Source organism: Nicotiana attenuata, chromosome 1 (genome assembly GCF_001879085.1).
Source record: "Nicotiana attenuata strain UT chromosome 1, NIATTr2, whole genome shotgun sequence".
Lineage (NCBI taxonomy): Eukaryota > Viridiplantae > Streptophyta > Magnoliopsida > Solanales > Solanaceae > Nicotiana > Nicotiana attenuata.
In genome coordinates this window covers 32,691,786-32,745,551 of record NC_031989.1, presented here as the reverse complement: position 1 = coordinate 32,745,551, position 53,766 = coordinate 32,691,786, and the positions used below count along the sequence as shown (strand labels likewise).

Genomic DNA, 53,766 nt, shown 5'->3' with positions numbered 1-53,766 from the left:
CCTCCTTCCATTTTACCAACTGCTATTGAGATGGTAAACAAGTGTTGCTGCCTCGAGCTGAGCGCAGATCCATCACCTCTCGTGCAGACCTGTTCCTCATAGAAGCACTAGACGACTTCACTGCCATCAATCTGCCTGGGATCATGATAGATCACATAAATAAATTGGTAGACTTTAAAGATGGTAATCATGGGCTGCCATATGGGTTCCTTCTTACCAAGTTTTTTGAGCACTTCATGGTTCCTCTCGGACCAGTTAAAGTGGGTGCTAAGAAGCAAACTTTTTTGCAAAGCACTCTTGAAGAATGTGAGTGTATAGAAAAATTTGGAGGGGTTGCAAGCACTTCTACAATTTCTCAGTTAATAAATGCTCAAAATAGTGCTACTATTGAGATACGACAATTGAAAGCAAGGAATGCTATCCTTGAGACTTAGATAAGTCAGCTACAAGAGGCAGGTGGTTCCACCTGCTCTCAAAGTGAAGAGGTTGCTCGCCTGATAAAAGAGAACGCTGAGCTCAGGAAACTAATGGAGGACCTGAAGAAAGACTGCTCAATGAGCAAATTTCAGTAAATGCTCACATGGATTTAGTCATGCAAACAATTTCCTCTGCCTCCAAACCATCTCTTCCCCGTGCTTCTTAAAGTTTGTCCCCTCAGTGTCCAGTCTATAACCCAGCTTGTGCTCCTATCTCTTCGTGTCAGTTCTTATGATGATAACTTGTGGTATTTTTGTTAATTGTTCTACTCTGTGGCTGTGGAAGTAACATTGACTCTGCTCCTGCTGTAAAATCCAAAACTATGTTAATGCAAGTTTTTCCCTTGTTGTTGTTTATGTCATGCTTTTATGCTCTGTTCTTAATCATGACTGTGTGGACACAAGTTGCATGAGTTAACATAAAACCGGACTTTCTTCTTGCTCAAATTACTTGTTTCTACTCTTTTTCTGGTGCCAAAAGGGGGAAAAATAGTTGGGGAATGCAGAAATTCAAGGTGGAACTTAAGGTCTTTCTGGTTCATAGTCTAGCTCTATGTGGTTTTTCTGATTTATTCAATTGTGAGTTTGTCATCATCAAAAAGGGGGAAATTGATAGGTTACAAGTACTTTGGTCATAAGTACTTTGCTTTACGTTTTGATGATCTAACAAACTTACTACCCAGAACCAGATAAGGAACCCATTACACATTTACAAGACCTTAAGATCACAAGGTTCCAGGTTGGGATCCAACTTACGTGATGATCCAACTCTTCAGAGTGAAAAGAATAGCTGAGTGAACAGGTCCCTACCAGTTCCCGAGGAGACTGTGCGAAGTCAACTCTCCGGCTGGAAAGTTGCTGTCTGCAAACACTACAGTGTAGGAACAATGCAGCAGTCAACTTTCTAGGGAAGACTTTTTACCTACCTTGCTTACATCATTGTAAGTGATGTCACACATGTATATATACAATCAAGGGAGGTAAAATACATTCGCTTGAACATTTGACAAACTCACACACGTGACCATTCAGCAAGAAAGCTTTAAGTGCTTCAAGAACAAAGAACAAAGCAACTATGTACTAGTTCCTACATCGAGTTATTGTATGTCCTTAGTTGAGTTGTAACTCTGTAATAATTCTTCAATTGTAATTCCTATCTAGCTTGTTTAGAAGCATTCTGTAGGAACCACTTTGTAAACTTTAAACCAGCGTGTTTGAGTCTTGGCTAGAGTTAGTCATGTTGTAAAGTCTTTGTAATAGAGTTATTACAAAGTGGCCTGTAATAGGTGTGTTACAAGTTAGTGGGGGATTAAGAGGTTAATTCCTAGGTTACATAGGTTGTAATCTAAAAGTTGTTCAGTAGTGAAGTTGAAATCCTACAAGGGTAGGTCGTGATTTTTAATCCCGTTTACCTGGGAATTTTCCCCGTAAAATTCCTCTGTGTCAATTACTTACTGCAGTGTGCGTGTGTTCTGTTGAACCTGATAGAGAACCTGGTTCTCTATAAAGTTTGGTGGACCCTTAAATTCTATCACTAAGTATATGTACAACTACTCGTCTGCCTTCGGAGTATGAAGCAAGGCGGGCTCGAAAGGTATCGCTTGAGTTCTTCCAATGCTTCTTGGCACTCCGAGGTCCATGAGAAGTTATTCTTCTTCTTCAATAACGAGAAGAACCGATGGCTCTTGTCGGAGGACCTTGAAATGAATCGACCCAAGGCGGCTATGCGCCCGGTTAGCCTTTGAACAACCTTGACATTGTCCACCAAGGTGATGTCCTCAATGGCCTTGATCTTGTCGGGATTGATCTTGATTCCCTGGTTGGACACCATGAATCCTAGGAACTTTCCAGACCCGACTCTGAATACGCATTTCTCCGGGTTCAACTTCATATTGTATTTCTTCAATATGCTGAAGGTTTCCTGCAAATGTTTCAAATGGTCCTATTCTCGCAGAGACTTAACTAACATGTCGTCAATGTAAACCTCCATCGATTTTCCTATTTGTTCTTCGAACATACGATTTACTAGGCGTTGGTAAGTGGCACCAATGTTTTTTAGTCCGAATAGAATTACATTATAACAGTAGGTGCCGTATTTAGTGATGAAGGAAGTTTTTTCTTGGTCATCCGTGTTCATCCAGATTTGGTTGTACCCGGAGTAGGCGTCGAGAAAATAAAGTATCTCGTGGCCGACCGTTGCATCGATCATGTGATCGATATTAGGCAAAGGGAAAGTGTCTTTGAGGTATGCCTTGTTTAAGTCTTTATAATCTACACACATTCTCAATTTATTTCCCCTTTTAGGCACTACCACTACGTTTGCTAACCAATCCGGGTACTTAACTTCCCAAAGGGATCCTATTTTAAGGAGTACCTCGTCTTTGATGAACGCATGCTTGACTTCGGACCGAGGCCTCATCTTCTGTTTAACCGGGTAAAACTTCGGATCCAAGCTCAGCTTGCGAGTAGTTATTTCTGATGGGATCCCTATCATACCAAGATAGGACCAAGTGAAGCAATCTATGTTAGTTATAAGGAATTCAATGAGTTTGTTCCTGAGCTCGGGAGTTACTCTCGTGCCTAGGTATACCTTTCGATCGGGTAAATGATCGATCAACTTGATTTGCTCAAGCTCCTCAACCGTTGACTTGGTGGCATTAGAATCGTTAGGGGCTATGAAGGACCCAGGGACTCCGTAGTCATCGTCCTCACCTGTCTCCTGCTTCTCTAGTTCGGTTGGGGCCAGCGTCGGTAGTTGCTATTTGGTCTCCCCCCTGGTGACTGAACTTGGATTCTTCGATGTCGAAAGTGCGGATATCGGGACCACCTCCTTGACCGCGAACATTTCTTTTGCAGCCGGTTGTTCCCTACAAACTGTTTTGATCCCGCCCGGTGTAGGAAATTTCAACGGCTGATGTAGCGTCGAGGGTATTGCCCTCATGTTGTGAATCCATGGCCTCCCCAATAAAGCACTGTACCTCATAATTCTTTCAATCACGTAGAACTTTGTGTCCTGAACGATCCAGGCGGTATTTACCGGTAGGGTTATCTCCCCTTTAGTGGTCACGCAAGCCATGTTGAATCTGTTTAAGACTCGGGCTGCAGGCACCAATTGGTCTTACAGACCCAGCTGTTCCACGACCCTCGATCTAATGATATTGGCCGAGCTACCTATATCAATTAACACGTGCTTAACTCGAGATTTTCTTAGGAGTACGGATATTACCAGTGCATCATTATGTGGTTGCACGATTCCTTCAGCGTCCTCGTCATTGAAAGATATGATTCCCTCCGTTACATAGTCTCGGATCCGTTTTTCCCTTATGATGGATACTTTAGTGCATTTTAACATCGGCCCTTGGGGGGTGTCAACTCCACCGATGATCATATTAATGACGCGTTGAGCTTTCTTTTGCTCGATCTGTTTGTTGGCATCCCTATTCCTAAAGTGATTTTTGGCTTGATCACTCAAAAATACTCAGAGGTGCCCGTTGTTGAATAACCGGGCTACTTCTTCTCTTAGCTGTCGGCAGTCTTCGGTTCTGTAGTGGGTGCCATGATATTTACACATTAGATTGGGGTCCCTTTGGGCAGGATCGGATTGCAATGGTCGAGGCCACTTAGTATCTTTAATACGTCTGATGGCTGAAACGATACCTGTAGCATCAACGTTGAAGTTATATTCCGATAACTTTGGTGCTTCCTTGGACCCGATAGGTCTGTCAAAACCACTCTTGCTCATGAGTCCCCAATTATTATGACCTCGATCACTCCTTCTTTCACTCCTCGAAGGGTTGCATCCGGACCCGCTGCTCCATCGATCTCCATTGTATGGTTGATATCGATCTTTGCTTGATCTTGGTTTGTGATCGGCGCCTCTTTTGGATCTGTCACTTGTCCTAATGGGGTAAACGGACCCAGAAGGGGCCCGAGCTGATCATCTTGACCCTGGTTTTTGATTGGTACCTGTTATGGACATCGGCCCAAGTTACTGCCGGGCATTCTATCAAATTTTGCTTCAACTTCCATGAAGCCAACAAGCTTTGGGGATTGATTCCTTGGGTGAATGCCTGAACGGCCCAATCGTATGCGACCGGAGGCAGATCCATTTGTTCCATTTGAAACCTTGACACGAACTCCCTGAGCATTTTGTTATCTCTTTGCTTTACCTTGAAAAGGTCTGACTTCCTGGTCTCGACCTTGATGACTCTGGCGTGCGCTTTTACAAAGGCATCTGCAATCATAGCAAACGAGTTAATAGAATTAGAGGGTAAGTTGTGATACCATATCATGACTCCTTTTGACAAGGTATCTCCGAACTTTTTCAGCAAAACGTATTCAATTTCATCATCCTCCAAGTCGTTCCCCTTAATGGCACATGTGTACGAGGTCACATGTTAATTTGGATCAGCCGTTCCATTATACTTGGGAATTTCGGGCATACGGAACTTCTGAGGGATCGGCTTTGGAGCTGCGCTTAGGGGAAAAGGCTTTTGGACAAACTTATTGGAATCCAGGCATTTCAGTATCAATGCTGCTCTTGGGATTTGGTCAATCCTGGAGTTGTAGGTCTCCATCTTTTTGTCATTAGCTTCAATTTTTTTTCCTCCTGATTCTACCCGTTTCGTTAATTCCTCGAGCATCATTATTATCTCGGGGTTTGTCCTGGATTCAACTTCACTCGGCCTTTCTGTGATTGGTTCATTTCCGCGAGTATTTTCTCAGAATGGTTCGGGAACAACTATACTGGGAGTGTGCTTTGGTTCTGCAACTGGGCTATCACTGCCTGTTCAGCTTGTAGCATTTCGAAGATCACCCGCAAGTTGATCCCATCGCCTTCACCGCCGTGCGTATCCCTGGCTACCGACCTGGCTCCCCCGCGAACGCTGTACTCCGGGTCGGTGGACAAGTTAGCATCGATGGCCACATGGGAGTTGGCATCGATTGGAGACGAACCTCGTTGCTGGGCACTATATTGTTGTTCTCGCAGTGGTGGCCAGATTCAACATCAATGTTTAGGTGAGCAGACTGAGAGTATGACATCTTTAAGCTTTCCTGAAATTAAGATCTCAAAGAACAAGAGTAAAGTAGAGTGTTTCGTGGAACTATTATCCTTAGCCCCATGGTGTGCGCCAAACTGTTTACCCTAAAAACGGATAACAATTAAATTTGTAAGTAATTTTAAGGATACGCGGATTGATTCGATACAAACAAGAAATTGTGTCAGATTAAATAGATAAAAGATGCAGTGAATTATTAAATCACTCGAGGAGGAGGATTCCGGACTTAACAACATCCTTAATGAAATATCCGCACTCGATCCCGGGCTCACAATGACCAAGCACTTATGAACAAGAACAAGAACTTTGACTAATAGAGAAAATAATAGTATATTGCCTTGATATGCGTGTTGCAGTGTCGTCAATGAATAGTCAGACTCCCCTTTATATAGTAGGAGAGTTTTATCCTGAGTACAATTCTTTAAAATGTAAAAATCTTCTGTTTAACTAATCACCGGTTCTCTATCGATACGTGCCGAGATTCACGCTGTGATATCTGGTCGGTCGCGGATATCACGCCCTTCTGTTGGTCGTGCTCGATCATTTGGTAATGCTCTCCGAGGCCTTTGGGGTCCAAGATATTCCCGAGGGCAGTCATTTCACCCGGACCCCGGATTGAGGGGCTCCCGCCTTGATTCCGGTTCCTTGCCTTTAATTTCTTGCTCCGTTTACTTCATCGAAAACCGAGGCGTACCATGAGCTCGGTTTTACCCGTATACACCCATACTTGCTTATTTCTAGTTTCTATTTTCTCTTGTGTTGTTTTCTCTTCATATCTCTTTCCTTCGTATTTTTCGAATATACCGTCGGTGGTCTTTTTATCTTGTTTGGTTTAATCCTCATAAAGATTTTGAATAATAATTTTTGTTACATGTTAAAGTTATTTATCAAACAAATATATTTTGAACATTTGTCACAATTGTATGAAAATTATTTCGAATGGTTTTTGTTGTATTTTCGAATTTGTGTTTAAAACTCGTTTTTGTTTTTTTACAACTTATTTTCCCTCCAGATATTGGCCAATATTATTATCCTTTGCAGACGAACCAATATTTCTCTGGCACGTAAGTAAAGGGTCCCACAAATTCAGAAAGCATTATTTTATGCTCTCATCTCACACGTTTTCCCTTTGGCGCCAAATTCCTCTTCCACTGTCAGTCTCCACTCTCTTTCACCAGTCACCGGCGAGTTTCCTCCGGCGAAGAAAACCCTAGCGAGCTCTCAATCGCGGAATTCTCGCCGACTAATTTCTCCGGTTCCTCTTTCGTTCTCTACGTTTCACTTTAATGTCGGAACGTCGCGCTAAACGCCCCAAAATCACCAGGTCTGTGCTACAATTTTCACTTACACTACCTAAAACTTTGGCCTTTCGCAGCTTTCTTTGATCCATAAATCCTTTTTTCCCTATTAGGTACTTCTTGAAAAAATAATTCGGACGTTTCCTATTTTGAGTAACAGTTAGGGTTTATTCGACCTTTTGTTATATAATTTCACTTGAAAACATATAAAACCAATTCCAAAAGTCTTTTACTTTACATATTTCTAGTTATAGTTGTAGATTTCATTTTCGAAGTTGAATTAAAGTACTACCTTTATTGTTCGGGATGCTTATTTTGCACTTTTTTTTTTTTTGTTATAATCTGCAGGGGAGAAGATGATTATATGCCAGGAAACATAGCTGAGATTGAGCTTCATAACTTCATGACGTTCAGCAAGTTGACATGCAAACCGGGCTCCCGATTAAATCTTGTAATTGGACCAAATGGCTCTGGAAAGAGTTCTCTAGTCTGTGCGATAGCACTTGGTCTTGGTGGTGAACCTCAGGTAAGTGGAAGTTGAAGGAAATGAAAAATCATACCACATGTGAATTTCATGGGTGAACTTTTACCGAGATGAAATTTGTGTTAAAACTGCAGCTTTTGGGGAGGGCTTCTAGTATTGGAGCATTTGTAAAACGCGGGGAGGAGTCAGGGTACATCAAGATTTCCTTGAGAGGGGAAACCAAGGAGGAACAGTTAACTATCACGCGGAAAATAGATACACGGAACAAATCTGAGTGGATTTTTAATGGTAAAGAATTCTTTATCTATAACGAGTGCTGCAATTAGAAAGCTGTTTAACTTGCTATTTTTGTGATGATGGGCCACTCGAATGATACAAGTCTTTCTGATTGGCTTTACTCTTTTTATGTCATAATATGTTATAGATTAAGGTTATAAGTGGATGGCTTCTTGCATTTCTCCATACGAATGAAAACAAAGGCTTCTATTCCTGGAACTTTCTCGTTCTTTTCAACATGGATGATGCATATTTTCCGACCCTTAAATCTTTTTTATCTTTTGATTGTCAGATTTCAAATTTAGGAGTTTGGGCGTATTCACGTGCTATCCTTTTCAACTCTCTTTTTTCTATACCAGTTTCCTCATTCCTTTGCCATCTTTCCTTAGAAGGCTAAGATTCCTACCAGAACTGTTCTCGGTTGAAGTTAGGCTAATTATGAATATTCTTCTTTTGTGTAATTAGGTTCAAATTGTTGCATCTTGTATAGAACAAATAGTGAATCTTGTTTGCAATTTTTGCCCTCCTCTTTCAGTCTGTTATGCTTCAAGATGAAGTTGGAGTTTGTCTTGCTTCTGCTTAGAGTATGAATGGCTTTTATGTAGTTCAAAGCTTTGGCAGTAGTTTAGGAAGTAGATTGGAAGATTGTTACTTCTGTGTTGGTGGTACTTTAGGGATGAGATCATAAGCTGTCACTTTGATGTTGCTTCATTGCATTTCACCATATTGCTTTAATCAAATATTCCAAGGGCGCTATTTAGATGAGCACAACAGTGGAATCGTTTTAATTTGTTGTTTTCTATTTTACCTCTATTTGGTGTAAGCTAGTCGTCAGGAGCTGGTTGTACTAACGAGATACAATCATTTTTCTCCCTATTATATATACTGGCAGATCTCTTCCTAGTTCTGTCAATATTTTTTATTATCATCTTAAAAATTTCCTGTTCCTTTACTGGAAGTTCCGACATATGTTTGGTTGACGTTCTTTGAATCGTAAGTAGGTTCTTTATTCTACTTTCTGTAATGTCGTGTCTCTCTTTGGGCGGATAAACACTTTTGGGGATCAGATAAGGATGTTGTCAATCAGTTGAAAAGAAAATGTAATTTAACATGAGATGCTTTTTGCAGTCATTACATGTGTTTATTATGTTTCAGGAAAAGCTGTGCCGAAGAAGAACATAACTGATATAATTCAAAGTTTCAATATCCAAGTCAACAATTTGACTCAAGTGAGTTCTTTGTCAGCTTCTTTTGGATGTTCAACATAGAGGACACATATGCTATGTTGCTAAAACATTATTGGAACCTACATATCCCCACCCAAATCCACCCCTCTCCCAAAAGATGTAAATGTGAAAACACACTAGCGGGATCTCTAAAGTCAAGTGTGAAATACATTAACAAGACCATGTTTGCTCAACTCCCATTATTGAAAATTGTTTGCTTGTTGCATGATGGGAATATTTTTCTTTATCCGTAAAGGATAAATTTATTTATTACCAGCTTTAAGTGAATGCTGGTATGTATGTGCAGTATAGCACCATTTCAATCATGGCTTCTACATCACGCATGATGCAAATGTTTTTGAAATAGGAGTTTTAAGAGTTTCCTGATGCAGTTGCTAAAGTACAGATGTTTGTGGTTTTTGGCTTTCTAATGCAACATTCAAGATGTAAATGATGAAGACAACACGTTAGAGTTCATCAGCTCACTACAGGATTTGAGTTTCTTCTGTTTACAGATGGGATCCCTTCTTTTTGTTTTGTATAGGGGATCCCAGAATTTGTAACTCACAAGCACTATCATAGTGCGTGGCTGTTGTCGTTTATAAAATTACTACTTACCAGTCTCAGAAAAAGGAATTTCCTCTAATTTAAACTCCGATCTTCGTGAAAAATTGATTTTTGAGAATTTTCCATTAAAAAATTAATTTTGCTATGAAAACACTTTGACGATGTAGCATGTGGATATTTTCTTGCGAATGATCTTTTATTGTTTTACTGATACAATATTGATATATAGTGACCACTGAACGCCAGTTGCTTTGGTTGTATATCATCAAGATATTATTGATTAGTATAGCAGAACCAGATGTTTCTAAATAATAGGAAGCTTTAATGTTCGCCCTGAAACTATCAAGTGTTTGCATTTATTTATTTATTTTTGAAAAGGGTATAATTCTCAATTTATATAGTATACCAGTTGGAATACTACCAACTCTTTAGAAGTAATTTTTCCCACAGAATGATTTTGACTAAATATGTTATAATCTACTAAGTGAATTTCTTTTCTAAATATCATGAATTTTCTCTTATAACATGTGCAGTGTTAACGTGCATGTAATCCTTAAATAGGAAGTTATGGCATATCACAGTTGTTGTTTTTTTAACCACCAAACAATAAAAGGTTTACTAATATCCAGCAATAAGATGGTGCTGTGCATGTAATCATGTAGATACCAAAAACAACACCAGACTTGCTAGTAGTACAGTAGAAGAAAAAACAACTGCTCCCTCAGGTCCTGGTGTTGATTATGTCCATTTTGCAGTAACCAGAATTAGTCTTGTAAGGCAGTAAATGAGCTTAACCATCTTATATAAAATTCGCGTCTACATCAAAAAGAAAACTAAGACAAACAGTTTTACTTGGTTTTGCTGACAGCTGCTACTCTATTCTCGAACCTTTTTGACATGGTAGTTCACTGTTGTTTGAACCAGAGTTATCTCTGGAGGTTTCATGCAGGTGATAATTTTTAATTGCATTACATACTCAAGCCTTCTACCAATGTGGTACAGTTGCGCCATTTATGCTGTCAGGAGAGTCTCAAGGATTAGGTTTAGGAAGTACCTACTTTATTCGATGACACTATGTACTATTCTCTTGGCCTTAAGTGGATGTCATACTGAGTGTTTGCAATTCCTTCTAATACACGCTACACAAACTCTCTTCTTTTATCATCTTATTTGGTTACTGTTTTGTGCCTTGATCGGAAGTATCTAAGAAGGAAGACCATTGATGTATTCAGAAAATTCCTCATTATCCTTTTAGTTTTAAATTTTTCACTTCCTGGTCTACATTGACCTTTTGTACAAGCTTTTCTTTTTATCTGCTTGTCTCTTCCTTGTTTATCTCTAGCCCTTCAGACAATTTTTATAACATCTTTTTAACTGTCTTGAGTACTTCATCCGTTCCACTGTGTGTGACATTGTTTGATTGTGCTTAGAGTTTAATAAAAAAAGAAAGACTTTTGAAACTTGTGGTTTTAAACAACTCATGACATTTATGTGGCTATAAAATTATGCCATTAAGAGTAAAATGGAAAGTGGAAAGTTAACTTTTTTCCATATGCAGAAAGATGCTATTCGTTTTGATGTGAATAGAGGAAATACTGTTCTTTTTTAACTAGTATAATATATTTTACCTTAAGAAGTTAGAGAACTTGAACTAAACTAAAGTTTACTTCTCTCTTGTGAGATTCTTTTCCTTATCTTTATGATCTATTGGCTGATACATCCTTACTCGATGGGGAGGACCTCAGTTTCTACCTCAAGACAGGGTTTGTGAATTTGCAAAGTTAACTCCTGTTCAACTCCTTGAAGAGACTGAAAAAGCTGTGGGTGATCCTCGGCTACCGGTCCAGCATAGAGATCTTATTAGCAAGAGTGAGGAGCTGAAGAAGTCTGAACGAGTTAGTTCTGTCTTACCAATTTGTGGAAGCTTTTGAAAATTTTATTGCAAAGCATTTATTAGTGAACCAAGCAAACATCCTGCCTTATTTTTTTGACAATTCAAACTGAATGTAAAATTTCATTATCTATTTTAGACTGTGAAGAGCGGGAGAGAGACACTGGATCAGTTGAGGGAAGTCAATTCTCAACTTGAAAGAGATGTCGAGCGTCTCCGTCAAAGAGAGCACCTTCTAGCACAGGTAAGTGTGGAGCTTCTTCCTAAGCTTTGGTCAGAGCTGTAAATTGACTATTCATATGGCTTGTAGGATGTCCTTCTGATCCCCCCCCATCCCCCCCCCCCCCCCCCCCTAAAAAAAAAAAAAAAAAGAAGAAGAAAGAAATGTAAATTAAAATAAATTTGGCTCTTCATATGTTTATAGGCTGAAACCATGAAAAAGAAATTGCCATGGCTGAAGTACGATGCTAAGAAGGCTGAGTTTCTGGAAGCCAAAAGGCAAGAACAAGATGCCAAAATGAAGCTGGATGAAGTTGCTGAGAGTTTGAATGAACTCATGGAACCTATAGAGTATGCGAGCTTGTTGTGTAATTTATAGATTGAGTTAGAGATTTTGTCTCTTCGTTTCAATATCAGCGGATAAAATTTCTGTAGTGGGAAATTTGCAGTTTCCTGTCACTAGAAAATTTCAGATTTCAAGGCACCCCACTGTTTTATTAAATTGATACTGATCAAAAAGTAAATTCCAATTCGAGTCTCCACCTTTCTTTTTTAAAATATCTTGTTTTGCCTTCAGTGTTTTTCTTTCCTTAAATTTAACTGTTCGGTCTCAGGGAAAAGAAGCAAGAGAAAGCAGAACGAGATGCTAAATGCAAAAAAATAAATGGCCTGTTGGGTGACAACGCCAACAAGCGAATGAAACTTCTGGATCAGGACAATCATTTGGTATTTTGTCAGAGCTTCAATAAGTTTATCATTTTGATTATTTCTTTTTCCTCTACAGTATTCAATTTTACTTCTTTCTATGATATATCAGGATGTTCAAGTGCGTGGAAAGTATAATGAAATGGATGACTTCAAGAAGCAAGAGGAATCTCGTCAACGTAGAATTTCGAAAGCCCAAGAAGATCTTAGAACTGCCGAATTGGAGCTTGCAAATCTTCCTCCTTATGAACCTCCTAGAGATAAAATTGTAGGCTTCTTATTTTGCTTTACTGCATTGCCTTATACTATACTTGCTTTAAAGCAACATCTCTATATATGAGGTTACGTGCCTAAGGATGGCTAGTATGTGATTGATTATTGAATTTCAAGGAAATCTTATGTTAACTATTCTCGACTAGCCTTTTTTATGTAGATACCCCTAACTGATCCCTGCTTACTGCAAAATTTATGTTGCTGAACTGGTCAAACTCTACAGGATGGCTTGGGTTCTAAAATTTTGGAGCTGCAAGATGCTGCAAGAGAACTAAGGTCTCAGAAATCAGAAATGGAGAGATCCCTTGATCGGAATAGGACAGCATTCAGGCAGTGCTCTGATAAGTAAATATCAGGACTCTGTTGCTATGGTTATTGCATTATAAAATTACTGAAAGCTCTTACACATTCTTGCATTACTCTGCAGATTGAAGGAGATGGAGAATGTAAACAACAAAAGATTACGTGCTTTACAGAGTAGTGGTGTTGAAAAGATATTTGAAGCTTACAATTGGGTTCAGGAGCATCAACATCAATTTAATAAATCTGTATATGGTCCAGTTCTTCTTGAGGTATACAATTAGGTTTTTGCTACTAGATACTTATGGATCTGAAAGGTTATTAACTACTTTTCTAACAATAAAAAAAGCTTATTAACTACTTTTCTGAAATGAAAACTCAGGTCAATGTTTCTAATCGGATTCATGCAGATTACCTAGAGGATCATGTACCATTCTATGCCTGGAAGGTAATTAACAAGAATGATTTCGTCATCTATGTCTCCAATACTAGTATATGTGGCCCAAGCAGATTTGTCTATCTTGCATCTTTTCTCTGCTTGTTTGGTACCTTCTAGCTCGCAACTAAAATCTGAACATGGTACATATGGTGATTCGTATAATCACTTATTGAAGTTTAAACTTGAGTATTCAGTTTGATGTAGTCCTTTTTCTTTTGTTCTTTTGTGCTTTGGTATGATATTTGCAGTTGTAGAAAGCGTTGATTGGAGTTGTACTTTTAACAATCTTATCATCGCTAAGTGATATTCACCAATTGTTTTCTAGTTTAAGTTGTAACTTTGAGTAAGGTGTTTTTGTCATTTGCGCGGGCATACTGCATGCTTATAGAAATGATAACTTCTGTAGAACGTACAAGCGGAGACATCAAAAGGTTTCCGGAATCAAGGTTATTAATCTGATTTAGTGCTACTGAAAAATTGTTTCTCATCTCATCAGTTCTCTTATTTATTGACATATGCAGGCCTTTATAACACAAGATGCAGCTGACCGTGACTTCTTAGTTAGAAATATGCGATCATTTAATCTTCCTGTTTTAAATGTAGCGGATGAACGTCAGAGCCGTGTTCCCTTTAAAATTACTGAGGAGGTATGTATAAGCTTCTCTAAGACCTCCTGTTTTGATGCTGATCTATATGTTAATTTGGTTTTCTTGTTATTATCTTCCACAGATGCGTATGCTAGGCATCCATTCAAGGCTTGACCAAGTCTTTGACGCTCCAGATGCAGTCAAAGAAGTTCTAATCAACCAATTTGGGCTGGATTCTTCTGTAGGCTTACTATTCTAAAAAACTTAAGATATTTTCTTCTGAACTTAGCTTTAGTAGATTGACATAAGGGTATACGAATACGGTGAATCGACATACCCGAAATCTTCTTTTGATAAGTATCTATATATACCTATTCATAAGTTTGTATCAAAGAAGTCTTTTTTACCCACAAGTAAATTTTTGCAATTCCACATCTTCTTTAACCTGATACCTTTGGAGAGGCCATATCTCAACCCAGCTGTGGCTTGCTACCTGGACAAACTCTCCGTTCCTTTTTTTGTGCTAATAGATGATTTTTATAAAGGGCGACTGACACGCATAAGGAATAACCAGCATCCCAGTGAAAGCCAATGGAATGAGTTCGCGAACAAGTGAAAGCAGAAACAAGTTTTTTTTTTCCGAATAAACCTTAATGGGATCTGATGCTTTTTTGCAGTACATAGGCTCAAGTGAAACTGACAAGAGAGCTGATGAGGCGTTGCAATTGGGCATCTTTGATTTATGGACCCCTGAAAATCATTACAGATGGAAAAAATCCAGATATGGTGGTCATGTTTCTGGCACTGTTGAATCAGTGGAGCACTCTCGCCTTTTGCTATGCAGTATCTCACTAGCCCTTTGTTTTTAATGTATTAATGTCTTGTCCGAAAACTTTTTGGTTTAATCCAAGTATTTTCTTCAGATGTGGATGCGGGGGAAGTTGAGAGGCTCAAGTCCCAGAAACTTGAGTTGGAAGAAGCCGTTTCTACATTTGAAGATAATCTCAGGGCAGTTAAGAGTGAATTGAAGAACATAGAAGATCAAGGTGCCAAACTCGAAAAGCAACGGGTATTTTCTTTTTTTCTTCTTTTGGTTGTGGTTTCTGGAAGTTGTTTTATATGCAAGTATGTGGAAATTCACACTTGGACATCTGTTTATTATTCTTTTTTTATTTTATTTTTTTTGGGGGCGGGGGAGGGAGGTAGTGCTAGGATGCCCGAAAAAATGTGCTTGTGCTTCTTGAGTTACAGCTTCTATGTTTGGTTTCTGTGAGAAAGCACGGGAGAAAATATTATTAATTAATTGAAGTGTTGTACAACGCCCTATTTATATACGGTGATTACAAGATAATAGGTATCTACTTCCCGATGTGGGACACTATACGTGACTAACTACTTAACAGTTTCTGTAATTTAGAGCGTGGGCCGTGGAGCATTTAACCTTTGATCTGTGTGAATACGCAAATTTGGTCATTGTACATGCAGGACCAACAAAATGGAGAAGAAAATTTTGCAGACTGACTGTCATGGAATTCCTACCCCCTGATTTCCCCTTCCGAGTCTCCACAAGACCCTCTCTTAAGCCCTGCAATAACCCCACTCCCTTTGTGAAAATCCTATGACCCTTTCCCAACCCCTTGTGGCCTCGCCATCAACCTATATTACTTACTGTAGCTAGCCGCTGGGCCCCATAAGCTATTGGGTGGTGGGAATAAATGCAAGGTTGGGTTGGATTGAACGGTGTCTTAGGGTATTTTTTTTAGACTGTAAGGCAGGGGTTGGAGTGAGGTAACATAGGCGCTCTGCGTATTTTTTTTAGACTGTAAGGCAGGGGTTGGAGTGAGGTAACATAGGTGCTCTGGGTATTTTTTTTAGACTGTAAGGCAGGGCTTGGAGTGAGGTAACATAGGTGCTCGGATGAGTGGCTAGCAGAGGAAGTGTGAGAATAAAAGGGGTTCTAAAGTTCCATTTATTTGTATCAACTCCATTATTATATGAATCGAAGCTGCTTGTTTCAAATTAATTAAGGTTTAATGTGCCAATGCTAGAACGAAGAGACCAGAACCTGAAATAGCTCGAACAGTAGACAGGAAAAAATTCCAAAAACTCTATCATTGAAGTGTTTGTGCTGGAAAGCATGTTGATAGCTCTGTTTCCTCACATGTGTGTTGGCAATGGAGGATGGGGATGGAGGAAAGCATGTAAAATAATATTAGCTGTGGAACCATGTTTCATTTCGAATCTTTTTTTCTTGCTTATAAGAATTCACTTTTCCGTTGTGTAATTAATCAATCTGAAGAGATTCTACTCTAAGGGATTCTTTCCTTAAGTTTTCCCGTCAATATAACATCAATGTCGTTGTTCATATGTTTGAAAGTGGTCCTAATTGTTGATGACATATTAAATGTTATCTTACTTCAAGCATAATTAGTATATTTTGTTATTTACTTTTAGGAAGAGATTATAAATGAGTCACTACTTGAGAAGAAAAGAAGGCGTGAGATGGAAGGCCGTGTCAGTGAGTATCTTTTATAATCTTTTACTTGAAGTATGCATAATACAAGCTACAGGTTCAGTATTGTTTATCTTGTGTTCCTTCAACAATTAACTTTCTCCAACATTAGGACAGCGTGTGATAAACATGAAATCTTTGGAAAGAGAGGATGACCTGGATAGTATAGCTGCAAAGCTTACTGACCAGATTCAAGCTATGAAGTTAAAGAGATTTCAACTTGCATTGGAACTCAAGGTCAATTGCTCTTTTTAATGTTTCTGTTTTCTGATGCCTCTAAAGTTATGATTGGTTCCTTAGCGGGTGAAGTTTAGTACTTCTGCTGTATATATCTTTGCTGATTTTCTCTTTTCTGTTGTGCCAGAATTTACTTATTGATGCTGTGGCTCACCGAAGAAATTATGCTGAACATAACATGGCATGCCTTGAACTTGGGCTGAAGGTACTTTTCTCTTTTAGGACCTATTTTGTATAAACCAAAGTAGATAAACTAAGAAAATCGAAGAAATTAAAAATAATAGTTGTGCACTGCCGGAAAAATGAGTGATCTGTGTCAGGTTATGCTGGTGTGAGGAGAAGGACTATTATATTACTGGGAAATGGAGACCTAGGGTCTGCTTAAATGGAATTCTTGTACTTGATAGTGGGACTTGAAAAGAAGGAATGGAATGAGGAGAAAGGACAGATTAAGAGGCAAGTGTCACTTGATAAATCGCAATAGTTGTCCTCACTACATTTGTTGAGAGCTTAGCAATAGTTATCTTGGAGCTACACACCCTGACAGAAATGCCAATTTCTAGGTCAACAAGGGGCCTATTCCTGGAGAAAATGTGCAATCAAGACAAGTACTGCATCAAATTGCTATATTTGCTGCCCTAATGATACCATCTTATATATGTTATGGGTTGGACTTTCGAGATAGGAATGCCGGTCTCTAAGTCGTTACGCTCTCATTACCTGTTGTATATGAGAAATGTCCATTTTGAGAAATAATCTTGTTACTTATCAACTTGGTTCTCAAGTTGTGCCTAGCGTGAGGGATGCATCTGTCTTGCTAATTCATATGTCGCAATACAAAAATAAGACTAACTACAAATCAATGCTCGGTAATATCCAATTTGGTGTGAAACTTAACATAGCTGCGACTCTTCAAGGCAGAGTATTAATTAACTCTCGATGCCCTAAATTCCTACTTTTGGATCCAAGCAGAAGGCTTCAAATATCTGCACCTCCTATGTTATAGAAAGGGAAAGCTAGTTCCGACCCAAAGGCTGGTATGATAAAGAGCGGGAAAAAATTAAGGATATTTTGGACTTTGTGTTTATTACCCAACAGTAGATGGTTAGGTTTTGCGGCATAAGGGTTATTTGGCAAAATAAATCAAGTCACATGATTGAGGTATCATCTCCAATGTTTTTTTGTCTTGTGGCATTATTATGGTTTTTTAGTTTTTATTTATTTACTGTCCCAAATCCTTCAGGTGCTTCCTCCTAACTCCTTGCTGTTTCTATTATTTCTTGATTAAACTACTCTCGAAAGGATGTATAATGGTGAATTATTTCATGATAAAGCTGAAACCTCAAATTAAGATGTTGCTTCAAGGTTTTTGGCCTTTTGAACTTTATGACATCCTAGAGATGTTGTATGCTGCTATAATCTGAACACTGACACAATATGTTCTTAATGTTACATTTTGTATTCAAGATTAACAAGGGCCCGGTGTCATTATAACAACAACAACAACAACCCGGTATAATCCCACATGTGGGGTTTGGGGAGGACTGTGTGCAGACTTTACCCCTACCCTGGGGGGAGGGTCCGGTGTCATTATGTTAATTAAAAATTCCCTGGCAGTATGTTCACAAATGGTAGAAAGATTTGCTCTTTGGACAACACAATATAGCCAATACAAAATGGCTTTAAGTATCTTGCACTTCAAATTCTATCCTTTAATAGCTTATCGTGTTATTGTTACAATTTCAATTGTGCATTTTCACTATGCCATATTGCTGAAAATTAAACAGGGCTATAGTTCTCAAAAAGGAGGCTTTATTGCTACATAAAAAGCAAATGCATGAGTTAATTAAAAAAGAAAGAAAGAGCAGCAGATATGATGCTTTGTGTCGTTGATTAGAAGGTACTATGCTGATGTTAGCGCAAGGTGTATGAATTAATTTTTCATTTTGTTTGCTGCAAATTGTCTGCCAATGCAAATCAAATGTAATCCTGTTGGTCTGTAGTGTTGTGTCTGGTCTTTTTTTTTCTTCTTTCTTTTCATTTTCAAACAAACAGACTGGTAGCAGGAATATGGTTTTTTAAGCATTATTTGTAGTTGAAAGTAGTCTAACAAGCCAAGACTGACTTCATTGGACATAAATTTTCTTCTTCTTTTTCTTCTTAATAACCGAGGATCTATCGGAAATAGTCTCTCTGCCCTTCCAGGGTGTATGGGTAAGGCTGCGTACATCCTACCCTCCCCAGACCCCACTTGTGGGAATACACTGGGTTGTTGTTGTTGTTGCTATTTCTTCTTAATAAATAGATTGATACCTAGAATATGGACTTGTAGTTGAATTTAGTCTAATATGGGTTTCGTTGCATTACTGGTAGTTGAAAGTAGTCTAACAAACTGAGACTGACTTCACTAGACCTAAAATCTTATTATGATTGTGAATCATGCTTCTTTTTCATCTTTTCAGATAAAAGAGATGGAAGCTAATGTGAAGCACCAAGAAAAATTTGCTATGCAAGCATCTCTGCATTATGAGTACTGTAAGTTCTTCCGTAATTAATCCAGTTCAAAAAGTTCTTCAGTAGTTGGCGATTTCACAATTGACTATCTTACATATTGCACAGTGATATTGTAACTTTGAAAGACCATCTCGCCTGGCTGACAAAAAAAAGGAAGAAATTACAGGGGGTCCCAAAAAATTAAGGAAACGAATCATGGGGATATAGTCTGAACCTGCTGTGTAATCCATCATTTGGTAGTTTATTCATGTCTATGAGTGGGAGAGAGTAGAGGACATTGTTTGTTATTTCCTACTAATTGATATCTGGGTGCAATTGCTTAGGTGAATGATGTGACCGGATCTCGTCTTCCTGATTCTTGAGGGCTTTAACACCAATGTTCTTTGATTACTGAACCAAGTGTTTCATTAGATACGCTTCGCCAAAAATCTTTTTATTATATATGTATATATAAGATCTTTCTAAAAATTGTATGTACATATACAATTGGTAAAACGTCTTAAAAATAATGCAAAGTAAACATCATATTGAGATAGGAACTAAAGTCTTACACCCCATAGACTTAGACCTAGACCCAAACCTGTATATACAAGTCGAATTGTGACAATAGGTCGACAACCATTTGTGCAAAACTCTGCCTGCACTACTGCTTATGGCCTTCCAATTTGTTATTTTTCTTGATTAGGTAAAAAGGAGACGGAGGAACGCCGACGACAACTGGAAGCTGCCAAGAGGCATGCAGAATCAGTAGCCATTATAACTCCAGAACTAGAGCAGGCTTTTTGTGAGGTTTGTTTCCCAAATAATACAGTTTTTTGTGAATCTTTGGACACCTAACATTTGTGTAGCCTGTTTGTTATTACTGTTCCTTCTTGCATCTTTTTTGTATGGATAGGAATTGTTGGTGCTTCTATTTAATAACAGTTTGTTATCCCTCTATCTAAAAAAATGTTTGACCTTTGAGGTTCTGACCATAATTTTTTTTATTCATTATGTTATCTGAAAAACAAAAGAATAAAAGAAAAAGAAGAGGTTTTGAGAACTTTCATGTCCTTTATGTGTTATTACATCCATTATGTGGCATCTGCTTGTTGATATATATAATTAGGAAGGGAACTCAGTAATTGGATAAATTAAATGGACATAGATAAATAGTTCCCATTAGAATATGTCTAGCTAGAGAGACAAAATATGAGTTTAATTGACAAAATAGAAATATATAAGACTGCTTCCTGAATTGGGCTTCAATTTGTATTAAAAGATGAAAGAAGAGATTTAGGCATGAATTTCTTGATTATTCTCTCATGAATTCTTGATTACTCGAACACTACGGGTTTAAGTAGTGTTTGCAAGTAATCTTAAAAAGGGAAAGGATAGTAATTTCCATTCCTAAAGGAAAATAATTCCTGTTCCTAATTATCCATTACAAGTATTCTAAATTTTTCCTATATTTACAAAGAAAAGATTCTTGCATATTAATAATTTTCTAATTTTTAACACTCCACTCAAGTTGGAGCTTACATATTGTATGCCCCTAAGTTGCTGCAAATATATTCAATTCTGGATCCTTGAAGTGGTTTTGTAAGAATATCTGCCAATGACTCATTTGAGTTTGACGAAACTTGTCGTAATGCACCCTTATTCAATCTTTTGTCTGATGAAGTGACAATCTACTATATATCCTTTTCATGAAACATTGGGTTTAAAGCAAGTGTATTAATTGTCTCAGATCAATTGCATTGGTGCATTTTTATTTTCCCACACCTTAATTCTTCGTGAAGTTGCTTTAACCATATAAGCTCACATGTCGCAAAACCATTACTCAACATTTTACCTCTGCACTTGTTTAGTACCATGTCTTGCGTTTTTGCTTTTTCCCCCTCAATCCGAGAACAGGCTGTCACGTTCCAAACTATCCCATAGACATGTCGCAAAACCATTACTCGACATTTTATCTCTGCACTTGATTTTACTACCATGTCTTGCTTTTTTGCTTTTTTTTTTTCTAATCCAAGAACAGGCTGTCACATTCCAAACTATCCCATAGACGTGGCACCCAGCTAACACCACCCGCCAGGCAAACCAATTTTTCGCACTCTTAACCCTTTTATATAAGCACTAAGAGAAGGTCGAAACACATTACTAATCACTAAATACGAAATGATTATCCAACTAAAACCATAATCAACTTATAAAATCCAACGATTGGTCAGATAGTTTACCCCAAATTCCCACAGCCAGTCCAAGACTATGGAGCATCTAATAGAGTTATAGGAGTTAAGTTATCAGGCATGCAAACCCAAAAACTAATAATAGACATAAGATAGGTAGAGCTGAAACAACGGCCTCCACGAATAATGCGGCGGCTCACCTCAGCAACAGTGTCCACTCAACGAACTCGTCAGCAACTAGTCTCGTCCTCAGCAATAATATTTGCTTGGACATGCAGGTAAGGAGTGAGTTATATGTAAATATAACCCGGCAAGATCCTCGACCCGCCACTTTAAATACACCTGGAACAAGTGTTAGAAAATACAAATACATAATGAGCACAAAAATAATATGCACAAAAATCTTTCACCATATAATTACTCCATAAGATCCAAACAATTATTCAACAACACTATATATCTCAGCACACTTTATACTAAGGACTTTTGATAAACGGTAGTGAAGGAAATTAACCAAATACCCCGACGAGTCCATGACAGCATACACAATGCCCCAAATCTATCACGGCAACATACATAGTGCACCAAATATATTACGGTAGCGAAGAAATAATTTCTAATGCCACAACTCCATGACAAGAAGCCACACAACATCACATATTGTTTATTAAATGATTTTCATATTCTTAACAAAATAATATATGTGCGGTTGGTCAAAGACCACCGATTCTGCCAAGCACACGCTCGTCTCAACACATGAACCATGCAGATAAAATATATTTTCAAAATATGTTTTGAAAAGCAAGCACCAAAGCTTAACGTCTCACTTACCTCGATTCACAATCCAAGCACTCTTTTCAATAGATTAAAAAATGCTCTCGGGTATCTGGATCACCTCAAACTATACAAAAACGGGTTTAGAATGGTAAAAAACCCTTGGGAGAATATTTACATAATTTTTAACACAAGTCAAACTCGTGGTCAAAGATTGACCCAAAAAGTCAACTCTGGTCAACGGGTCAGAATTCCCTGACCATGACCACCAATGGATTGCCCTTGGCAGGAAGATTCCAGAACACTAATCAAAATCAAATTTTGATAACGTATGCCTTTTCAAATTGATGAATTAGATTAAAGAACCCTAGGGCTAAACTTTCTCAACTTCTGAAAATTTCTCCATGTTCTACCATAAAAATCTTCTCATAGTCACGTAATAAACTTATATAAAAGTTAAGGATTATTACCTTGATAATTTGGATTGAGAATCCCTATTTTTTCTCCCCTCTCTTCCTCTCTTTTTCGCCCTTTCTTTTCTTTCTATTCTTTTCTCTTCTCTTATTGTGTTTTTTTGTTTTTGCCTCTGGCGCTTTCTGCTTCTGTGCGTTCCGCTTCTTTCACTTCTTTTTAATGTTCTCTTTTTATAGTTATTATTATTATTATTATTAAACTCTTTTTTTTTCTTTTTCTATTATTAAATTAATAAATAACCCCTAATTAAATTTGGGGTTATTGCACAGGCCTACTTCCTCTTTTGTAGATCTGTCTTCCTCTTTATTTTGTTACTTATAGTGTTAGAAGAGCTTTTGTCTTCTGGTTTTTCTGTCTTTCCAAGTAGTAGGTTGGTATAATTTACTACTGCTTTGTAGTGAGCTGTTCTTTAGCAGCTTTAATGTGGTGTTTTTTTCTTTGACTGTCCACCAAATGGGTAGAACTTGTTTCTTTTGTCTTCTAATCGATCGATTCTGTATGCCTGTTATTTCCTTAGATGTTCCGATATTGCATATTTAATGCTTGCGGTTCTCAAGGTTTCCTGTATGTTTAATTCATTTCTTGTCAATTTTCCCAGCAGATGCCATCTACGATTGAGGAATTGGAAGCGGCTATCCAAGACACCATTTCTCAAGCCAATTCCATTCTTTTCCTGAACCATAATGTTCTAGAAGAGTATGAAACACGTCAGAAAAAAGTAAATTTTTTGTTTCATTAATTTGCTTTTCCATTTTTTTCCTTTTTAAATATACCATGATCGCATCTAATTCATTCTTTTGCAGATAGAATCTCTTTCAAAGACTCAAGAGATGGAAGAAGAGAAATTAAGCAACCTCATTGATGAAATCAATGCTTTAAAGGTTAGAGTTTTTTATGGTTCTCTAGCATTTTTGATAGTTACCTGGCGAGTCTAATGTTTATAAGCAGCTTGTTGTATCTGATTAAGCCCTACAATGGTTCACTTAAGCCCTACATGGTTGTCTTTTCTTTCCAATGGTATTCTTGTTGCGTCATCTTATGGTTGAGTGCTGACCTAGCTGTTATAATTGAACCGCCTCATCAAAAAGCTTAATTGAGAAAGACTACTTTTATTCATTCCCTTTTTTTAAGGTTTGCAACGATACATGTTTGTGTGTGTTTAAAGTCTTTAAACTAAAATGATTCAAAATGGTATCAGTTTGATGTTTGCTTTTTTGTTCCCTAGTACTAATATATCTTATGACAAGTTATTTAACAAAAACAGAATAATAAAAATAGGTTATTTTAGAAGAAAGAAAAGCAATAGGTTCTTGGAGAAGAGACCCGTTAAGCAATTGGGAAAAATCAGGGTCAAAGAATTGGAAATATTAGGTAATTTAGGAAAAATTCCTACTTTATTTTGTTATCTTTCTATTATCTTTGCTGTGGTTGTGCAATTACAAGGTGTTTAACTCTAGTGCAGACATATTGTGGTAGTATACCCAAAAAATGTTCTGATTCTAGGATTTTGCAGGAAAGGTGGCTACCAACATTAAGAAGTCTTGTTTCACAAATCAACCAGACTTTTAGCCGCAATTTCCAAGAAATGGCTGTTGCAGGAGAAGTTTCATTAGGTATGTTAACATCAATCCTTGCAGAATTTATTTCTTGAGAAGTTCTGTCAACCTTTATTGATCGATGTCTCTCTTCAGACGAGCATGACATGGACTTCGACAAATATGGGATACTAATTAAAGTCAAATTCAGGTAATTCGCCTCTGATTCTCCCTTACTTAAAGTATGCTTGATTAATTGCTCTTGTGGCTTTCCTCAATCGAAGAAGCAACAAATATTTCAATTTTCAAATCATTATTTCTTTTGCATTTCGTGACAATGAGTTCTCAATTTCTGGCGATGGCCGATGAGAAGTACTTGTGTTACTAGTGCACCGGCAACTTTAGTACTTTTTTATTGTGTTTGTCATTGGGCCTAGAAACCATCTTGTTCTTCATTGGTGAACTATTATACTTCTTTTGATGCCATATAAAATTAGTTTTCAATATTACACTACTCAAACTAGAGTTGTTACTTTTGATTGTACCTATTTTATTTTCAAAGTCAATTTTTGGGAAGAGAAATCAGCTTTATATTTTAGCAAAAGAAAGATTAGATTCCTAGCATCTCCACATTCTCATAAGTTTTCATGACACTAACAAATATACAAGAAGTAGGAAAGAGTCTTGTGCTTCCAGATAAGGTCATTGATCATAAAATCTCTTTCCTGGTTACCGAACAATGCCCAGGCTCTTCTAAAGGCATTCAAAACTATTCTCCGTGTCTCAAAGGAGATAATGTCAAAATAGCCCGTTCTTTAACATCTATCTCTGGAACGGGTTCTGTCGTTTGTACTCCTAATATTAAACTATCATTCGTGCTTGGAGCACCCCGACTTCTCTGTTAATCTTTTATCTATTAGTGCCATCAGCAAAGCTCTAAACTGTAAAATCGAGTTCTTTCCCGATCATTGTATTTTTCTGGATCTTCAAATAGGGGAAAAGATCGGCTGTGGTAGATTGCATAATGACTTGTATATATTAGATGGGATTCAAAACTCTGGTCAAGCCTTTTTTGGGAAAAGTAATGATGTCAACCAAGAAGACAAGAAGTTGGTTGGCTGCAATTGGGTCTTCACTGTGAAGCACAAAGCTGATGGCTCGATTGAAAGATTCAAAGCAAGATTAGTGGCTAAGGGATTCACTCAGACTTGTGAATTGGATTATCAAGAGACATTTGCTCCTGTTGCGAAGATGAACACTATTAGAGTTCTTTTGTCTTGTGCATCTAATCTGGATTAGGACTTGCAACAATTTGATGTGAAGACTGCATTTCTTCATGGAGACTTAGAAGAAAGAGGTGTATATGGAGATTCCTCTTGGATTTGATACTGCAAAAAATCAAGGAAAGGTATGCAGATTGAAGAAAGCCTTGTACGGACTGAAGCAATCCCCCAGAGCTTGGTTTGACAGATTCTACAAAGCAATGATCTCCTTTGGTTACCAACAAAGCAATGCTGATCACACCCTCTTCATAAGACATTATACGGGTAAACTCACTCTTCTCATTGTTTATGTTGATGACATAGTAATGACAGGAGATGACAAAGAGGAGATGGACTGATTGAGGAAGTTGTTGGCACATGAATATGAGATCAAGGATCTAGGAAAATTGCAGTACTTCTTGGGACTTGAGGTTGCTAGATCAAAAAGAGAAATCTTTATTTCTAGACGAAGTATATTCTAGATCTCTTGAAAGAAACTGGTATAACAGGTTGCAGACCCGCAGAATTGCCAGTTGAAAGCAATCACAAGTTACAAAGCAGAGTTGGAGAGTCAGTTGATAAGGAGAGATATCAGAGGTTAGTTGGAAGATTCATTTATCTCTCCCACACTAGACCAGACATAGTCTATTCAGTTATCCTGGTAAGTCAGTTCATGCATGATCCCCGAGATCCTCATATGCAAGCTGTGTTTCACATTTTTGTGGTATCTGAAGTCTGCTCCAGGGAAAGGTTTACTTTTCTCCAAACATGATCACCTTCAAATAGAAGCCTTTACGGATGCGGATTTGGCTGGATCTCTGGATGACAGAAGATCTACATCCGGTTATTGTACGCTTGTAGGAGGAAACCTGATTACTTGGCGAAGCAAGAAGCAAAGTGTAGTTGCTAGATCAAGTGCAGAGGCAGAATATAGAGCTATGACCCAGGGTGTTTGCGAACTGCTTTGGCTACAAAAGCTACTAGAGGAATTGTGACTGTGTGAAAAAGAAAAACTTTCCTTGTATTGTGACAATAAGGCTGCCATGAGTATAGCTGCATGTAATTGATCGACACTTCATCAAAGAAAAAATTACAGTTGGTATCTTGAGTTTGTTTCATGTGCCATCGAAAAAACAATTAGCTGATGTGTTTACCAAGGGTCTCAACAAACGGACTTTTCATACACCGGTTTGCAAGTTGGGCATGTGCCACATCTTTGCACCAACTTGAGGGGAAGTGTTGATTGGCTTAATTATTAGGAAAGATTTAATTTTGATTGAGATTTGATTTTATTCTGATTGATTGTAAATTGATTATAATTTATCTTTCTTCCTAAAATAGTTATAGGACCTAGTATATAAATACCTTTACTTAGGGATGTAAGAAATACACAGAAATACAAGAAGCCTTTTCTTCTTCTCAAAAATCTGCAAAAATTTTAGGTGGGTTTCTAGTCTTAGTTTGCAGTTCTCCAGTGAAGGACATTCACAACAGCAACAACAACAACAACGTACTGTGATTCCACAAGTGGGGGTTTGTGGAGGATAGGGTGTACGCAACCTTACCCCTACCTTGTGTAAGGTGGAGAGGTTATTTCTGATAGACCCTCGGCTAAAGAAAAACATTTTCAAAATAGATTTGAAAATACAAGAGTAAAAAAGTTATGATGAAAATACTGAAGAAAAGAAAGGTATTTACAATAAAAATAGTAAAGATAACCAAAGTAAAAGAAAATAGTACTAATAAAATTGAAGAATAAGATAATAATAGACTTGTAATAATAATATTGATAAGGAGAAGAGCATATAAGGTGCTCTAAACTAGAATCATGCTCTCCCAGAAAAAGAGAAATTACACGATTGCCTACTAACCTTCTATCCTAACCGTCGACCTTCATGCTCTCATATATACGGTCATGTCCTTATTGGGAAGAAGATGTGCCATGTCCTGTTTAATCACCTCTCCCTAATTCTTCCTTGGTCTACCTCTAGCTCTCCTTAGACCTATCACTGCCAACATCTCTCACCTCCTCACTGGTGTATTTATGTTGCTCTTCGCATGATTGAACCATCTCAGCCTAGCTTCCCTCATCTTGTCCACCATGGAAGCCACTCCAAATTTGCCCCATATATATCTTCGCTCTTAATCTCATCTCTTTTAGTATGCCCACACATTCATCTAAGCATCCTCATTTTCGCTACTTTCATCTTTTGAACGTCTGAGTTCTTGGCTGGCTAACACTTTGCGCCAAACAATATAGTTGGTCTAACAACCACTCTATAAAACTTACCTTTAAGTCTTGGTGGCACATTCTTATCAAAATTCCATATAAAATTGCATGCTTTACTTGGCTCTTGGCTAGAAAAGCAGTTCTGACTCAGGACATCCTCATCAGAAGGGGCTTCCACCTATGCTCCAAATGCTATCTATGCGGTGAAGAGGCTGAGATAATCAGCCATCTTTTTTTGTATTGCAGGATTACATAACAAATATGGAGGGTTTTCATTAATCTGAAGGGGATCATGTGGGTAATGCCTATGGATATAATGGATGTCCTAAGATGCTGGAGCAATTACGGCACCTTAACCAATAAGAAAGATGGAAGATAGTCCCAGCTTGAATTTGGTGGACAGTTTGGTCAGAGAGAAATCAGAGATGCTTTGAAGACAGAAGTAGCACCATACAGAAATTGAAAATGAAATGTTTAGTTCTTTTCCACTTTTGGTGTAAACAAAAGTATACGGAAGATCCAAAATCCATTATTGATGTCCTAGGCTCTCTGTAGTACAGTAGGGATTTAAGATCTTCCTATACCATCTTCTGTAAATTTGAAAGACTGCACCTCCTTGGTGCAGTTGATATATATACAAAATTTTTACCTTCTCAAAAGAAAAGGATACCAGATTTGAGTCTCAGTTTCATCTACCCCGCTCCAATAAAATGTGTAATATTATGTCGATCTCCCCATTTCCTTGGATTAATGACCCATGATAGCGGAGCTGCCTCTCTTGGGGATGACTTGTGTATCAACCTTCACTTCCACATCCGCCTCTTCTCCAAACCTCCAATGTATCATTAACTCCCCCGATGTGCTAATTCATCTTCTGGGAAAAGCAATCAACAGTGACGGGTTGATATTGAAAAAGATAATTCTCTGAGAAAACAAATATTTTGGATGTAATGAGGGTCGGTGCTGAAAAAATTACAAAGTTCATAATATATGCTAACCAGCATAAAAAGGACAGCACTATCAAAATGTTACCCATCTGATGCTACGGATCATGGAAGACACCCGTACTATTGGCCTCGTGAAAAGCTCAAGTCATAAATAAAGAGTTCTTGCACTTTGTTGTCACGAGATACTCTAGCTGACAACTAGAATTCACTTCATGGTCTTGATGGATTTTCAGTTTGTCCCGTTTGTTTTCTCCTGGGGTAAGATTAGGTTTTCCTTTCCAAAATGTTATCGCTTTGACGGATACCTCTTATTTGCTGGAGAGGTGGCTGTCTCGATCTTAGTTATTCTGTGAAGTTGAATTTGAATTTTATCATGTATTCCCTCTCTCGACTTGTCTATAAATATTTGGTTAATGGCCCCTCCTTGAGTTTTAAATCTGTAGATTCACGGGTTATTACAAACCCTAATTCTAAGCAAATCCGCTATCCTAGATGCCCCCCGGCTGTTGGTTTATATCTCAAATCTGGAATCAGAGGTTGAAGTAAGGGCATAATTGTCATGCATCCATTTAATTCTCTTCCTACACTGTCAAGTGAGACCATGTCTAACACTGGCTGGTTGAATAACTCATGAGTCTACTCGTTGCGCTGTGGTCCTAATGAAATTGAGAAGAAGAGAAAACTTCTTTGTATTTCAATGTATTTTACATCCTACTGATACATGCCTTTATACAAAAGTTCTACAACTATTCTAGGATAGTAAATAAATGAAAATAATGAGATTCCCTTTTGATTAGTACAATTTACCTTATCAAAAAAAAAAAAATGAAAATAATGAGAGAATATTCAGCTATAATACAATTTTCCTACAATCAAGCTATCCTACAATCAAACTATTAATTACAGATTTGATTCTCTGATTTTTCTCCTAGAATTAAGCTGGTCAACACTCCCCTTCAAGTTGGTGCAAAGATGTCACACATGCCCAACTTGCGAACCAGTCTATGGAAAGTCCGTTTGTTGAGACCTTTAGCAAACACATCAACTAGTTGTTTTTCAGATGACACATGGAACAAACTCAAGACAGTAGACACCACTTGTAACTTTTTCTTTGATGAAGTGTCGATCAATTTCAACATCTTTGTTCGGTCATGCTGGATTAGATTATGAGCTATACTAATGGCTGCCTTGTTATCACAATACAAGGAAAGTTTCCCTTTTTCAGACAGTCTCAAATCCTCTAGTAGCTTTTGTAACCACAAAAGTTCACATACACCCTGGACCATAGCTCTGTATTCGGCCTCTGCACTTGATCTAGCGACTACACTTTGCTTCTTGCTTCTCCAAGTAACTAAGTTTCCTCCTACGAGTGTACAATAACCAGATGTAGATCTTCTGTCATCTAGAGATCCAGCCCACTCTGCATCGGTAAAGGCTTCTATCTGGAGGTGGCTATGTTTGGAGAACAACAAACCTTTTCCAGGTGCAAACTTCAAATAATGCAAAATGTGAAAGACAACTTGCATATGAGGATCTTGGGGATCATGCATGAACTGACTCACCAGGCTGACTGAATAGGCTATGTCTGGTCTAGTGTGGGAGAGATAAATGAGTCTTATAACCAGTTTTTGATATCTTTCCTTATCAACTGACTTTCCAGTTCCGCTTTGTAACTTGTGATTACTTTCTATGGGTGATTCTATCGGTTTGCAACTTGTCATACCCGTTTCTTTCAAGAGATCCAAAATATAATTCTTTTGAGAAATAAAGATTCCTCTTTTTGATCTAGCAACCTCAATTCCCAAGAAGTACTACAACTTCCTTAGATCTTTGATTTCAAAATCCTATGCTAACAACTTCTTCAATTGAGCCATCTCCTCTTTATCATCTCTTGTCATTACTATGTCATCAACATAAACTATGAGAAGAGTGAGTTTACCCTTTTGATGTCTTACGAAGAGGATGTGATCAACATTGTTTTGTTGGTAGCCGAAGGACATCATTGCTTTGCAGAATCTGTCAAACCAAGCTCTAGGAGATTGCTTCAGTCCATACAAGGCTTTCTTCAATCTGCACACTTTTCCTTGACTTTGTTCGGTATCAAATCCAGGCGGGATCTCCATATACACCTCTTCTTTTAAGTCTCCATGAAGAAATGCGTTCTTCACATCAAACTGTTGTAAGTTCCAATAGTGCTCATTTTGGCAACATAGGCAAATGTCTCTTGATAATTTACTCCATAAGTCTGAGTGAAGCCCTTAGCCACCAATCTTGCTTTGAATCTTTCAATTGAGCCATCAGCTTTGTGCTTCACAGTGAAAACCCATTTGCAGCCAACCAACTTTTTGTCTGGTGGTGAGGTGACAAGTTCCCATGTTTTATTTTTTGATAAGGCCTTCATTTCTTCAATAATAGCTTGCTTTCATTTAGGATCTGCAAATGCTTCCCTCCAATTCTGAGGAATAGACACAGAAGAAATAGACAATGCAAAGGCTCTATAGGAAGGCGACAAAGAGTTATAGGAGACAAAATTTAATAAAGGATGTTTGATGGTGCAAGATCCGACTCCTTTTCTGTGAGCAATAGGTACATCTAACTCATTAGGAAATGTAGGTAACTCACCGGTAGAAGAAGGTTCAACTTCGGCAGATTGCATGATGACTTTTTCTGCTCTATTTCTCCTTGAGTAAGTTTTCAAATCAGGTCTATCCAAACGCCCAATAGTCTCCCCCTGTATTCTGTCTTTAATTTTACTTTCCCTGTGGTACCGGCAGTGGTTTCAACAATAGAACTCGCGAGAATCATCTCTTCCCTTTTATAATTCTCTCCATGAAGAGGTGATGATGTAATACTGAAATAGGTGATTCTCGAAAGGTAACATCCATGCTGACAAAGATTCTCCGAGAGGGAGGATGATAGCATTTATACTCTTTCTGTGTTGGAGAATACCCAATAAAGACGCACTTATGGGCTCTTAGATCAAGTTTCACAGAGTTCCTAATGTGAGCAAAGTAGACACACCCAAATACCTTTGGAGGAACAATATAATCATTCTTACCCTTTAATACTTCCAGATTAGTTTGAAAATTGAGGGTTTTTAGTGGCATTCTATTGATGAGATAGGAGCTACTAAAATGGCACCCCCCGTAAGGTTTTGGTAGATTCGTGGTAAACATAAGAGATCTTGCCACTTCTAACAAATGCCTATTTTTCCTTTCTGCAATCCCATTTTGTGCACTAATATAAGGACAACTACTTTGATGGATTATCCCATAAGACTCCAAATAAGCACCAAAATTTTTATCCATGTGTTCTGTGCCATTATCAGTACGCAAGATTTTTATCTTAGCCTCAAACTGAGTGCAAATCATCTTATGAAATGACGAAAGCAGGAGAAAACTTCACTTTTGGCCTTTAACAAATACACCCAAGTCATTCTAGTGCAACAATCAATAAAAGTAACAAACCACCTACTACCAGATAAAGAAACTGTTTGAGTAGGACCCCACACATCATAATGAATAGTCGAAAAAGGAGTTGTACTTTTATTATCACTCAAAGGATAAGAGTTTCTAGTATGCTTGGCAAATTCACAAGCATCACAAAACAAAGAGTCAAACTCAATTCTAGAAAACAAACTAGGATATAACCTCTTTAAAGCAAAAAATGATGGGTGCCTCAACCGTATGCCACTGTATTATTTCTTGGTTGACATCCTTATTTCCTCCAAAAATGGCCTGACTAGTGTCTCGAGTTCCATCAATCCAATATAAGTCCTCATGCAATCTACCACTGCAAATCCTCTTCCTTGTTTGAAGATCCTGAAAAACACAATGATCAGGAAAGAACTCGACACTACAGTTTAGTTTTTTGGTGTTGGCGCTAACAATTAAGAGGAAATTCAGGGACATGGAGAACAGATGACAATGTAATATCAGGTGTACAAACAGCAGAACCTGTTCCAGAGATAGGAGTTAGGGAGCCATTGGCTATTCTGGCATAATCTCTTTTGGAAAAGAGAGAGTAGTTTTTAAAGCCTTTAGAGGAGCCTATCATGTGTGTATTCGCACAAGAATCAATAATCCAAGAATTAAGGTGAGCATTAAAGGCAATACCTGACTGCACGTAATTGGAAGTGGCAACATTAGAAGAGTCAAGTTTATTCAGGAGATAGTGAAGATGTTGAACTTCATTCAAAGACAAAGCTTCTCCAAAAGCAGTTTCCTTGGATGTCTCCACATTTTCTACAACATCAGCCTGAACCCTTGATGGACCTACACATTTTCCTCCACGACCTCTAGTTGGTCTACCATGTAGTTTCCAGCATGTCTCCTTTGTATGCCTTGGCTTTCCAAAGTAATCACACTGCAGGCGATCTTTATCAGAAGTGAACGCCTTTAGTTGTTCATGAGACACAACTAACCCGGCCTTCTCAGTTGGTGCTGAATAAAGCATGACCCCTCGTCGACTCTCTTCCTCTTGAACATAAGAGTATGCATCTTCAAGAAAAGGAAAAGGAACTTTACTGAGAACTTGAACCTGATCTGATCATATTCTTGGTTCAAACTGGCCAGAAAATCATACACCCTTTCCTTTTCAACCAATCGTTGAACATCATCAGTACACTTTGCTTGGAGATCCTGATAGTAGTCAATCTCCTGCCTTAACCCGCGTAACTCGGAATAATAATCAGTGATAGTCAACTCACCTTGCTTAGTCGCATGAATTTTATTTCGAATTTCAAAAATCTGGGCATCATTTCCCTTGCGAGAATAAGTGCGCTTGGCTGAATTCCAAATTTTTTCAGCAGTTTCAAGCAACAAATATTGTTTAGAAATTCGTGGGTGCATAGTATTCAAAAGCCAAGTCATAACAAGGGAATTATCAGAATCCCATTGACTATAAGTAGCATCAGTCACAACAGGTTGTTTCTTTTCTCCAGTAATATGACCAATCATCTTCCTGGATTTAATAAACAACAAACAAGCCCTTGACCAGGCAAGATACGAACCAGCACCATCCAATTTTACCATACTAATACCATGTGAAACGAAATTATTGTCTATAGAATTATTGTTATCTACTGTTTTTGAGTCCCCCATATTTTTGAACAATCCGAAGCACAAAAAGAAATTTCAGAATATAAATTCTAAACGGAAGAACCTGGTAGCCCAAACACAGCCTTCAGAATCTGCAAAAAGGCTCCTGGAGCTAACTGGTTACGCCGGACTTGTCTTTTGGTGTTCGGAAAAATCTGAAACTTGTTTGGGTAGGTCGTACAGTAGGTATAATCCTTCCAGTGATACCAGTTTTTGTACAGAACTGGCGGAGGATGAAAAAAAAGGCTTCGGACAGAAACTTTAGCAAGAAAACTATAAGAAAGAGGGAGAAAACTCAACTTATGGAACCCTAGTGCTGCAGAGGGAGAAAACTCACCTCAAAAGGGCAGCAATGGCTTCTGATACTATGATGAAATTGAGAAGAAGAGAATGCTTCTTTGTATTTCAATGTATTTTACATCCTACTGATACATGCCTTTATACAAAAGTTCTATGGCTATTCTAGGAAAGTAAATAAATGAAAATAATGAGAGAATATTCAGCTACAATACAATTTTCCTACAATCAAGCTATTAATTACAGATTTGATTCTCTGATTTTCTCCTATAATTAGGCTGGTCAACAGGTCCTTTTCCCGACTTCGCTTGCTTTGCGTTTCTGATTGGTTCCAGCCATTCCCAACCTTAATGGATAGACTATAAAGGGGTCAGTCAAGCGGTTCACCATCCAATCTAACCATCTCTCCCGAAGCCCTTTCCCTTCTAGTAGCCCTTCATCGTTATTGAAACATAGGTTGTGACCAACAGACATCATCTCTCGGCTTGTTGGTAAGGTGAGAGCACCCTCTTGATAGAATAAGAAAATGATTATTGCTCCTTTCTTTTTGAAAAGTGGGATGCTGTATCCAGGATTGGGACCCGTAAATATTTTAATAGATGTTATTATTGAATCAATGCGGACAAGAATTTCAAAGCACAACAATAAACTAACAAGGCTATTGTAAGTTGTAACACATGGAACCATCCAGGATGTGGAGGATACAAATCACAAAAGAATTTGTAAGACTGTTTAAAATTTATTTTTAGAGCTTTATGACACTGAACATATGACAGTATTGACAAATGGGTTCATGGGGAAGAATAAAACTCTTTTTTTTGCTTGCATTTGGATTTGTAACATATCTTATGAGTTCCAAGTGCAGTACTTACGAGAGGGAACTTTCTTTTTATTTGATACAGAATTATAAGAGTGAACGAGAAGTTACAGAAAGAAAATTTGGACATTAACTTCGTGATATATGTTAGAACAAACGACATGCACTAGCAGCTTTTTTATAAAAATTTGTGTGTTATGTAGGGACTTATACACAGACTTTCGGGTAGTTTTTGTACAAACTATGTCCCAAATTTTCCTGTTCTGCAACGTCAACTTCCTCTTTCACCCCCTAGACATTAATATCTAATTAATTTGGCTGTTTCTGGAATTAGTCTCAGTTTTTTCCAAATCTCTGACATATTTTTGCTTTTTTAGGCTCAGCGAGCAGTTAGGTTCTTGTAGTTTGTGTTTACTAAATTTGTTATAATACAGCGGAAGTTGCAATTTCACTTGCAGCTCCCAGTGTTGTACTCTCGAACACTTGTCCCTAATTTTGGAAATATGGTTGATGAAAATATTCAGTCATTAACAGCAGCCCCCCCCCCCCCCCCCCCCCCCCAAACTCCCCCTTTAATTTTAGATCATAGACCCGTGTTTGTGCTGGCTCATATACACCTTTGGTAGTTATTTGCCCCTTACCTTATTTACAAGCAATGCTTGCAACTCTGCGTAGACATCCAGTGCCATAGCTTTCCACTGGCATTGAGTAGGCTGTTGTATTAGAGGTGAAGAAAAGAAAAAGAACAGAGTGATTTACTTCCCTGTTTGGAACTTTTAAATTGGTCAGTACCATACCCAAAATGCATTGAATATCTGTAGAAGAAATTTATTCTTTTACTGCAAGTAGTTGTGCAAATCTTCCACATCCATGAGGAGGCTTATTTTTGGAAAGCCTACCTGTAGCCTGTAGGTGTGTGTGTCATCCTATATTTGTACTATACTGTCCTAACTATGGTAAACTGGAATGGTCCGCCTTCTGTTTTTGTTCTGTATTTGTTTATATATTTTTTGCTCTCCATGGCTTGCTTACACTGTGTGGTTCTTGTATCCTTATTACCAGGGAGACGGGACAACTCCAAGTTCTAAGTGCCCACCACCAATCTGGAGGAGTATGTCACTTAAACCACTTTTTCGATCTGTGAGTTGGATTGCTGTAATCAACTTTATAATATAATATCCTTTCAGGAACGGTCTGTTTCAACCATTCTTTACCTAGTTTCTCTGCAAGACCTAACAAATTGCCCATTTAGAGTGGTGGATGAAATAAATCAAGGTCAGTTATTCATTTACAGTATATGTTATTCTCAGTGTTCTGGATGCAAGAAACCATCGTGTACATTTGTGCTTTTAGGAATGGATCCTATCAATGAGAGGAAAATGTTTCAGCAACTAGTGCGAGCTGCCAGCCAACCCAATACACCGCAGTAAGAGACCTCTCTTTTACCTTCTATTCTCATAAATCTTTTACCATTTCATGTCTAAAGCAGCAGCAACTTGTCTGCTGAAATAATTTGCTTATGTCCTTGTGATAAATGAACACGGTATGTGTATGCTTTTTTCAATCGTTGTAGTAGTAACAAACATCTTAGAGATTTTTGATAAGGTTTCTGCAACTTGTTTGGATCTCTACATGAATTCATTTTCTAATAATGACCTTTGATGTAGGGAGAATATGGAGTTCGTGTATATATTAATCTGCAAAAATTTTCACGTGGCCGATATATCTGTTTTTCTATGATTAAGAGGGGGATAAGTTTCTTCGATCTAAGTTGCTCGGACTCAGGTGCGGGTATCCGATACGGGGACGGATCCGAGTATCAGATTCGGAAAAATCTAAATTTTAAGATTCGGGGGTGTGGATCCGGATATGAATACGGGTGCGGGGATTCGGCTAATAAAAAATAGAGCTATAAAAATATTGTAAATTTAGAGAGATATTCTTTGAAAAACTTACATGAATATTGTAGAATTCAATATTTCATTCTCAAAGATGGACATTATTCTTTCATTGTCCTAAATCTGTTTTATTTTTGATTTTGAGAAATCAAAATCTCAAATTTTCTCCCAAATTTGTCGATGGATTCCGGTCAAAGTATCCAAAGTCAATTGATCGAATCCGGGACGTATCCCATCCCCGTCCCTGACCCCGTCTCGTATCGGGACGGGGACGGCACCAAAATCGAAGAGTCCGCGCAACTTAGTCTTCAATGCTCTCCAGATTGTTTTTTAATGCGTCTTAGTTCAGATGGCAAAGTACATAAATTGAGGTTCTTAGAAATTAGTAATTTATATCTCGACAGTGGGTAATAATTTTGGTAAGAAAATTTGTCATTAATATCTCTCTTTGTATACTGCATCCCCATACCTGTGATCTACTTTGAAATACTGGTCCATTTATAATCAAACATGTTCCATTTACCCTTCGAGAAATCCGAATAAATTTATCAGTATTTTGATAGCTGCACCTCACTTCCCACCATGCAGATGCCCCTGTTAAACTTGAGAAGTATCCTCAATCAGATTTTCTTCATGATGTTGTACTAGGGCTGCAGATTTAATTCCCCTGTTTGAGTTGATTCTAGGATCTGATTGGTGACAGTGGTCATCCCAATGCGCATGTAACAAAGTTATGCTGAAAACTGACGAGTATCAGCTAGAGTAGATGTAATATAATGGCTAACCCCTCGAGAGAGATTCCTTCGCAAGTGCTATCAGAGTGCATAGATACCACTGATCACCAAGCTTCTGCGGCAAGGACACATATAAAGACGAGGAATCCATTTGTTTTTACCCTTCTACGCTGAGAAATGTCAAATATTTATTTTTATGGATGACATATTTTCCGTGAACTCTCGAACTGTCAACTACTCTATCAGAGGGAGCGTATCCATATGCAGTTTTGATTTCTTTACATCATTCCTTGTTCTGCCAATTCCCTTCCTGCATATCATGGAGAAGTTGATGGAACTAGTCCCCGTCCACCTATTTCTGATTCTGTCAATTCCTGCGCAGGTGCTTTTTGCTTACTCCAAAGTTGCTCCCTAATCTGGAATACAGCGAAGCATGCAGCATTTTGACTGTAATGAATGGTCCTTGGATTGAGCAGCCATCTAAAGGTTTCCAAGCACACCAATATGCTTTTAGTCATAATGTTGACCATTTACTAAATGCCTTTCCGGTTCTAAATTGCAGCTTGGAGTGGTGGAGAATGCTGGAGGTCTGTGATGGGACTAATGGAGGAACGTTGTCGCTGACTAGAATCAGAAATTCTTGAGGTAGATTCGACCAGGAATTGTCCATAAGAAAAATTTACTTGTTGATCTGCCATTTGCGCTAGTTACAAGCTGAATCATGGTCGCTCAGTTACGTTTTTTGAAAAATCTGTTAATACCGGCCCTTATTCTTAAATAACATAATTCTTTTGTACGCATAATTCATATTATGCTACCCTTGTTTATTGTGACATAGAAAATACGTCTGTTCTAAGGTACTCCTATGTTCGAACTCCCATTAAAATGGTCCTCCATTCTCTTTTTATATTCAGTGTTTATTTTTATTTTTTTTGTAGAAGATAAATGTCTATTACTCCTCGAGCAACAAAGGAATGCTTTTCATTCTAGTCCTTTTCAAGATATTCTTCTAACTTCCGAAAAGTAAAATTTTCGGACCCATAATATGCAAAATGGTCACATGTGAGTTATTGTCCCTTCATGCATACTGAAAGGAATAAGCTATATTTGGCTCCATATGTTCTTTTAACATTTAATTCTCTTGTTCTCAGTGATTTTGTATAGCGCAAAGGATCTTTATTCGGTCTCTTTTTTATAGCTTATCTTGTACTCTTTTAGATCCAACAAGAGTGACGGGATCTCAGTATAAAGGTAGAGCATCTAATTTTTGGTTGAAAAAATTACGCTATCAGCTGATGCATCATTTCAACCAAATTAGGATCATATTTTACCTTTTTTTATTCAATTTGACCTACTTCGTATATAACTTAAATATTTTTCATCCCTTAAACCAACATTAAAGATGGAGACTTCAGAATCATCATCAAGGTTGGCACTCGATGGAGACGTTATCGAATGCTGATTTCACTGGCAGCAAGTGAGAGAAAAGGAAGCTATTTTTAGTTTTCAGCTTATTATACTCTTGCTTAGGTTGTGTACTTGTGTATAAGGGATTAACTTTTTACACCCATTTTGGGGAAGAATTTTGGGTGGACGGGATTCAGTAAAAAAGATAATTCATACAGAGAATTAGAGGTTAGAATAAGTGAGATAGGTGGATACTCTCGATTGCGAAATAAAACAGTGTCAACCATATGAATGTTTCTTAACTTTGAAGTTTGGTTTCTTCTCCTCCTCCTCCTCCTCCTCCTCCTCCTCCTTCTTGTTCTTAGTTTGTCACCAACATACTTTTTATTATTGTGCTTATACATTTTTATACACTTTTATACACCCATATACATAATGTAATTGCCTTGTATAAAAGTGTATTAAGTGTCTCTAGACGAAATTCTTGTATGATTTTAAGTTACAATTTTTATTCTAATTCAGTTCAAATCTCTTTATACTATTTCTAACAAGTCTAAGTAACACTCACTCTAAATTTTTCAGAAAATCAGATTCAAAATTTAAACCCACTTATTTAAGCTTATTCAACAATGATGGATCACCTTTAAAATCTACGGTAAAGAGCCAAATATACCCTTGTACTTTTGAAAATGGTTTAAGAATAACTCTCGTTATACTATTGGGCTATATATGCCCCTGTCGTCATACTTTAAAACGAAAATACCCTTATTTTGCATGGAGTGTCACGTAGCAACACCAGATTAAAAGGACCCAGTTCTTTTTTTTTACCCGATCCATTTAAAAGAAACCCATCGCCAGACCCAAATTTCACTCCACCTAAAATACAACTGAATATAAAAAAGAACCATTTTATCTTACCCCCTCTGTTGAAAGAGAAAGAAGCCCTGACCGTTGAAACAGAAAGAAGACCCATTTTTTTACCTGACTGTTTGCTGTAGGTTTTTTCTTAGTTTTGTACTTGTTTTTTGCTGGTTTTAGTGTACTTTTATGGGGTTCAGTGCGCTGAAATATGCAACCTTGTGTGAATTGTGTTCTACAGTATTTTAGTTATAGTTCTTAACTATTTTGTGTTGGTTTTAGTGAGATGAAAAACGAGTTAATAGGTAAAACAAAGAAGATACAAAATTATGTCCTCTATGATGTAGTTTTGGTAAATTATGTAAGTGAGGGCTTCTTTATGTTTCAACAGAGGGGGTAAGGTAAAATGGATCTTCTTTTTGTATTTTAAGTGGGGTGAAATTTGGTCAGATGGTGGGTTTCTTTTAAATGGATCAGGTAAAAAAAGAAATTGTTCATTTTAATCCGGTGTTGCCACGTGGCACTCCATCCAAAATAAGGGTATTTTTGTGTCAAAGTATGACGACATGTGCATATATAGCCCAATAGTACAACGGGGATATTCTTAAACCATTTTCGAAAGTACAGGGATATATTTGACCCTTTGTCGTAGAATCTAATTTTCACCACTCAAATGAAATAGGTTTATTGAACTAATATTTGAGTCACGATTCCTGATTCAAAGATTGGGTTAGAAGGTTGAACTTTAAAAAAAACAACCTAAATAGCGATTTCGGGAACCTATTTGGGTTGGATATTGAATCTCGGCCTATTGTTTTTCGGCAATAACTTTGTAAAGTTGTATATGAGTCATCCGGTTGCAATGTATATTAGTGTGTTGTATTATAATGTAATTTTCTCCTTTTGGTTTAGGAGTCATTTCTATACAACAACAACAACCTAATGTATTCTCACAAGTGGGGTCTGGGGAGGGTAGGATGTATGTAGGCTTACCCCTACCCTGGAAGGGCAGAGAGACTGTTTCCGGAAGACCCTTGGCTAAAGAAAAGATGGAAGAAGCACTGATAGCAAGTAATAACAATACAGGATATTTAGAAAACTAAGTCCAAGATAGAAAAGGAGAAGATGAAAGAAGTATTGATAGCAAGTAATAACAATGCAGGATATATAGTAATAGCAAACAAAGGGAGTACTGATCGCAAGTAATAACAGTACAAGATATGTGAAAATAGCAAATTAAGGGTAAAAAGGATACCATACTAACACCAATACTACTGAACTAAGGAAGACAAAGGGAAACACTCAACTACCTACTAACCTTCTACCCTAATTCTCAACCTCCACACCCTCCTATCGAGGGTCATGTCCTCAGTTAGCTCAAGCTGCGCCATGTCCTGCCTAATCACCTCTCCCCAAGACTTCTTTGGCCTACCTCTACCCTTCCTCTTACCCCCCAAGGCCGGCCTCTCACACCTCCTGACCGGGACATCCGTGCTTCTCCTCTTGACATGTCCGAACGATCCCAACCTCACCTCTCGCATCTTTTCCTCCACAGGGGCCACTCCCACCTTGTCCCGAATAACTTCATTTCTAATTCTTTCTAACCCTTGTGTGCCCACACATCCATCTCAACATCTTCATTTCAGCTACTTTCATGTGCTGGACATGGGAGTTCTTAACTAGCCAGCACTCTTCCCCATACAACATAATCGGTCTAACCACTACCTTGTAGAACTTACCTTTAAGTCTCAACGGCAAATTCTTATCGCACAAGACATCGGGAGCGAGCTCAACTTCATCCACCCTGCTCCGATACGATGTGTGACATCCTCATCAATCTCCCCATCATACTCAATCACATACCCACGATACTTAAAACTCTCTCTCTTGGGAATGACTTGCATCTCAAGCCTCGCATCCCCGTTAGCTTCCTGGGTAAAACCGTTGAACTTGCGCTCCAAGTATTCTGTTTTGGTCCTGATCAACTTGGAATCCTTAGACTCAAGAATATGTCTCCAAACCTCCAGCCTCTAGTTAACACCACCACGCGTCTCATCAGTCAGAATTATGTTATATGCAAGTAACATGCACCAAAGCACCTCCCCTTGGATGTGTCGCGTTAATGCGTCCATTTCCAAGAAAAACAAAATGGGCTAAGCGTTGATCCTTGATGCAACCCTATCTCAACCGGGAAGTATTTAGTGTCACCTCCTGTTGTCCTTACCCCTGCCTTAGCTCCATCATACATGTCCTCGATCACTAGAATATCCGCTACATGCACTCCTTTAGCCTCCAATCATCTCCATAGAACCTCTCTCGGGACTTTGTCGTAAGCTTTATCTAGGTCAATGAACATTATATGCAAGTCCTTCTTCATCGCCCTATACTACTCCACCAATCTCCTCACAAGGTGAATGGCTTCAGTAGTCGACCGTCCCGGCATGAAACCATACTGGTTCTCGGAAATGGATATGCTTCTCCTCATCCTCCCTTCTATCACCCTCTCCTAAACTTTCATCGTATGGATCAACAACTTGATACCCCTATAGTTGTTGCAGTTTTGGATATCCCCCTTGTTCTTGTACAACGGAACCATTGTACTGCACCTCCACTCTTCAGGCATCTTTTTCATCCTAAAAATGACGTTAAACAACATAGAGAGCCGAAAGCTCGCCTTACCCATGATCTTCCAGAATTCCACAGGGATCTCGTCTGGACCGGTTGCTCTACCCCTACTCATCTTGCGCATATCCCATTCTACCTCCCCCACTCTTATGCGTCTAAAGTACCCAAAATCTCGATGTCTCTTCAATACTCCAACTTACCCAGCGCAATGCTCTTATCTCCCTCTTCATTCAAGAGTTTATGGAAGTATGACTGTCATCTCTGCCTAATCTGTGCCTCCTCCAACAAAACTCTACCCTCCTCATCTTTAATACACCTCACTTGGTCCAGATCACTAGCCTTCTTCTCTCTTACCCTCGCCAGCCTGTACAACTTCTTGTCCCCGACTTTGTCCCCAAGTTCTTCATATAAACGACCAAATGTCGCGGACTTAGCCGCAATAATTGCTAACTCCGCCTCTCTCTTAGCCTTCTTATACCACTCCCTGTTAGCCCTATTCTCCTCCTCGTCTATGCTCTCTACTAGCTTCAAATACACCGTTTTCTTACCTTCCACTTTTCCTTGAACCTCTTTATTCCACCACTAGTCCCCTTTGTGGCCACTAAAGCAACCCTTCGAGAACCCTAGCACCTCTCTCGTGGCTTCTCTAATATAATTTGCTGCCATAGTTCACATACAACTCGCATCCCCGCTACTCCTCCAAGCTCCCATATACAGAAACTTCTCCCCAAACTCCTGGGCTTTGTCCTTAGTTAATGCACCCCACCTGACCCTAGGTAGACCATCTATAACCCTCCTCCTCCTCGTCCATAACCAAAAGCCTATGCTGGGCCGTAAGATTCTCACTTGGGATGACCTTGCAATCCGTGCATAATCCTCTATCACATTTCCTGAGAAGTAGATAATCAATTTGGGTCTTGGACATTTTACTAAGGTGATCAGGTGCTCCGCCTTCTTCGGGAAACATGAGTTAGCAATCACTAGATCAAAAGCCTTAGCGCACTCCAGCAATGAAGTACCTCCTCTATTTCTCTCTCCAAAAGCGAAGCCACTAGGCACACCGCCATACCCCCCAGACGACCTCCCATTGTGGCCGTTAAAATATACTCCTATAATAAGCTTCTCAGTGAACGGTATACCTTGCACCAACCCATCTAAATCTTCCCCGAAGCGCCTTTTAACCTCCTCATCCAAACCTACTTGAGGCACGTAAGTACTAACTACGTTCAGAGTATATCCTCCCACGACTAACTTAATGGCCATCAACCTGTCATTCACCCTCCTAACCTCAACCACTAGCTCCCTTAGTTCCCTATCAACTAAGATGCCTACCCTGTTTTCTCCTCTCTCCCTCCTTGAATACCACAATTTAAACCCATCAGCTTCCCTAGCCATGCTCCCCACCCATCTAGTCTCCTGGACACATGTTATGTTAATATTCCTCTTCTGGAGAATTTTCACTAAATATATAGACTTTCCCATTGAAGTCCCTATGTTCCATGACCCCACTCTCAACCTAGAGGTTCCCTTACCCTCTACCCCGCGCTCCCTCGGAGGACATGACCTCACTCTATCATAGCTTGTCACGGCCACTAGACCAGCAAAGAGCTACTAAAAGAATAGACTAAAAAGCAACCTAAATGTTCTAAGGTACGACTAAGGGAAACAGATAAGCAGGCACAATTCAAGTGTTAACAATAACAGAAAAGTTATCTATAAGGATAGATAAAGGCAGGCAATTCAAACTAAATGTAAGTTAAATCAAGATACTGCAGATGCAAAGGAAATAGGCAAGCAAATATACCGATACCTCAAATTCCAAAGAAGGAAAGAAAGAACCTGGGACGAGTCTTCCTGAAGCACGTCAGATATGCTTAAAAACCGCTCACATTCTTGTTGTGTCCCGCCAGCATGCTGGCAGTCTTGTTGTGTCACACCGAAAACTCCTTTCTTGGGGTCCCTATTTGCTGCACACAAACACAACCCACAACCCGACACCCACGCACTCACGCACACATACACACACACACACACCGGGCGCGGAAAAAAAAGAGGGAAACAATACAGCGCCGCGCGCGTAGAATCTGATGCTAAAGACAAGGTTGCCGCAAACAGACATGCTTCTACCTTTTAGGAATCTAAGTCCTTTTTATTGTAATTATAGAGTAGTTTTACTTTCTATATTTCCATTATGTCTTTCTAGCTTAGTTATGTCAAGTCCTGTAACTTTGGTTTATTTTTTTTTAAAAGCATTATTAGGGGGGACCAAGTAGTCAAACTTTCAAGCAAGCAAATAATTCTCTGTATTGGTGTCTCCCCCTTCGACACCGTGTTGCTTTTCCGTAATAACTTTCATTAATGCAATCAAGCTTTCTTTTATTCTCATACTCTTTTCTGTCCTCTTAATTACTCTTGACATTGGTTTTCCCGTACGACACTGACAGTCTCGTCTAGCATACAGAGGGGAACCCAGTTGGTGGATAGTAACCGCACATATATCGGTTGCTTAGACTTACGTCTCCCTTCCAAGAAATCTCAGAAAGGTGCCGCGCAACAATTGGTATTAAAGCCTAGGCTCGACATCGAAAGAGGAACACATTGCTATTGCCACCATTTTTTACCATGGTGAATCATGGGGACCGCATTGTGGCCCTCGAAGAGACGGTTCATGTATTACAACCCATCGCAAGTATGGTGACTGATCTAAGAACCAACCTAGTGCAAAGGTTAGACGACCCGGACTGCAGGATGCGGTCGGCCGAAGGGGACATAGAAAACATTAGTCGCGACTCTAAAGGAGACCGACAAACGGCAACCACAGAGGCAGCCAAAATTTTCAGTAAATTCGAGGGGCTCCAACAGGAGCGGACTGAGGATTTATCATATAGGGCATAAGAGGCATACATGGTAACTACCATGCAGCAAACCATAGACAACTTGACGGACCGGCTCAATATTGTCAAAGCTGCATTACAAGGCCTCATCCGAGAAGGCAAAAACCACATCGGGGGTGCTGTGAACCTCGCCCCTGCACCACAAAAGCCGAAGATTCCTAAATCGAAGCCCTACAATGGGGCTCGAAATGCCAAGGAAGTGGAGAACTTCATCTTTGATATCGAACAGTACTTCAATGTCGTGGGGGAATTAGAAGAAGCAAAAAAGGTAGCAACTGCTGCCATGTATCTTCAGGGTGATGCTAAACTCTGGTGGCAAGTGAAATACGAAGCCATCAGGGTCGGTGAAGATACTCCTGAGACATGGGGAGACCTGAAGGCAGCATAAGCCTACAATTCTTCCCCGAAAACGTCGAGTACAATGCACGGAGGAAGCTCCGGGAGCTTCTCTAGACCAAGTTAGTCCCGGATTGCGTGCAAGAATTCTCCACACTCATGCTGAACATACGAGATATGGGGGACAAAGGCAAAGGGTAGATACTTTACCCAAGGTAATCCAAGCAGTGGAATGCCTTGGGACTACCAAGTGGAAACTCAGAAGGATACGTCTTAGTCACCTGTTCGAGGAGAATACAAAGGGGGCCAGCCTAGCAATGGTGGCCCTACCAGAAGCGGAGGAGATTGGAGGGCAACCAAATATAAGACTCCTTCCTCAGACAGCAATAGTGCTGCATCTCATAACAACGATCGGGGGAGGAAGCCTCCTAAGGATTCCGTCATTGCGGCGAGCCATATTGGAACAATGAATGCCCAAAGGCACAAATGAACGCCCATCAAACTTTTAATGATGGGATGGATAATGACACAGACGATGCTGACCAGACAGAACCAATATGTGCCTTCAACGCACTTGTTTGTTCTATTTTTGAGGCCTTAGCGGGAACTAATGCTGGCATCTGTAACAAGAAGGACCCACGCCCAACTACCAAGAAAAGGAAAACAAAGGCGGATGAGGTTCCTCCTCTTAACTAAAAGAAAACCTTGATGTTCGTCGAAATAAAAGTTAATGGCAAGCCCATCCGGGCGATGATAGACACGGGTGCTACTCATAATTACTTAGCCTCAACTCAGGTAGAGCGCCTTGGTCTAGTTGTGGGAAAGGGCAGAGGTAGTGTCAAAATTATCAACTCCCCACCTCACCTAGTGGGTGGAATAGCCAAAGGAGTTCCAGTGAAGCTTGGTCCTTGTGAATGAAAATTCAACTCTCGTGTGGTGATCATAGATGACTTCGAGATGATAGTTGTATTGGAATTCATGAAGAAAACCAACACCATTCCTGTACCTTATGCAGACATGCTGCTAATGATGGGATCAAACGGAGCCAAGCCCTGCATTATCCCATGCACTACCATAAAGATGGTCGTGGAGAACATCTCGGCCTTACAGTTGAAGAAGTGAGTCAAAAGACATGAGCCTACTTTCCTGGCTAACCTCTGTATTGAAGATATTGAATGCTCTTCGGGTCCCATTCCTGCACCCATGAAGGAGTTGCTAAAAGAGTTTGAAGACGTCATGCCACAGGACATGCCAAAGCGACTCCCACCTAGGCGCACTGTGGACCATGAGATTGAGTTTGTGCCGGGTGTGAATCCACCCGTCCGGGCGCCTTGCAGAATGTCACAACCCAAACTCACCGAGCTTCGGATACAGTTGACGGAAATGCTGGAAACGAAGATCATTGTGCCCGCCAAGTCCCCTTTTGGGTCCCTTGTGCTGTTCTAAAAGAAACAGTATGACACCTTACGACTCTGTGTGGATTATTAGGCCTTAAAAAAAATCACCATGAAGAAAATATACCCTTTCCCGCTAATGGAAGACCTGTTCGATAGACTGGGTGGGTCTACAGTGTTCACCAAAATAGACTTGAAGACATGTTACTGGAAAGTTCGGATTGCTGAGGGAGATGAACACAAGACGACTTGTGTGACAAGATATGGGTCGTACGACTTCCTGGTCATGCCATTTGACTTGACTAATGCTCTAGCCACATTTTGCACCCTGATGAAACAAGTCTTTCGAGAGTACATTGATGAATTCGTAGTGGTCTACTTGGACGACATTGTGGTATATAGCAAAACATGTGAGGAATGCCTTGAGCACCTGTAGAAGGTCCTAGCTCGACTACGGGAGCACTAATTATATGTGAAGCTATCCAAGTGCCCCTTTACCCAAAAAAAGATTTACTTCCTCGTACATGTCATCGAGGAAGAAAGGATCAAGATGGACCAATAGAAGATTCAGGTTGTCACAGATTGGCTGCTGCCTAAGGATATCCACACCTGAGGGTGTTCCTTGGCCTATGCAACTTTTATCGGCAGTTTGCAAAAATTACTCTCTCATTGCAGTGCTGTTGATAGAACTCCTAAAGAAAGTCATGCCTTAGGATTGGGGTCCCAGGCGAGCGGAGGCCTTCAACGCATTGAAAGCGGCTATGTCTAGTAGTCCCATCTTGGCCCTTCCTGATTTGGCCAAGCTGTTCGAAGTACAAACGGATGCCTCTAACTACGCTCTAGGTGGAGTCTTGCTACAAGAGAGGTATCCAGTTGTGTACGAGATCCGAAAGTTGAAGGATACAAAATGGCGCTACATCGCCTATAAAAAAATTTATTGGTTGGCGTCCACTGCTTACGCTTTTGGAGGCACTATCTGCTGGGAACCCCGTTCATGATCAGGACGGACAACACGGTTGTTAGTCATTTCATGACCCGGCCAAAGCTGAATGGACAACATGCCAGGTGGCAGGAACTCCTAGCGGAATTTCACTTCAACCTGGAGTACTGTAGTGGGAAGACTAACCAAGTTGCTGATGCGCTTAGTCGGAGGGCTGACCTAGCCTCGGTGTGCCTACTCGCCACCCTAAGGAGGGATCGAAGTGGCCACCACTATAAAAGACCAGATACAGTATCTACTAACCAAGGATCTCGCTGCACGACATTTGGTCGATTTGGCAGGACAGGGCAAGACTCGCCAGTTCTACATGGAAGATGGGTTCCTGAAGGTGAAAGGGAATCGACTTTATGTTCCTAAAGGAGGAGATCTGCGAAGGACTCTTCTGATGGAATGACATGATACTTTGTGGGACGGCCACCCAGGTGAAGAATGCACTATGGTGTTGTTACGCCGTGCTTATTATTGGCCTCAAATGGCTGCTGATGTTGCTCAGTATGTGAAGACTTGCCTAGTATGCCAGAAAGACAAGTCGGACTGCTTGACACAAGCAGGACTTTTGGAGCCATTGCATGTTCCAAATAGACCTTGGGAAAGTGTGTCATTGGATTTCATCACCGAATTGCCCAAGGTCGGAGATCTTAGAACTATATTGGTTGTGGTAGATTGATTTTCTAAATATGTTACATTTATAGCAGCCCCAAAATATATATCAGCAGAAGATACAACTCAACTCTTCTTCTCTCATGTTGTCAAATATTGGGGCCTGCCTAAACATCGTTAGTGATAGCGACTCTCGCTTCACTAGCAACTTTTGGACTCAGCTCTTTAAGTGTCTCGGGTCCAAGTTGAGCCACAGTTCAAGTTACCGTCCACAATTTGATGGCCAGACGGAGTAGTTCAATGGCATGCTGGAGGAATATAGTTGACAGTCAATTTTGATCCTCCCTTTTAAAATTAATTTATTTGTACTTAATAATTTACAATGAGTGTTTCGAAAATATTTTCTATTAATAAATACCTATTTTTTACAAATTAATTAAGTATTGGTTTTAAAATTAATAACCTAGTATTAGTATTATGTAATTACATAAATACTTACTATTTTAACACTATTAAAATAATTTTTAAAATAAACCACAGAGTTTTTATAATTAATTTAATGAAATACTTCTAAAATTTTGATTAATTAGATTACTATTTTGATAATTCAAAACTAGTGTTATAATTTAGAAAACAAAGTATTTTTTAAACAATTAATTATAATAATCTTTTAAAAAGCAAATATACCACTAGGCATGCTGCCTAGTGGTTAATATATAAATAATGAAAAGCAAGGATCCAATGCTTACAAATTGTCAAATAAAATCTCAAATTTGCTAAGCTATAGCTAAATCTAATGAAATAAGTCATGCTAACTATTACAACAAGTGTCTCAGTCGACTCCCCACATAAGATGGTATGTGTATCCATGATCACGCCCAACTATGCCTTATAACAAGGACTAAGCGGTCGCTGCAAATATATAATCCGGTTTAGTCCGGAGTCGAATCCCATAGGGAACTAACCTATTTACTACAACTTTCAACACTGCTAATGATAAGCTCAAACAATTTCCGGATGTAAGATTTTTAATGGACAATGAGTAGAATTTAGTTAACTAAGGAAAAATAACAATAAAACTAGCAATAATATAGAATATAGTTGAATTCAATGGTAAATGGTTTAGGGTTATTGATTTCCCCAATTGTCGGATTAATTCCTGACACGTTAGCTATAATCTCACCGTAACACTCTATAAGAAATATGTGTTCTGGGTTACCGCAATTATCTCTCGATCAATTACGATAATTTACTAGAAGCATTCTCTCGAACTACTCTAGTTGACAATTTATGCAACTCAGAATTATCCCACCAAAGCTTCGTTATCTCTAACCCTACTTTTAAGTTCAAGTAATTAATCTCTTAACTTACCCGAAAGTGGTGTTGTTCAACAACAATCTAACCAAGTGTTCTTTCTCAAGCAACACAAGGTAACTAGACACGATTAATCAAGGGCCCTTTCAATTAATCACAAGACAACACGTAGTTGAACAATCATAGAGTAAAAACGGCTCAATTATATCAAAACAGAGTCAAGACTTCATCCAACAATTGGTTCCATCAACCCTAGATGACGGGTTTAGCTACTCATACTAAGAGATAAAAATTCACTGTATAGAGTCATAATCAACAATGTAATTAAAAAGAAGAAGAAAAAAACTCTAAGGAAATTCTCTGTCTTTCTTCCGTGTTCTTGCCTTCAAATTCTCTCTAAAAACAACTATCTTTCTCTTTAGGACGAATTAGGCTTCATATAGGTTTAGTTTAGTCGCCATGGATTACATAATTGACCCTGGGTTCTTGGCTCCCGTCAGGTCATCCGCGGCCGCGGATTGGACCGCGGATCGACTGCGGATTTGGCAATTATTCTGTCCGCGGCCGTGGATCTGACCGCAGAGCTGGCATTTGCTCTTCTTTCTCCTTTTCGACCGTGCTATCCTCCGATTGGCCTTCCACGCTCCATATTGACTCCAATACACTCTTTAGCTTCCTCCTAGCTCGGAGTGTCTCCTGCAAAACGTAAAACTTTAAATTAGAGCATTTTGTTTTCTTTTACATTCAAACAGTGATAAAGTGCGGCCAAATTAGAGTGTAAATAGTATCTAAATTGCAAAATTATCGTCTACTATCAACACCCCACACTTAAACCTTTGCTCGTCCTCGAGCAATCAAACCACACTCTACAGAGGCCTAACTTCCCCCGAGCGACTTCCCTAACTCGTCACACCAAGAATATTCCTCATAGATTGAGTACATTAGTGCAACATCCACACCTCAAGAGTTGACTCCCGCGAGCCACGCAATATTCCTAACCGGCTTACTTACCCTAACTCAGAGGTCCAAACTTGTCTCTCCTTCATGAATCACGTGCCTGCTCACAACAAAAGAGACTCATTCCACAATCAATAACATGCACACACACCGAGGAACTTCAATATAAACAGAATTCACTCACCCTCAGAAATGACATTCATATGCCACAAAAGATGCACCATAGGCTTGCCCGTAGTGTACTACTCTACTAATCGAGCTCATTCAATCTAGGATCAAGTAGGGTTTTATTTGGTTGTAATGTAGATTGCGGGACGGGTAGGATATATTAAGATATACGAGTGGCTACACCTCCCTAAGCACTTTAATACATGTACGTTAACATTCAAAACCCCACACTTATGTCAAACCATGACTCCACCTTCACATCACTATATATTAACTCCATTCTTCTTTAAGCACAATTACATCAAGAGCCACCACTTAGCAAGGAATATTTTTCACAACAATCCAACTATTTTTTTTCTTTTCAATTCAAGTGGCTCTTACTTTTTCAAAACAGTGCACCTTTCTCCTTATCTCATTAGTTCCACTCAAAAGCCGAACCAACCACCCCACACTTTAACTTTTACAAAGTTCATACAATTTAAGTGCTCATGCGAGGTGAAAAGGTTGAAAAAGATGGTTAATTCAAACAATTGGGTAAGACTTGTAATGTGGTTGCCAAAAAAACAGGATTACAGGCTCAACGGGGTTAACTACGATACATAACAAATGGGTGGATGAAGTATATATATGGTTCAACAAAGAAATGCCTAAATCACTTCCCAGACTAAACAAGACTACTATTTCGCTTTGCAGACACACAGGGCAAGTTCTAGGCATCAAATGTTGTGCACAGAATACAACAAGCCTCACAAACACATGGCACATGACTCACTCCAGATTGGGTCATCAAACACTCTAATCAGGGTACTTAGCCAAATTAAGAACATACAGTTTAAGGCATTCTTACAAGAGTCGACAACTGAGCCTAAGCGTCACACTAAAGTACCCGCTATATTCAAGGCATTACGACGTTAAGAGATCCTATTTCTATTTCCGCCCATAGCCTACAAGTTCCTACTAATAAAAAAAACTAACTACACCCGGTTCAAATGAAACCCTTGGAAAAGAACCATGGCTTAAAGAAAAACCAAGGGGGAATTGATACACTCCTACACAAGAAAATCTTTTTGTGTGTTTTTTTTCCTCGACTTTAGTCCCTCAAGAAACCCGTCGAATGATATCCATCATCGGGACAAGTCAAAAATGATTTATGTAAATAAACTACGAAATTCTACATACAACAACCCAACAAAGTATCCCCCACCCCACACTTAAAATGATGGCATGTCCCCATGTCATACAAAATAAAATAATGCGAGGTAAAGGAACTTCCCTGGAAGATCAGTCTTGATCGGAGACAGTGCCGGGGTCGAGAAGACATGCCCTCCCCAGCGCACGCAGCCAGCCTATGAGTTTTTTCTCCGACTTTGCATTTTTGGGTGGCTAAAGCATCAACTCTAGTCCCCAATTCCGTGATGGAAGTGTGCAACCCTGCCATTTCCTGTTTCAAGGCTGTCATCCGCGTGCTCCGTCTGACTGCAGATGAACCTTCACCCGCGGCCACTTGTTCCCATGAGGGTGAGGATGACCCAACTTGTTCCCGTGGGGTTGAAGAAGGCCCAACTTCCTCCTGCTCTTCATCACTCTCCTCTGACGCCTCAGAATCATCACTATCAGTTGAACCGGGTGCCACCGTGTCTTTCCCTATGGTCACTTTGGATGCCCGGAACTTTGTTTCTTTCTTCACCTAGCCATCCATAGTGGGGTTCTCTGGCACCCCCACAGCCCGGCACAATTTAATGACCAGAGATGGGAAGAAGAACCCATACCTCCTTAGTGTGAAACGGATGAACATCTCAGAATGAATAACCTTGGCCACATCAGAATCATGGCCATTCACGAAGCACCAGATCAAAGCAGCTCTCGGACCATTTACCTCAGTGGTGTTGTGGGACAGCAACAGTTGACTATTGATGATGTACCACCAACACTTTCCTTCAAAGGTGCATGACACTAAGTGTCACACCTCCTTTTTTTCTTACTACACCCCCCGGAAGAGGTATAATAAAAGGGAGTTTTTCCAATTAAAGGACAATCGAAACGGGATCTATTTTATTAAAATCAGAGTCGCCACTCGGGAGATTTATGGTGTCCCAAGTCACCGGTTTTAATCCCGAATCGAGGAAAAGAATGACTCTGTTATATAGTCTGCGAACACAGAAATCCGGGTAAGGAATTCTGTTAACCCGGGAGAAGGTGTTAGGCACTTCCGAGTTTCGTGGTTTTAGCACGGTCGCTTTGATCCTACTTGGCTCATTAAATTATTTAATTACTGATTTTAGAACCTATGTGCTTTTACTTCCTTCACCGCTTTTAATTAGAAAAATTATCTTGAAACATGAGGGCCATAGGCTATTATTATCTAGTTATGGCTCTCCTCATATATTAACACAAAGAACGACAAATTAATTGAAGGGAATCAAACTGCGAATGATTGAAAATTAATGGTCAAGGATCCTTATATGGTTGGACCAAGGATTGTGTTCTGTTGAATAGGTCCCCAAAGCGTTGAATCAAAGTCAGGCCCAACAAAGAGCCTGATGGCTCACAGACGTAGGCCTTTCGATTCCCAGACCGGTGCCATCCAAAATCGGCTCCTGATATGGCCCACTTCTACCTTGCACCACAACACAAGGCATATGTCCTTTGCCTCCCACACAAATATTGTAATCAACCTCCATGCACATCCAATTCAACACTCATCTAAAAGATACTGCTGGAGCTAACACAAAGGCATTCTAATTATGAGCTCAAGTAATACTATTCCTATTCTGTTCTTATTTGAATCATTTTCCTAATTAATAAACCTTGAAAGAAAACAGACATCACTAACGCATGGATTTTTAATCAGGTAATCATTTGCTGGCCATCAGTTTAATAGTTTCAAAAATGAACAGGTTCAAAATGAATT

At 39.1% G+C, this 53,766-nt stretch overlaps 1 protein-coding gene across 1 annotated transcript; it reads left to right on the top strand.

The window, feature by feature from the left end:
- Positions 6,653-38,222, top strand: LOC109224137 (structural maintenance of chromosomes protein 5). The gene is made up of 30 exons (XM_019388727.1): positions 6,653-6,860; positions 7,183-7,360; positions 7,453-7,606; positions 8,750-8,823; positions 11,133-11,282; positions 11,418-11,522; positions 11,703-11,848; positions 12,112-12,223; positions 12,315-12,470; positions 12,699-12,820; positions 12,903-13,047; positions 13,158-13,223; positions 13,736-13,861; positions 13,944-14,042; positions 14,479-14,644; positions 14,725-14,870; positions 16,256-16,319; positions 16,426-16,550; positions 16,678-16,755; positions 19,013-19,085; positions 19,750-19,853; positions 23,085-23,201; positions 23,287-23,364; positions 23,997-24,096; positions 24,175-24,229; positions 35,733-35,781; positions 35,858-35,945; positions 36,024-36,096; positions 37,685-37,788; positions 37,865-38,222. Exons 1-30 carry the CDS (start codon positions 6,823-6,825, stop codon positions 37,924-37,926), a joined length of 3,153 nt encoding a protein of 1,050 aa, XP_019244272.1. The 5' UTR covers positions 6,653-6,822; the 3' UTR covers positions 37,927-38,222.

Bases quoted from the DNA above. Each gene is read 5' to 3' on its own strand.
- LOC109224137 (XM_019388727.1), top strand. From the start codon at position 6,823: ATGTCGGAACGTCGCGCTAAACGCCCCAAAATCACCAG. The intron at 14,871-16,255 runs GTATTTTCTTTT...ATTTACTTTTAG, and splicing joins CCAAACTCGAAAAGCAACGG to GAAGAGATTATAAATGAGTC. The intron at 19,854-23,084 runs GTTTGTTTCCCA...TTTTCCCAGCAG, and splicing joins TAGAGCAGGCTTTTTGTGAG to ATGCCATCTACGATTGAGGA.